The sequence below is a fragment of the Hyposmocoma kahamanoa genome, unplaced genomic scaffold (genome assembly GCF_003589595.1).
Source record: "Hyposmocoma kahamanoa isolate Upper Pololo Valley unplaced genomic scaffold, ASM358959v1 83, whole genome shotgun sequence".
Taxonomy (NCBI): Eukaryota; Metazoa; Arthropoda; class Insecta; order Lepidoptera; family Cosmopterigidae; genus Hyposmocoma; species Hyposmocoma kahamanoa.
The window spans coordinates 945,322-1,017,410 of record NW_020654175.1 but is presented as its reverse complement, the minus strand read 5'-3'; the positions used below and the strand labels follow the sequence as shown (position 1 = coordinate 1,017,410).

General features: G+C 35.4%; 2 protein-coding genes across 3 annotated transcripts in view; both read right to left on the bottom strand.

Annotated features, from left to right (window-relative positions):
- Positions 1-16,282, bottom strand: part of LOC113234320 — a 28,311-nt gene extending 12,029 nt beyond the window's left edge. Inside the window, exons 1-9 of the mRNA XM_026469622.1 lie at positions 16,131-16,282; positions 15,105-15,225; positions 13,300-13,395; positions 11,981-12,115; positions 11,205-11,364; positions 10,087-10,178; positions 6,064-6,172; positions 3,960-4,043; positions 2,056-2,139 (exon numbers count right to left, since the gene is read on the bottom strand). Of these exons, the coding sequence (XP_026325407.1) occupies positions 2,056-2,139; positions 3,960-4,043; positions 6,064-6,172; positions 10,087-10,178; positions 11,205-11,364; positions 11,981-12,115; positions 13,300-13,395; positions 15,105-15,225; positions 16,131-16,236 (987 nt within the window). The 5' untranslated portion in view covers positions 16,237-16,282. The remainder of the gene's footprint in view (positions 1-2,055; positions 2,140-3,959; positions 4,044-6,063; positions 6,173-10,086; positions 10,179-11,204; positions 11,365-11,980; positions 12,116-13,299; positions 13,396-15,104; positions 15,226-16,130) is intronic.
- Positions 16,283-35,728: 19,446 nt separating this feature from the next.
- LOC113234333 (protein quiver) lies at positions 35,729-61,061 on the bottom strand. Of its 2 annotated transcripts, XM_026469634.1 has the most exons (5): positions 60,985-61,061; positions 47,209-47,268; positions 44,007-44,054; positions 37,225-37,371; positions 35,729-36,207 (listed from the first exon to the last, which is right to left on the bottom strand). In XM_026469634.1, exons 1-5 carry the CDS (start codon positions 61,007-61,009, stop codon positions 36,014-36,016), a joined length of 474 nt encoding a protein of 157 aa, XP_026325419.1. In that variant the 5' UTR covers positions 61,010-61,061; the 3' UTR covers positions 35,729-36,013. The 2 variants fall into 2 exon arrangements, with proteins under 2 accessions (XP_026325419.1, XP_026325420.1); XM_026469635.1 differs by lacking the exon at positions 44,007-44,054.
- Positions 61,062-72,089: the final 11,028 nt, after the last annotated feature.

Below are 72,089 nucleotides of genomic sequence, written 5' to 3'. Positions count from 1 at the left end.
AGGTATCTGTACGTATAATATCAACCTACGTGTACGAGTATTCGAAATAGTTGTACCTAAATATAGATTTCTAAACATACCATTGTAACTAAAATTTTTGTTTTGTATAAAAAGGATATTTAGTTAGAATGACAGTCTTAAAATACGAAGGAAAATCAAATAGTACGGGTGGGAAACGGGTGGGAAAGCGTGTGCAGAGGCCGGTAAGCGATTGATTGACTTTGTAGGGCACTCGCTACACGTTCGATTGACGTGGTACCTCGCGCAGAGTATTACAAAATCTTAGAGGCAGTATTTTCCTTAGAGAAGAATATTTAAAAACAAGGTAGTGTTTTGTGTGTGTTTACTTATTCGATATAGGTTACCAGCTACTTCATTGGCCTTTTAAAATATTTATCTCGTTCAACTTGTCACCCTGTATACAACAATTATTGAATAATAACGCACGCTCAGAGCCCCGTACCAGGGAAGCCCTGTATCGCGGGTGCCATGGCTACACAAATAGACAACTACAGATTAGAAGAAGAAGAAAAAGTATGGTAACGCAGTAAATATAAAGTATATTGCCTCAGAGGCAAGTAAATATAAGAAACGTAACCAAAAGTATTAAATTTAGCAAATAACTATAAAAATCTTAAAATTAATCATGCTGCTGATTTGGTGGAGGCTTTTGCCAGAGTTGCCAGATCTTTAGAGGTTACTTTACTTGCATTTTTTGTAACTTACAAGAGTCTATATTACCTCAGCTTGAATTCAAATTGTTCTCATACTAAAAACGGTTCATTTAGCTTAGATCGAGAGGCAAGGCCACTGGCTTTATTTCAGAATCTATTTTTTTATAAACGCAATGTAAGCCATTTCAAAAATGTATATCGTATGGTATACGTGTACTATTTACTTCAGTTGATATAAGAATAATCATTGGTATCATTGACTTACAAATAAATGGACGACGGGTCTAATACAAAAACCACGAAAAAAATGTCCCAAGTCAACCTATTTAAACGTAGTGACACATGTAAAGGAATATGAAAAAGCTAAAACGTTGAATTCAAATTGTAATGTCATCGCAGTACTGTCTAATTTTGCTTGCTTCGCTGTCAGTCGAACAAACGAAGACTAAAGCGTGAATGACGCTCTGTATACGATTTTAAGGCCCTATAAGTTCGGACACTTTTTAGCGCGGACCCGACGTCCATATAATTGTAAGTCAATGACTGGTATGGTCTATCGTGAAAATTTTTACTAATCTTGTTTTCACACCGTATAGTAATCAGTTATATCCTCAATTTTACTATATATTTTTTCAAAGTGAATGACTCAACACTTTCACTGTTGTGCGGAACCAACCGAAGCCATTTGAAGTTGTATAGACTCTTAGTTTGAGAAGGTTTGACGTTTTATTGACCCCGTCCGTAGCAGGCGTTTTGTTATTAAACATTCTATGTCGAATTCGGCTAGAGTATAGCTCACAGGTATAGCTCTTAAGGTATAACGTTCAGCTGATCTGCCACTTGCAAAGTATTTCAATTTCTCAGAGCAATATTGAGATAATTATTAATACAAAGATCGAACAATCAGAAAAAATACTCAGAAAAAATTACTTCGATCCGGTCGGATTCGAACCGACGTCTTCTTGCATATCTTGAATAGCGACATCTCTCGCCAGGACTGGTAGCTGTAAAGGTACTAACTGGGTGATAAATCTGTCAAAGATTTCTCATAGATGGCGCTACGACTAAAAAGTCGTTGAAAGACCAAGTACAAAGACACGACGCAAGCACATAGAAAAATTCGTGAGGTCCGTTGGTTCGTTCCGTGGCTTAGTTGGTATAGCGTCTGGCACGGTATGCAAGAAGACGTCGGTTCGAATCCGACCGGATCGAAGGAATTTTTTCTGAGTGTTTTTTCTGATTGTTCGATCTTTGTATTAATAATTATAACAAACTAGTGGAGTAATATCAATTCAATAAAAATTTAATTAATATTGAGATAGTTTTGGTCGCTTTGTCACGAATCTTAAACATACTGACTTTAATTGGTTTGCAAACTTACGATTTTGGGAGCCGCTTCAACGTCTACGCTGGGCTCGTGTTCGTTCCACTGGTTTTGCGGTATCTCCGTCCACGCCACTTGTGACTGATGGTGTATAAATTGTAATGTTCATAAAAGTTATTGATAATATATAGCAATCGTTTTTTTGGCCACATAAATTTTTATTAAAAATTATACAATGCCAAACAAGACGAGTAGTGTAGTTACGCCATTATGAAGTTTCATACAAACGTAGCAACGCGGTATTTGTGTATTGCACGCCCTCTGCGCGTAGGGACACAGTGTCGAATCAAAAGTATCGATACCTTAAGATATCGGTAGTTTTGTTCCGTAAATTTTACCTACTTAAGGACAGAATAAAACATATTCTTTTTTTAAGTGAAACAAATAATAAAAGACTTGGATTAAATTGATCAATTCAATCAATCGTCGTTAAATTTCCCACTCTGTATAAACACTTAAAACCAAAAATCTATTTGGTAACAGTCTGTTTCTCGTTTTTGATATTCTATTGCCTGCTTTTGAGAACAAACCTTCTGAATATATATTTTTTTTAATTTTGAATATAGCGCAGTACTGTGATGAATACGTTATTTTTTCAAAATATCTTTTGCAATCTGTGGTATAACTAAAATAATAATGTGACAGCCCTACGCTCTGGGCATTTACGCGCCGAACGGGCGGGAGTTGCCCTACTTATCTTATAATACCATGGTCAAACGCTGAAATATTTTTTTTACTATTATGTAAACAAGTGAAGGGACGAACAATTCGTGCGCCTGATGGTAAGAGACACGCCTCTTCATAACAGTTGCAATGCCACTAAGAGCTTTAAAGCTCAAAGATCTGAGGGGCACTGCCACTGCGCCGGTCATCCTGAGACATAAGTCGACAAGTCCCATGTGCCTGTAATTTCACCAGCACCTCTACTCTTCGAAACCGGAACGCAGTAATGTTCACATTACTGCTTGACGGCAGAAATAGGTCGAACCCTTTCACAAGGGGATCTACTACTGGTAGTCGAGGCAAACATTGGAGGTAGGCATTGTAGTGTAGTTGAGTGTGGATAGTGCACTGTGTGTAACGAAATCTTAGAACTAGAATGATAATGTGTAGGAAGTGAAACTATTTTTTGAATGTCAACTGTGACCATGGGACCTGTAAAGGGCCCGAAACGTCGGTTTGTTTGAAAAAACAAATATACGCGATTTAAATCCGGAAAAATAGTTTCATTTCCTATGTGTAACAATTGCGAAAACCTAAGAACTTTTTATGAACATGACAGGCTGTGGCAGAATATCAGCGGCGTTGTCAAACACTCCACCATTTGTTGAGCTACAGATCTTTTTATCTAACACCATTATTGTTACTAAACACTGTAGAGCGTATATTTTTATTTTTACTCATTGACTTACAATTATATGGACGTCGGGTCCGCGCTAAAAAGTGTCCGAACTTATAGGGCGTTAAAATCGTATACAGAGCGTCATTCACGCTTTAGTCTTCGTTTGTTCGACTGACAGCGAAGCAAGCAAAATTAGACAGTACTGCGATGACATTACAATTTTAATTCAACGTTTTAGCTTTTTCATATTCCTTTACATGTCACTACGCTTAAATAGGTTGACTTGGGACATTTTTTTCGTGGTGTTTGTATTAGACCCGTCGTCCATTTATTTGTAAGTCAATGTTTTTACTTATTAATGTGTGAAGATAAACGATTTCATTATTATTATAGATAGTAAGCGGTAGTAGCAAAAGCTCTCGCTCTTTTCTCAAGGCAAACATCGTGATGACACCTGCCCGTCGAAGGGCATCAGTGGGAAAAATGATAGGCTGACAATGAATATGGTCAATTTCATGAAAGACGGGCGCGTTTGATTTATTTGCATCAAATTGCTTACCTTACTAGGTAGTTGAGCCCTCTGTGTCACACTGGCCGCATTGGAGTAGTATTTTTCATCTGATCCCGTCTCCTGGGCTTGCGGCTAACGAAACAACAGAAATTTATCGTCAGTACTCTTTTATTTATTTGTTGAGAATAGAATAGAATACGTTTATTTGCCAGAATGCAGTAAATATACAGATCTTAAATTAATTTAGGTACAATGTAGGGTAAAACCGGAATAGATGCCGCAGTGGGATTGGTGCCTCGTTTTCAAAAAACCTAACTTCCCCAAATCGCAACAAAGATTAATTTGTTTAAATAAGGAGTATAGACACCACTCATCAAAGTTCCTGCAGGACTTCGTGTGGAATGGACGCGTTTGGATTGTCCATGCATTTATCTCAGCGACGAATACGACAAATGGTTCAAATTTTCAGACTCTAGTATTTACTGTCGCATAACTTTGTAAGGTATAATAAATTCCATTTTATTTTTATTGTAACTATACACTGTTCATTAACTGCGGACCTAGGAGTCAATAATCGCTCTTTTGTATATAGCCTAGTTATAGGAAATGAAACTATTTTTCCGGATTTAAATCGCGTATATTTGTTTTTTCAAACAAACCGACGTTTCGGGCCCTTTTCGGGGGCATGGTCACGGTTGACTGAGGTGGTACAGTCTTCAATGGTCACGGTTGACTGAGGTGGTACAGTCTTCAACCAGTTATGTCTAATATTAATGTAAACCACTTTTCACTATAGTTACAATAGTTGTTAATTAAATACCTTATTTTTAATTTTACAAACGAAACATTCCAATTTACGCTACATTAAGTTTTACAAATTATTTTATTGAATGAATTTTTATTAAGTTAATTTATTATTAATAGAAATTAGAATAAACTAAAAAAAAGCATATAAAGCAAGTCCTACATGCGAATAAGTTGAAGATTCCACGACAATGCCGCAGGCCCCGTGTGAAACCACCAACAGTCGAGCGAAGACCAGCCATCTTACCTTACGTGAGAGGTGTTACAGACAAGATCGGAAGAGTCCTCAGGCGTGCATCTATCAAGACCTATTACAAGCCCCTGAGGAAGATTTCTCAGTTCCTGAGACCCGTGAAATGTAACATCCCCTTACAGAATGCAGGAGTTTACAAGCTTGACTGTGAGTGCGGTCTCTCTTATATTGGACAAACAAACGAAGTATTTGTACCCGCGTCAAAGAACATATAGCTGATGTCAAACACCGTCGCGTAATAATTAGATGTCAAAATAATATCGTAACATGAATAACGTCAATGACGTCTAATGTCAATAATTAGACAATGAATTTAGGGATTTATCATTTTAAAATTCAGACACTGTATAGTACATTTTATTAGTAAGTAACTTGTTTAATTGTTTTTTAAATAGCATAAGGTTTTTCTCAGACCTTAGTGCTTCCGGTAAATTGTTGTAAATTTTTGGCGCCATTACAAAAATACTTTTCTGCATGAGGGTAGTTTTACAGGCTTTCAAACGAAGTTGGTCATATCGTCTTGGCTTCAGAGTTTGTGTAAACAAGTGTAAGTGCATTCGGATATACACGGCAGTTTCGTAGATATAAAGTGAAGGAACAGTCAGTAGTCGAAGATCTTTAAAATATGGTTTGCAGCTATTTGTTCTCTTCAAGGCCTTTAAAGTGTTAAAGATGTACATAAAAATTCTCATTTTTCACATAATCTATTTCACCGACTAACTCCGTAAACGCTGTTGGACAACGATATCGTATCCTACTCGGAATCGATAGAACTGTAATGTTCTGAATAGCTAAAAAAAGTGCCCTTCGATATCCAATTGAACGATTCTGTTAAAATATTAAAGAGTTCTGAATCGGAGTCCAAACCCTGTACCCCCGTTCTCCGTCAACATCCGTCCGAAAAAATTATACTGTCAAATAAGTAATAAGACACAATCTTTTGATTTGGTCGAGTATTATACTAATTTGACAGTAATTGTTTCGGATAGAGAACGGGGGGTCACCCCAAGTTCGAGGAACGGATGCGGCCGTAAATCCGTTTTGGTCGAAATTCTCGATACATTCCCGTGCCCAATAGACTTGTCGGGTACTTACTCTGTCCGGAGTAGATTCATCCTGATCTTCAGGCTGAGTAGCAGGATCCATGGCAGCATCCTCTTCAAAGATTCTGCTTCTTGGCGCGTGTTTTTTTCCCCGTTTTTGTCTGTGAAATTAAAAAACAATGTTCTTTAAATAAGTTAAGATCCCAATAACTGTGATGGAATTGTTTTTATCATTCGAGGCATTTTTGGAACTCATTATGCACTAACTTTCTCCGTGATCTACCACCATCCTACGCATAGGTTTAGTTTTCGATTCCTGGGCTCGGGGCATGGAGTATATAACAAGAAATAGATGCGAAATAAGGGCCATCTATCCATTTCTGGCAACGCATTAGACAAATTACCCTTATCTATATATACCTATCACTCTTAAATATCAACTCTCGTTTCCACTGAAATTACAAATTAGAAAGCTGAAATAGTACAGCGCCAACAACTGACCTGTGTGTACGTCTCCGTATATTTAAAAAAAAATCTGTATTAATTGTAATAAAAATAATATCTCTAACAATGGCGTGCTGTTGTTGTGGTGTGGGGGAAAACAGCAAAACATCTAATTACAAAACAAACGGAATAAAATTTCATCGGTAATTAAATATTAAATATGTAATTTTTCAATTTTCGTCCATTATAGCAAAGCTCAAATTCAACTGGTCGATTTGAAGTGAAACAATTGATAACACCCGTCAATTGTTTCGAATTCGGGCTAGCCAATCGGAGCGCAGTTGTCACTGAAATGATTTGGCAGAATAATTTTTTAACATATTAAATGACGTTGCGTCTCTCAACAAACGTCAGTTGTTGGCGCTGTAGATACTATTTCAGCTTTCTAATTAGTGATTTCAGTGCAAACGAAAGTTCATATTTAAAAGTGATATAAGACCTATTTCGGCTTATATACACGGTAAAAACAGATTACTTAGAAAAAGACAAAATTCTTTTTATGAAGACAAATTTATTAAATCCAACAAAACGATTCTCTCCCTATAGACGCTAGAGAATAATTACTTGATAATAGTAAAAAAACGTCTCAAAAGTGTATTTTCGTTACAAGACAGAAATATTTAATCCAAGAGCAAATTAATTTACTTCAAGTCACAAAGCCACTCTAGATTCAACAAAATATTTATTTGTTATTAGAAATGTCCGATTTTGATTTGAAAAAAAAAAGAATGAAAAATTGAGAGGTACTTAATTATTTGACTGAACATTTATGTTTTCTAATATCAAAAAGGATAAATTTACAGGGTTATGGACCCAACAGTGCCAAACCTTAAAGTAGCAGAAATAGGATGGAAATATGGAATCTTCTCAAATACTTGAGGACCATCCAGTGCCGTATAAATGCTACAGCGGCAGAAAGCACTAACAATTCCAAATATATGAGATGACTTTATACTATTGAAGTTAACAAAACGATAGCGCGTTTCAGAGTACATCTAATGCCATCTAGCAGTGGCGTGATGGAACTAATTGCATGTTATGCTTGTTACAAGTGTAGTTTGATTTCATGCTGTAACCAAATTTCTTAAATTATGACTATAAAGAACACCCTAACAAACTAGAGATACTACGTATTGTTTCTTTGGATAAATGACTGTTTATGATTTTTATGATTACAAGCACAAGTAAAAGTAATCGTTACCGCGTGCGCCTTCGGCGACATGTCACGACAAGATTGACTATGAAAACGCAACGAAATGTTGCTTTAAGAATATACTCTAGAATTTAGAATATTAATCTGAATAGAAAACTACTTCTTTTTTTGTTTAAGAATATATTTTCTTAAAATACACCCAAGAAATTTTGAATTCATTTAAGATTATTTAAATTTGATGTAAGAGGTAAAAATTTCTTGATATAAGTAATGTCCAATTAATTGATTAGAAATGAAATAAAATCTTGAAGTGAACGTATTTGTCTCAAAGTTAGAATAAAGTTAAGAGTAAAATTGTATTAGAAAAAGATAAACAGTATTTTTGTAGTGACAATATTTTATTACTTTTAATAAATATTTTTTCAGAATTAACAAATATTTTGAGAAATTGTTCTTTCTTATTAGTAGAAATCCTTTTTTTCTGTGTACTCGATGTTATATCGAAACAACTTAAAAATGTCCAAGGGATCAGGTGGTGGCGAAATTTCAGACTCATGGGCCTGGTCAATCAACTGCTCAATCGTTGCTAATTAAAGCTCTGAGTGGCACTGCACCTGCTACAGATAGGCCTGTCCTGCTGCAAGTACGAAAGCAAAAACAACTCCGGGAGGATTAACCAGAGATCCCAGACCAGAACCAATCTAAAAAGGTTTGTTTGCGGAATTGGTTTTACCGGGATTCCAGAAATTCCTAATCAATAACGCATAGTACTACCTGCTAGCTCATCGGGGTCGTAAAAAGTATCTTGCATCAATTGCGAATTTTTGTAAACTCAAGTTGGAAATAATTATTAATACAAAGATCGAACACAGAAAAAATAGCATCGATCCGGCCAGATTCGACCGACACATCTAGCTAATCGTGTCTGACGCTATGCCAACTAAGCCACGTAAACCTAAGCCAGTATTAATAATTATAACAAACTAGTGGAGTAATTTCACAAAAAACAATTGAATATCCATTCAATACAAATTTAATTACAATTAATAGCGACATCTCTAGCCAGGGCTCGTAGCTGTAAAGTTACCTAACTGGGTGACGAAATACGTTCACAGATTTCTCATCTGAGTGTTCGATCTTCGTATTAATAATTACAACAAACTAGTGATGCAATTTCGTTAAGTAGATAATAGTGTTGCCATATCCCTTGAATTGAAAATTACATTTCGTAACCTGAAAAGTTACATTTTTGCAGCTAAAGTCTCATTTTTGTTTTTATATAAAAAAAATATAATTAAAGAAAGCGTACTCGTAAAATGTAACTTTTGCACACTGTGGTGTATAGATAAAATGTACCAGACAGTAGACAACATAAATGAACTGTGACTCGCCGTTTCCCCCATTACGACACTAGACAGTGGTGTGAGTGATGCGCTATCCCTGTACTATGTAGCGTAGACGTCACACTCACAAAAATGTACCTTTTCAGGTAACGAAAATGTAATTTTCGATTCAAGGGCCTTGGCAATACTGGTGATTACTAAGTTCTGTTTACACGAAGACGTTTAATGGTGAAAAGGTGAGGTGATTTAGCCCACGTGATAATAGCGAATGTTTACACGAAGAAACTTTTTAATATTCTTTAATCGTATCTTTGAGACTAGAAACTCTCCGTGTAAAAGGGCCTTAAGCGTGGTATTTTACTACGAATTCAGTGGCAAAGAAACAGAAGAGAGAGAGAGAGAGAGAGAGAGAGAGAGAGAGTAACAGAAGAGTTCGTTCAAGGAAGTACTGCCGCCACCGTGTCTATTCCTGCCGCCAAGCAGTAAATGTGAACACCACTGGGTTTCGATTTTGAAAGGTATGAAATTACAGGAACATGAGAAATGACAGCCTTAGAATATCGATCATTGGTGCCATCTACTTACTTACTTTGGGATCAGAGCAATGTGATGTCTAATATTTATTTATTGTTATTTATTTACTTCAGTCTGCTCCAGTCCAAAATGCTAAGATGGGCGGGCGGCGTTACAAGACTAAACCACGTCAAAAACATCAACATCAGAGGCAGTTCTATCCCGATCAATCTATCCCGAAAAAGTTAGTGGAGCTCCGTGTGAGAGTTTGTCCCTAGAAGTACTGCCTTACCTATTTCTGCCGCCAAACAGCAATGTGAGCATTACTGTGTTCTGGTTTTGAAGGTTAAGGGTGCTGGTGTCTCAGGGTGACGGGCGCAGTGGCACTGTCCCTCAGATATTTGCGATTTAAAGCTCTGAGTGGCACTGCAACTGCTACGGATAGGCGTGTCGCTTAACACCAGACCCATGACTTGTTTGTTCCGTCACTTGGTGTCATAGAAAAGAAGAATTCCCTAGGAAGTGCTATTGTTAGACAACCTTGCTAATGATATAAAATTACCTTGTATTTGAACTCCCGAAGTTAGAGCCAGTAAAATCGTTTCCGCTTTTCTTGGTGTGGTCTTTGTTCTCGATGCCAGTGGATAACGCTATCTGTGAAGTAATTTTCATCATCACACTCACTGCTGGGTATAGGCCTTCTCTTTTGCACGCCAGCTCAATTGTGTGCGAGTTACATTCACAATCTTCCGGCCACCCTGAAGATATCGTCCGACCACCTCGGTCCATCGGTCGTCGTCCCGCCTAGCAACGCGTCCTGCCCATTTCCATTTTAAGCTCGCGATCCGCATACCGACGTCTACGACTTTTATTCACTGTTATATCTCCACGTTGGGTATACGGTCGACATATTAATTTTACCATAATAACCATTGACTTACAATTATATGGACGTCGGGTCCGCGCTAAAATGTGTCCGAACTTATAGGGCGTTAAAATCGTATACAGAGCGTCATTCACGCTTTAGTCTTCGTTTGTTCGACTGACAGCGAAGCAAGCAAAATTAGACAGAACTGCGATGACATTACAATTTAAATTCAACGTTTTAGCTTTTTCATATTCCTTTACATGTCACTACGTTTAAATAGGTTGACTTGGGACATTTTTTTCGTGGTTTTTGTATTAGACCCGTCGTCCATTTATTTGTAAGTCAATGATAATAACATATTATTTCCTTATTGGTGCAAGCAATAAGTAATTGAGCAGCAGCAGAGATCGCAGTAGAGCTCTTTGTGCAAGGGTTCGTCCAGGGAAGAACTGATATGAGAATTATTCCGTACCGGTTTTTACAGGTGCTGGTGAAAATACCAAGTGACCTGACCTGTCCGATCGAAGTAACGTTTACATTATTGCTTGGCGGAAGAAATAGGTGAGGTTGCAGTACTTCCCTGGACTCTCTCTCACTCCTGAACTCTTTCACAAGGAGCGTTCCTGCTACGAGTACTGTCATAGGATCTTGTTAACTTTATATCTCAGGGTGATGGGGGTACTGGTAGTGCCCCAGGTGGTGGTGGTAACACTGCAACTGTTATAGATAGGCGTGTTGCTACCACCAGGCGCACAACTTGTTAATTCGACTCGGTAACGTAGAGTTTGGAAATAGATCTGCTTAAAACTTACAACTATGTCTGGCGCAGGCACCGATCTAAGTTCGGATCTAGGCTTTACTTCGTTACAGTCCGGGCTTGGTGTGGGTGCGATCTTTGTAGAGCGCAGCACTTTCTCCTTTTCACCTTCTGTATCCGTCTGCAGCTCGTACACTGGACCTTCGTCTGGGATCCTGCAAGTTATAAATTAAAATATGAAAATGTCTCACCTTGGGGGCAACCAACGTTTTTACCGATACCGGGCTGTCACAAAATTATAAACCGACTTCAAAAAAGCTTCTCATTTCGACTGTACATTTTTTTGTATATGTTACGAGATTACCCAGGCATTTGTGAACGGATTTCGATGATTCTTTTCAATTGGAACCGGTTTATTGCATTTCACCCACTTTTCGTTTAACCGATTTCAATAAAACCTTGCAATTATGCATTTGCATGTATGTATTTCTTTCCGAATTCCATTTCGGAATTTCGAAGGCAGGAAAACCATACAAATCACGGACTTATCACACACATACAGTACTATTCAGTTCGATTTTTTGCGATTCGAAATTTCGTATGGTAGGTTATGCATTTGGAATTCCGCACGGATAAGGCCGTTCCGAATGCAAGAATGTACATCCGTAATCTCGAATTGATATTCCGAAACGGAATTCTGACAGAATGTGGCCAGGCTTAGTTCTAGCCCCGATTAAAACTCAAATCTGTAGGTTTTCGTGCTTGGAGAGTAGAGCATAAGTGACGGGACCAGTAGGCTGCCACTAATGAGGATGATATCAACGAACTTACTTGGGCAAAAATGACGTGTCTCCTGGAGGCGGTTTCTTCATTTTGTACATATGACTCCACGGTGCTGCTGGCAGCGTCTCCCACGGCTGGCCCAGCACTCTGGTCCACACTTCTCCTCGCACCACAACCAAGCACCTGTTCAGCATAAGTGACACTGTAATTTGAAACTATCATATCGTCATTCAAAACTCTCTCTTTAGGTATCTTTTTCTTCTATAATATAGAAGAAGTTCTATCTTCATCCTATCGTTATGCGACTCTAGGCCGACCCTCGGCACAACATGTATTTTTCTTCCACCTCATACTCACTCCTTTCTTAACTTATCCATGTCATCTTTCACACAACCCATTCACCTTTTCTTTGGCCTTCCTTTCCCCTTGTATCCCTCCACATTCTCTCTTTATGTATCTACGTAGATCAAATTCTTTTTGGAGATACTGGAACTGACAAAACACTTTGCAGGGAAACGATTCGATGATTGTTTAAAGCTAACAGCACCTCAAGGCGAGCAGAAAAGGGGATTGTGTGAGTGAGCAATTCATCAGTTTCAGGAGTTACTGATGAATGGAATAAATTAAATATTGCAATTAATATAGCGATATCTCTCGTCAGAATCTGGTAGCTGTAAAGGCACCTGACTGAGTGAATAAACTTTCATAAGTGTGTCACAGGTGGCGCAGAAAAACGCCGTTTCAAGCCAAAGCACATCTTTTTCTGCATTGGTTCGCTGCTACGTCTTCAGTATCTTGCTTTTTGGTACGGAGTCTTGGAGCTTGATCTTGGATGATCAAAAGTGGAGTCCTTTGAGATGCGGCTATACAGACGTATTCTTGACATATCGTGGGCACAAAAGTTCACCAATGTGAAGGTTCTTCGTCGAATGGGAAAAAATTTGGAAATACTCAGAACTGTAAAGGAAAGAAAGCTGCAGTATTATGGCCACGTAATTAGAGGCAATAGATACCACATTGTAGGGGAAAATCCAAGGAAATAGTAGTCGTGGCAGAAGGAAAACCTCGTGGTTGAAGAATCTGAGAGATTGGTTTCACCTTAGCACACGTTCTCTCTTTCGTGCGGCTGCTTCAAAAATAAGAATAGTTATGATGGTCGCCAACCTTTGTAGAGAAGCAACACACTAAGAAGAAGAAAGGTCTGCAGCAAGCATGCAAATAAATTTGTAAGATCTACTACTCAGTCAATTGGGAAGAGCTCCGGTCTGGCAACAGCCGTTGGCAGAGTAACGTCAGATCGAAGGAATTTTTTTATCCCTGAAATGTTTTTTTTAGTTACCAAAGAAATCTCAGCGTTTAAAACTCACCTAAGTCTTGTGCAACAATAAGGAAACTGCATGTTGGTATCTTCCACCACTTCTTCGCATTCGATGGCTGACTCCGGGGCTTCAACTCGCTTGCAACTAAAATGTTCAAATCCAGTTTATTCTTTGTATCTATAGTTCAGATACAAAGGTAAGGCGGCTTGCATTAATATTATATAACCTGTTAGATGACTAAAACCATCTCAGTCAGCCGTGAATATGGGACCTGGTAAAGGCCCCGAAACGGTGGTTTGTTCTAATATAGTCTCGTTCTTAATTCTTTATTTAACGCCCTTAATACACAATGTACTATTATAATTGTAATGATAAATTGGTGAAAACACTAAACTGTCGTTGAGGAGGTAACAAATCGAAATATTCTCAATACTATACACTTAGATTTGTTAGTTAGTATATATATATAGCGCATTCGAGGGTATTTCTTGTGGACATCACCATCCCGCATGACGAGGGTCTCGTGAAAGCTGAAACCGAGAAACGCCGGAAGTATCTCGACCTGGCGCATGAGATCACCGACATGTGGGATGTGGCCTCCACTGAAATAATCCTAATTGTTTTGTCCGCAAATGGGTTAATTCCAGTCAGTCTTTCTAACAGCTTGAGGCGGTTGGATGTCTGTGGCGTGTCGATTCCAGCACTAATGCAGAAGGCGGTCCTGCTCGATACGGCACGTATTGTTCGCCGGTTTTTGAAGTTTTGAATTTGTTGTCGAAACTAAGAAAATTAAAAGTACAGACTTTGTTTCTTGATAATGTTATTGTGTAAACAATCAACGCCTGAACAAGAGCAATGTGGTAAAAACCTTGTTAAAAATGTAATAGCTGCCATCTGTTGGCCTTTTCGAATATTATTACAATCGCATCGCAGGTTTGCTTGGTACCATCTATTGGTCAGCGTTAAGGATCCAAATAAGCGTCTGAATAGGCCATTGAGTATATAACCAGAAATAGAGACGAAATGTCATTTAATTTGTTTGAAAACTATTCTACTATATAATTACTGTGACAACTGTACTCCGATTGCCAAGCCCGAGTTCGAAACAATTGACGGGTGTCGTCAATTGTTTCACTTCAAATCGACCAGTTCACTTGAGCTTTGCTATAATGGACGAAAATTGCAAAATTTACATATTTAATTACCAATGAAATTTGATTCCGTTTGTTTTGTAATTAGATGTTTTGCTGTTTTTCCCACACCACCGAATAGAACAGCATTGTTAGAGATATTATCTTTATTACAATAAATACAGAATATTTTTGGAATATACGGAGACATACAGACAGGTCAGTAAAGTTGTTGGCGCTGTCTACATTCAGTGCAAGCGAGAGTTGATATTTATAAGTAATGTATCACTGATAAGTTACCAGGAATGTAAGGCCATTATTTCATCTCTATTTCTGGTATATAACCAGGTATATAACACGATGGAATAAGCGAAGTTACGAGTGCGACATAATCATTGTATGAGATTGAATATCTTATTAGTAAGGAAGAAATATCTCTAATTGATCCTAGATTTGAGATGAAGTAAGTTAGTTAATCTGCTTGAACTAAGTATAAAGATCTTGTATTGCATTTCTCATTACGTCTTCAGAGTTGTCAAAACTGAATGACGTTTTGATAACTCTGAAGCATTTACGCTACGTCGAGATCGTCATTACGTCCTGCTCAATCAAGTGTAGACTTGCGATGCCATCATCCAAAATATCAATGATTACAGTGTATTAACTTGTGATTGATCTTGAGGCCGTGTGACTTAGGTATTATAGCTTAGTTGATCATCTTACCCGACTGTATAAATAGCGAGGTTCCTTCCTCCAGGCTGGCAACGATGTCGTGTACAGGAGTACGCGTCAGCCCATTCTGAATACGCGGCGTGTTTTTTCATAGTCCTCGGGTCCGTGCAGTCTTTGGAACACAAAGATGGAAAAACTTTCAAAGTTTTCTCACAGGTCTGAAAAACCGTTTAACAAAGATCGGCAGCAAGCACAGAGAAATTCGTGAAAGGTCTGCTGGTTCGCTCCGCAAATTAGGTTGTCATGACAAATTAATTAAATTCTGTTAAGTTAAAGAACATCATAACCGAACATAAAACGCAACTATGAATCCATTATTATTAGAATATACAAATAACACATGGTTTCATTGACGTTTATAATAGAAGTAAAGTTTTTAAATTTTTCTCGTATTGGCTCTACCGTTGTATCATTAATAAGATATTGTTAATTCTCACACGCTGTGAAGTTAGCTCAACGGAAAACAGTTTGTGATGGGACACGTGGAAAATCCAAAGTCGAGAAATAATTTAACCTTATTCGTGGGCAGCATTCTATTTACGAAATCAGCTATTTAAGTTGATTTTAACTATAACTATGATACAATTAACACTGATTAAAATATATCGATACATTTTAACATCGATTCTAGATTTGACTGATCGTTTCCCATCACTAACTTTGACATGTGTCATTTTAATTATTTTAAATTTTACGCAATATAGCGCAAGGTTGTGTATGGACTATATTTTTTTTCTTTTCATAATATCAAGAGACGGCAGGAACAAGTCGTTTGCCTGATGATTCATTACACGCCTGTCCATAACAGTTGCAGTGCCACTCAGAGCTTTAAATCGCATAGATCTGAGGAGCACCGACACTGCACCCGTCACCCTGAGACATAAGTTGATAAGTCCCATGTGCCAGTAATTTCTGTAATCTTATTCAATACTTGGATGATATGGATGATTTAGATAAAACGATATCGAAACTTCTGTGAGTTTAAATGGTAAATAAACTTTTTAATAATTAACTTACATTGGTCTCTAAAAGTGCTCTCTGTTACGGCTGCACTCGCAAAAACGTGGCCTAATAACGATGTAAATACAATGAAGAACATGTTTTTGTAATTATTTAGCGTCATAATTATATTAACACCCCGTATACATTACAGTCTTTGCACTTTTGAGGGCGAAACTGAAATGATCGTGTATGTTTCAAAATATACTCACAGACGTGATAATGTTGTACAATTGTGTTGAAAAGTTTTTGTTTTTTGTTTTTCTTTCTTTTTGTTCCAAGGTGGTGTGAAGGTTAGATTATCTTTATTAGTCCATGCTAATAGAAATGGTAGTAAATTAATTTGTTATTCACCAAACCCAGTGAGGGTTAAATCGTGCACAATAGCTGCGCTTGTGTTGATTTTTTTTTCAGCTAATTAAATAATTAGGATTGGTTTTTCTTTGCAATCACAAGCTCTCCCCACAACATGTCAATCCATCTCAGCATCATGTGACGCAAAACAAAAAATATATTACTCCAATAGTTTGTTATAATGTTATTATTGCAAAGATCGAATATTTAGAAAAAAAATGCTTCGATCCGGCCGGATTCGAACCGACCTCTCCTAGCAAACCGTGTCAGACGTTATACCAACTAACGGACCTCACGAATTTTCCCATGTGCTTGTCGGATCTTTGTTCTTGGTTGGTTTTCATGGTAGAGTTCTAGGCCACAGTTAACTGCCTTCGTGGTTGAACGGTTACCATACCGGACTACAACGCAGATGTCCCAGGTTCGATTCCCGGGCCGGGAGAAATATTTGTATGACCTACATTTATATCTCCCGTGAGTTTGGGTGTAATTCGTGGTTGTCTATGTGTGTCCATGGCACCCGCGACACATGGGTTTCCTTAATGCGAGGCTATGTTGAGTGTGTACGTTATTATTATTACAGTAGTCTAGTGCATGCCATCGATATGATAAGAAGATCAATTCGTCGCGCGCTTTCCGTGATATCTCCTGTAGAATACCCTTCAAGACTGCAGTTTGTAAATAAATAAATATTTCCCATAGAATACACTTTTCTTCACAGCAGTCGACGGATTGAATACGGTCGTAAAGAGGGTTGCTTACAAACAAAAGTCTGTATATCCGGGCTTTATGAGGAAAACAAGCAACTTTGAATCTTATCCACCGCGCAATAAAGGAAAAAAGGAAACCCAATGTTTAATCATTGTGCAGAGAAGAATATACCTAGAAACAGTTGTGATTGTTTTATTTTCCACCACACCATCATCATTTATTGATTACAGGTGTACATTCAAGTAACTTAAATTGTGTTAGCAATAGTTTCAACAAACTATTGCTAACACAATTTAAGTTACTTTCTCAACGAGAAAGAGTTCGTTTTGGGAAAATAAAAAAACAATTTCTGCTGCCGAGCAGTAATATGAACATTTCTGCGTTCTGGTTTTGAAGGGTGCTGGTGAAACTAAAGACTTAAAGAGTGAAGAGTGTCGCTTACCACCAGACGCACGACATGCTCGTCTCATCACTTGATTTTTACTAAATCAATCGTTCAGAAAATTAACAGACCTTGTTTATTATGATAGCTAATTTATTTATTATTGCTAATATGTACCATTTGTTCTAAATTGATCTAACATATACTAAATCTATGGATCTAACAATGTTGTTGGTATCACGAATTCCCTGGTAGAATATAAATACTAATACGTGTATAATTTAAGCTTGTATTAATATGAACGCCCCAATTTTTTTTTATATACTACATCTCTTATAATAATAATAATAACGCACACACTCAACATAGCCCCGCATTAAGGAAACCCTGTGTCGCGGGTGCCATGGACACGTACATAGACAACCACAAATTACACCCAAACTCACGAAAGAAATAAATGTAGGCCATACAAATACCTCTCCCAGCCCGGGAATCGAGCCTGGGACCTCTGCGTGGCAGTCCGGCATGGTAACTGCTCGGCCACAGAGGCAGTCAAAAAATTATTGTTAATATCATTGTATCGGGACTGAATGTTTGTGGTAACGGCGTTGTTTCCGATTCGTTTTTGTAATATCAAATGACGGGACGAACAAGTCGTGCGCCTGGTGGTAAGCGACACGCCTGTCCATAACAGTTACAGTGCCACTCAGAGCTTTAAATTGCAAAGATCTGAGGGGCACTGCCACTGCGCCCGTCACCCTGAGACATAAGTTGACAATTTACTGTTACTTCACCTATCTTTCAAATGCGGAAAACAGTAATGTTGACATTACTGATTGGCGGCAGAAATAGGTAAGGCGGCAGTGCTTCCCTGGACGACCTCTTTCACAAGTTAATTAAGTCATTGTGAAGTAGTTTATTTTTTTTTTGATATTGAAATAACTATTGTAAATGATGAATATGTAACAATGTTTATTTAGAAATATCAGTACCTATACTTTCTTTATTCATTCTCATTAAGGCGACTACGGGTGCAGCTCTCTCCCTACGCGGCGAGCTTGTTAGCACGAGCTCGTGGGAAAACGGGCCGTATGAAGACGCCTTTAGGGGAATCTGTAGTGGCGGATTTGCAGTCTTGGCAGCACTAGGCCCCAGGCCATGTAATCAGCACCGGCCGCCCTTTTCTCAGCACTTATCATATACAGGTAGACTATATAATGAATTTACGTCGCAGACTTTTATGTAGGCCTTTTTAGGATCTAAAATTTTCTAGAACATTGATTTGGTATATCTCTGTTAGCCCAGCTGGCATGATTGTTTCCGACATCTTCAACATTTATCGTCATATTTCAGTCAACTTACACAAAACCTAAATAAATTATACACTTAAACCTACCTCATGAATCACTCTGTCTGTATTGGTAAAATCCGTTCAGTAGTTTTTTAATTTATCTCGATCAGACAGACAGATAGTGACAATATGTCACTACATATTATCACTACCGCGTCTATCTGTCTGTCTATATATTACTTTTTATTCTTTCCGCCAGCTCAGCTGCAGAGCCAGCCCTCTTGCTGGTGTGCTTGGAGGTGGGATGGGGCAAGTGTGTCGGCACACGTGGCGTCACACACCAGTGCCCGGTCTATACTCCAAGAGATGAGATTCATTCCGTTCGGGCGTTTGCCATGTGTTCGCGACATGCCCGGTTGACTCGAGTGTAGCGGGCACGTTAACAGTGGCAAAGGCCCATCGGATGATGTCTTTGAGGGCTGCATGCCGGGAGATACAGCCGGCGCTCAGCTGGATGGAAAAAAACCGTTAATTGTTATTATATGCATATGTAAGTGCACAAGTCCGGTCGTGCGTAGAGTACTGCTGTCACCTTTGGGATGGCTCTGCTACGTACCGACTAGCGCTTCTTGCCCGTGGACCGCTTGGCTGGTTCACTGAGTGACGATAAATATTATAATGGCCAGCATCAAAGTATTAATGTTTGAGGTGGACCTCCACCAATATATAAGTTTTGAGTATTTCTATTTTATACGTAAAAGTTGGAAGAAATAATTGCCTGTCTTCCATAAAGGTGAACCAGGCAGGTGGTCCACGGGCAAGAAGCGCAACTGGCCACCTCGGATTCAATTGACCAGCATGCCAAGAGTATAAGCCTCGTGTGACTCGGAATTAGTGGAGGCGAAGCTGCAGAGCCTTGAACACCGCCGTGCTTATCGATATTTTACAGGATATATCACGGAGAGAGTGTGATGGAATTACACGGTTTAATTCCGCCTTCCCCTTTCCATCACCGGGGGCCTACGCGTAGGCTGGGGTTCCACCCCTATGTTGTGGATATTCCAAAGAATCGCACGAAGCGTTACGCTTCCATATTTGTGTGGCTTTTGTGAGCGAAGCTTGTTATTAGTAAATAAGTATTTTTTCTGTATGTTGGTCAATAAACTAAAAATTTTGAAGAAGCCGTGTGGTATCCTAAAGGTTTTGACCTACAGCCTCACAAGCAGAGCATCCGAGTTTAACGGAATTTATGTGCGAAAATTTAAATTGAAATTTGAAGCCTGTACGTTCCGAAGGTTCATAAACCCCGGGAAACTTGTTAAGTCCCCAACCCGCATTGTGCCAGCGTTGCCGACTATGGCCTAAAAAACCCTCGCTTAAGAGGAGACTCGTGTCCAGTAGTAGGATGTATACTTGGATTGATGTTCTCCATACTATTTCACCCCTTTTAAAATTTATTTCCTTCTCCTAGGTTCCATTTATCTATACACCAAAATTCATCAACAATGGTTCAGTGGTTTAGGCTGGAAAACGTAACAGGCATAATTACTCGCATTTATAATATTAGTTTGAATTTATTTGACTTTCAATCAGTTCTACTGGGAATCGAACTCGGAACACAATGCAAACCGTTACATAATAATCTCAATACAGATCTAAAAAACCGACTTCAAAAGTTCGTGGAATGACATCTACATATATAAAATGCGCGAAACCGGATTCACGCCCTAGTTTGCCATCCGTTTAGATGAAATATTTTCTTCAAATTTAAATAGGACGAATATTGCGGTACCCTCTTTACAACAAAAAAAATAATCATCAAAATCGATTCACAATGCTGGAGTTTCTCGTAACCTACATACAAAAAAAATACAGTCATTGAGAATCTCCACCTCTGAATTGTCATTCATATAAGCCATTTATAATAATAAGGCGATTTATAATAAGGTATCAAAAATGAAAAACATGAAATAACAATATTTTCTATATTTATGGCACTTCTTATTAAAAGAAATCTTAAATTTTAAAATTAGCAAAGCCGAAGGTATAAGTTTGAGTAAAAGTAGAAGACAAAGTATTAATAATACTGTAGTTTCTTATTCTTTAGTTTTATGAGAAACAATGATAGTCAATATTATAAATTATAATGAATATAAAAATGAGTACAATTCTGGTGTTCAATGATGATTCTCTGCTTCCTATTTCTAAAACTAATTTTCATGCCAAGTATTTCCGTAGCGTATCACCGAAACGTATTCTAGTTAGCGCGTGTCGCGTTCAAATTGCTGTTACGCGTCGGTGATATTTGTGATCTGTTACGCTAATTTGATACAAATGTGTATTTACGGAGCCACTATCGCAGGTAATGTTAATAACCAATAAAATCAATTAATCAGAAACAAAGAAAATTGTTCGACTTGTTTAATTGGTTGATAAAAAGCCAGAATTAACACTTATCAGAAATAACAATCCTTTTTTTCGTTTGGTAAAAAATTGCATTCATTCTTTTGAAGTGATGATACTTTTTTAAATCTATTAAATTAGTCTTAGAAGTAGGAACAACAAACATCTGTTCAAAAATATCTGCTACGTTATAAACAAACAAAAAAACATTATCAATATCAATGCGGAATAATTCCTCTAAAAATGTGTAGTAAAAATTCAGAAGCTTTTTTATTTATATAAATGTTTGGTCGGTTTCGTTTCTGACTTACTATGTGTAAAATTATTGTATGTACTATCTCGTTCATTAATTAACAACTAAACATTAAAAATTAATGTATTTTCCCATTTGTACTTTGCTTTTTAACATTCTTCTCCTCTTCAAACTTCATTATATATATATATATAGGCTATAAGACGGTTATGTACGTGTCATTATGCATATTACAACTGGAACTATAGACATAGTTTTTGCATTTTTTTCATGTCCTCAACTTCATCCTGAAGAATTCAATCCTCGAAAAAACAACTTGGTGGCCCCGGCATGATTACGGGCTCCGCGTGCGCCTTGCTTTCTGGCATCTACAGAATCTTTTAGAAAGAAGATTCTAGACGTTTCTTTACCAATGGAGTGATGTCCGGCGTGACATGCGGACAGACAGAAACTCATAAAAGTACATCGCAATTTGAATGTAATAAGAGGAGTGATCAATCGAGCTACTAGCGTTTTGAAGAGAATCCTAAATCCAAGCTGGCTTAGTCGTACGATGCATTCACCGACCTCCCCAGCGGGTAGTCAATTTACGTTGCCACAATTAAAAATGGAAGTGAATTTTAGTAACCATAGCAGAATGAACTTTATGTCAATTGTGTAACGTACAACCTAGATCTCTTTCGCTAGTCGTTCCCTCATGTCTGAGGATCGTGGTCGGTTGCGTGTCTACTTCTGAAGCGGGCGATTTGCCTCTATCAGTTTCTATCTAGCATGTCTCTAACGATAGTGCACAATTGGAGGACGACCAGTCTTTCACTTGGTCGATCCATGTAGTTGGTGCACGACCTCGTTCTCGCCTCTCTTCCGTATTTCCAACTACAATCAGTTTCTCCAAATTTTCATCGCCGTACGCATCATGTGGCCGAAATATTAAAGACTACGTTGGTGGCATATGGTGGACAACCGAGTCTTAATTTGAAACAGAGACAGGATTGACGCATCGGTACGTTTAGCGGTCAAAGGTGCTCCCAGGATTCGTTTTCAGCACCACATTTCGAAGAATTGATACAAATTCTTTGTTTTTCCCTGGCCGTGGTCAGAATTGTCAATGCCTCCACTCCATATAGGAAAATAGGAAACACCAAAGCACGTATCGACTAATAGTAAATATCAAGTCAAAAAGCAGGTCATGCGTTTTCCGGAAAATTCTTGCGCAGTTTCAGTGATTCCTGCACCCACCGTACCGTATCTAGTTTGTACGTTACACAATATATATATAATATATCTAAAACAAATACATTAGGTAGGTCCAACTTCGAGAAAGAGGTCAATCGTGGAATCCGACTTGGCCAGCGTTCGGGAAACTACGCCATAGATTCTTGTCTGAAACATCATAGTGTCTCAAGGCAAAAGTCTTTGACCAGTGTGTGTTGCCAGTGATGTCTTACGGCAGGGCACTGAGACGTTCGCTCATTACGGACCTCATAAAAAGGCTCAAGATTACCCAAAGGGCAATGGAAAGGGTTACGCTCGGAGTTTCACCGACACAGTCCAAAGAATTGGAAAACTTAAGCGACAGAGGGCGGAGTACATTGCTCGCAGAACAGACAGCCGATGGGGCCAAAGAGTTTTCGAGTGACAACCGCGTACAAGTGGACTGATGACCTGGTGAAGGTTGCGAGAATCCGCTAGATGCACAAGACCGGTCGTTGTGGCGATCTTTGGGGAAGGCCTAAGTCTATCAGTAGACTGCTTTGGGCCGAAACGATGGTGACGATGAAAATTAACTTTTGTTCAGTTCCACGGCAATGTAAACTGAGCCTAATTGTAAATAATTAGAAATAACAATACACTGTAATACCATAGTATAATAGGTAAGTATGGTAACTGTAAACAAACGTAGCACCGTGGCTTGTATGTTTGCGCGCACACCGTGTATAGGTGCACGCATAATAATGAAAGGCGTGTGAGACGATGCGCGCGACAGCGCCGTTTATTCCACGCGCTTTTCATTATTATGTGAGTTTTTTTATGCTAACAAACACACTAGAGCTTTAAATCACAAAGATCTGAAGGGCACTGCCACTGTGCCATAAGTTGACAAGTGCTATGTGCCTGTAATTTCACTAGCACGCTTAGTTTAAAACTCGGAACGTAGTAAATGCTCACATTACTGTTTGGCTGCAGAAATAGGTAAGGTGGCAGTACTTCCCTGGACGAACTCTTTCACAAGGAGATCTACTGCTACTAAGAATGTGTGCGACTGTATACGACACGCGGCGGTCGTAAATAAATACAAACCGCGCTGCTACGTTTGTGTATATTTGTCTTACTGTGCTATGGTAATACCACCGATGTGATCCAATGATAGGTTTAAACATATCCAGTTTTTAGATCGTCACTTTTGAGGTTTTACTACACAATTTGTTAAGTTACTTATGGCTGCCAAAAGTGTAAAATAGTTTTTTATTGACTAATTTTTAATGAATGTCAATAATATTGAAGTATTTTCGCTTCTTTTTCATTAATCCTAAAGCTTTGTACGAAAGAATGAATTAACTCACAAAATTAATCATAATTATTACGTTCGCCATTTCCCAATACATGATGTTGTGAAATATCTAGTACTAGTTAAATTTAACATTATTTTCACTAGAAATATTATGGCGCCATTTGTAAAAATGTTTGAGGTTATGGGCCTAATTTTTCCGATGTACGAGTTACTAATTTGAATAAAAAATCTAGCTGACTGCATTTTATGTCTACAATACTTATTCAACAATAAAACTTATACGGGACAAAATATTGAATATTCATTAATTCAAATTACATTTTTGTTCTAAGTTAATAGTATTAATTATTAATTAAAAATAATATATATTTTTTACAATTAAAAAATACATAAAAAATATTGACAATCAAAAATGTTGGTTAGAATAATAGTAAAACATTTAAACTAAGTTAAAGTATTGATTAACAACTAAATAAGGTAACTTTGTTGCAGGCCGCGTTTCCACTATACAATAACCTGCTCGTTACTTGAATGCAAGCTACTTTTCAATAAGAAAACTTTTAGCTTGCGTGCAAGTTAATGTTACCATTTACAAGCACTCTGCTTTGGCACAAGGTTGATTTTCCTATAGAAAACTCAAGACTAAAACATAAATTTAAATTGATCCAGAAGCTTTCCCATTACTTTCGTTAAATTGGCCATAAGCCACTAGATCATTAAGTTTCTATGCGGTAATCAATCGCATGCCGATATTGCATACAGATTACTTGCTAACAGTAATATTTCCACTTGTATGCAAGTTTTTGTATAGCAAAACACGCCTATGAGGTAGACCATCGAATATCAATGTGAAAAAGACCGGTCTGGCCACAATAGTTTCAATAAACTTGGAACTAGCGACGAACAATTACGACAACACGATATTTTGGTTTTTGTATATGGAAAACTTATTTACACAATAAAATTAATATATGTCGTATTTTTCACCTGAATTTGTACATTTCTCACTGTGTAAAGACAGAAATATTATAATAAAATACAGTCATTACTTTGTTAAGACACAAAGTGACAGGTAGTTCCGTTGTTGCATTTTTATCATCTCACATTAATTAGGTTTGTGTATGTCACACTAAAAAGTTAATTTAAAGATTAACTTAAAATTTAAAATGAAACTAAAATTAGTTTTGTAAAAGAAATTTGAATTGCTGTCGCTAGTCCGATATCGTAGACAGTCGACTAAAATGAGAGTCAAATTAAAATATAAAACAATTTTCATTTTCAACCGCTTCAGTTGTTCATGCATGCAAGTACTCATTTTCTAAATAAAGTGGCAATTCTGGTGTGTTTACATATTTGTGGACCTAAACTAGATGAACAGGGTTTAAAGTAATTTTGTTACTTTCGAGGCTTAATATTTAACCCTTTCATTAGTTTAAGTTTATGAATATGGAGCAGAATTGGCACCAGTGCTAAATCGAATATGATTTAGAATTAGTCATGCAAAAATACTATCATGTAAACGTGAACAAGTTGATATCGCAATGATCATTGGTCGTATGAACAATTTCGTGAGATTATGAGTATTTTGATGCATGAAAAGCTTCAAGCTGTTGACATTGCAGAAAAAAGTTTTATCTAAATGTATTTTTGACTCTTTCTAACTTAAATTAGGATAAAGTTTAGGGTACTCTCTGGAAGCAGTTAGCTTAGTGGATTAAAATAAAAACAGGTGCAATTAATTTCTTATAAAATAAAGTTATGGATAAAACTTAGAAGAAAATTACCACTTTATAAATCGATGGTGAAGATATTTTTTAATCTCGAAAAAACATTAAATAAGGTAAATTAAGTTTTATCCAATTATTTAACAATTCATGCTCATACCTTCCCGGATCTTTCATCTTATTAAATAATCGGGTTTAGATTGTGAAACTTGCCTGGTGTGTTATACAAAATACATTACTCAACAACAGTTTTTCAAAACTTGTTGATGGTCTAATAAACACAAAATATTTTATTTAAGAATCGACATCATTGACTGCGTTACTTAAAATTTAAAATTAGATTAGAGGTCAGTATAATTAATTTAGGAAGTTTTTTAAATCGCTAAAAAATCAATCAACAAAGGATATTGATTTTTCTAGCGATTTTTTAAAATTTGTAAAGTTATCTGGCGCGTTCAATGATTTTCGACTTAAGCCTAGAAAACAACATATTTCAACATCAGTGTTATAACACACCAAAAAAGTCCAGATATGTTTAAAATTCTAATTGACTATAAATAGGTAAAGTTATTTTTTGAACTTCTAATGCTTTTTTTCTATTCATTTAATGCGTGATATGCTGGTTAAAAAGTGAAGGAAGATTTTTATCATTAAAAAATTCATATTATGTGTTGAAATATTGTTTTTATTAGTTTTCAATGTGTTAGAAGAGCTTTACAGCTGTTGTTTTAGAGCTTGAAATATAAAGGAGGCACAGCGGTTCTCCTGTTTGTCTTTTTTCGTATACTATTAAATGTACCGTTCACTCTATTATGGTACCTTTTTCAGGAACATTTATAATAAAAAATATATTTCAACACTACAATGGATTCTTATAAGTAGGAATAAGTTTAATCCAAGCATAGGTAAGTTTATAATTAAGTCTTAAACAGCGTTATAAGGTCTATAATAATCAAATTTAAGTTAGCTGATATTTGATAAAGTTTTAAAAACTGGAGAGATTGAAAACTTAAATTAAATTGGCAAGTATAGATTAATAGTACAACCGGGCAACAGCATGTTAGACACGCCTATAATGCGGTTCTGTAATTCGTGTTAACTGCATGAAATGTGAGGTTAATAAATAATAATGGTATTTTAAAAAATCACCATGTATTTTCGGTACAGATTTCGTTATGTGGCTAATTCCTGTTCTATCGTGTTAAACCAAAACTCTGCGTCTCAAGTTCCAGAACAATGTTTAATAATTTTTATTTATTACAACAAGAATCTTTTTGCTGTGTAAAGCAAATGTATCTTTGGTATATTTTTATGTATAACCTCAAAAATAATTTTGCAGCTTTTTCTCAAAATGCTGTTTTTGATGTTACAGTGCATTGGTTTGACAGGGTATAATTCTTTTTATATAATATATTGCAATTAAGAAGTGCCTATAAAGAGGACTCCCATTCTATCGTGTCAAACCAAAATATTGCAAGTTCCAATACAGTGTTTTGTATTTTCAAAACAATTAGAATCTTTCGGCCTTTATCAAGGCAAAACAAAATTAGTTCTTCGATTGATATAGCATAATATTGTAAAGTCAATTATAATTGCTAAAATAGCTAGGTAGAATTCTTTAACATCTAATGTACAAAGTAAGTTAAATGTGTATTTCATGTTGTTAATCTGAAAAATTAGAAAAAAAAAACAGAAAAATTCTTTTGCAGTATTTTTCAAATAAACTCTCAAAATGCTGTTTATTGATTTTACAGAGTTTAGGTTTGACACGGTTGGTACACCGTTTTTTCCATACCTTCTAGAAAATCTCTTGAAAGTCTACCAATATTTCGGTTGTAACGAGCACTTCTTTTGGTCAATATATCGATACCAGAAGTATCAATTAATGTAAGGGACATTTTGTCGAAAATGGGTTACAGTTACCGAATCCAATGATATACATTGGATTCGGAAGTTCCTGCTCTATCGATTGGTATTATTAAAATTTAGGAATGCCCAGTGGTTTAAAATATAGCATGTCCCTTACATTAAAACACATTACAAAAATATGCTTAGTTGTGTCTTACGTTACTAATATTTTATGTGTAAACCGTCGAGTGTAGTGTAAGCATGAAGAGAAATATTAGTGACATACGGAACAACTAAACATATTCTTTAATATAAGGGAGATGCTATATTTTAAACCATTGGGCATTCCTAAATCTTTCGTTTATAGCATGAAAGAAGAGGAAATTGTAAGAAACTGTGCTCTAGACACGATCAAAATTGGAGCAGACAGTAAAAAGTTATAGACAGATTAAAAAAAAAATCGTTTTTGGCTCTCCTGAAAAACCGTGGTTTGTCCCTTACATTAATTGACATTTCTGGTGTCTATATATTTTAAGCACGTTTTACAGATGACGTTGCTGTATTAATCTGACGGTTGCCATTTATATCAATTTGTGTTTACATCACTACTGTACAATGGTTGCCAATCGTGCTTTCGTAGTATATCATGGTCCCGTATCAATAAATCCAAGCAGATTTTGATACGCGGCGGTGATACGGAATTGGGCCAGAACTAAACAGCTAACTCAAATGGACATTTTTTGTTAATTCAGCGTTTCGTGAGGCGAGGTGCAAACACTACATTGCCTGTGACATGCCCAAAGTATTGCCATAATACTATATCGGTTTCTTTAATCTAGTTATTTTTAACGTACTGCGTAAGCCAAGAACATTGGGTGTGATTTTGGAGAGCCTAGGAGCTGTCAAATATTGACCGGGAAACATTTTTTTCACTTTATCTTAGCACGTTCAATTGCGTCCTCCTTGGCATTCTCATGTCACGGCTCCATATGAAGTTATAAAGTTTTGTACGTCTGAATATAATATTCTTATTGACTTGCACGTGCGGACTATGCATTAATTAACTTTTGAAAAATGGGACCCTAGCTCAGTTGCGCGTGAGAGGTTACGTAGGAGGAGAGTTACGTCTGTACCAATATTTTGTCAGCAGAATCAACGTGTTATGGTATATTTTTCACAAATAAAACAGGCCAGTTTTGAACTCTTTACTGGTCCTGTATTCACGGCTGACTAGAACACGCATTTGAATTAAATAAATAAATTAAGCTTAATTATTGTAACCTAATTCGTTACCCCTAATTAACGGACAATTTGTATTTTAATAAAATGCTCAGTAAAATCTGATAATCTGGTAATTACTAATCTATTTATGTATTGTAAAAATGGAACAAAAGCTGTTGTTTATGATGTTAGTAATCCTGAGAGGCTGTTAGTAATTTACAAATACCTCTCTAAATTTATGTGACTGAAATTGTCGGCAACCTGTGTTCTTGACTTACCCAACACGCGAAAAATGAAGTTTTCATGCACAGGTTTCAGAGTATAAAGTTTTCTTTATCAAAAGAACAATGATGACAAATTCTTGTATTAAGTTTTGCTAATACGCTTTTAATATAAATGAAACAGTTTACCGTGGAAAGAAAAATGTATTTCTATATTACGTGGTAAGGGATCGTATTAAAAATAGACTTTGTTGCATTTTTAAACTATTTTTTGCATTTGACGGTCCCTTTACGCGACTTGTCATGAAGACTTCAAGCTCAACTTTTTCGTGATCATAATTCTATAAGACGAGTACAGGGATATTCTGAAGGACTTTAAATGTACTGGAATGATAGTGTCGATTCGAGAGTTACTTCGAATTAAATCTGTATATTTTACTTAATATAGGTAAGATTATTACAAGCCTAAGAAGTTTAACTATTAAGTGAAATTATTTTAAGGCACGGCTTTCACAAAATTATGTTAAAATTAGACTTCACTACCTACGCTTGCTTGATAATTTACTATTTTAAATATTTAACCTTCTCGAGGCACCTGTTATGGGGAATAACGATTCTATGGACCGAAGCTTTTCTAGTTTTAAAAGATGTTGAAGCGTTATTACGCCATTTTTTGTGATATACCGTTAGAAGTTAGTATGGCCGGGCGTACGTACCTACGTTCTAAGTCAGGTACACTTAGTATTTTTCAAGGAAATATCTATTGATACCTCTTTAGGTGCTATTATAGTAACGGTAGTTCAATGTGATCTTATGCTAATTTGACATTACTAAAAATATATTGTTATCTATAACACTCTATTTCATTTAACTACTTTTTTAATAATATTAGATTTAGTAATGTCAAATTTAGTTTTATCTACAGAATCGACACTTTTATACCTATTTTAAAGACTTCTTTTTTAATTTAAGCAAATTTCAATACGGCTACTTCGTTAACTATGTTTTCTGTTATTAATATTATCCTTAAATATTTTCACTTAATATATAATTTTCGGCCAAAACATTATTATTTTATTTAGTTTAAGAGGAAGATTGGAAAATCCTAGGCTAAGATTAATATAATGGTACCTATTTATATAACATTTTGTTAAGTTCTTACTTATTTTTTAAATATTTACTTTATATAGTAACTAAGATTTGCACTTGATTTTTTAAAATTTACAAATTTCTTATTCACAAAAAAGCGTTTACCCATTTTGATATATTATTTCGTTATTTTATTATTTTTTTTTTGTAAATAACAGTAAGTAACTATACAAGGAATGAACTATAAAACTTTCGTTGTCTATCTAAAACTTAACCGCTAATTTGAACTAGTTGAGCGGTGCTAATTTTTTTTACGCATATTTCCTAAGAGATTCAGGAAATAGTAATGTGCCAGATAATCTCACCAATTATCTGTTCTCAGAATTCACTCTGGAGCACTACTCACAACACCCAGATTAATACCAATAAAGAAAAATTTGTTTACCACATTGGCCCGATCGGGAATTTAACCGGGATATCCACTTCTAACGTCCATTGTGCTAACCTTAGGCTATAGAAGTAGTTAAACCTATTTACGAGTTACGAGATTTCAAATTTCAATGTATTCGTTCAATAACAAGTTACAACCACAACTGTAAGGGTCACGTTTCATTCCGGCGTATGTTCAATAATAGTTACGCAAAATGATACGCGTTCATGTGATACGCGCATATCATCGACGCGTATCATTGTAGCCATGCAAATGAGTAATGCCTTAATGATACAAAAGTGAATTGGCTAATGCGTGTGGTTAAAAGCAGTTTTTAGTTTTGCTTACCTATTTATTTAAAAAATATGTATTTTGTTTACTCTATTTCCATATTAAAAAGGACGTTCAATAAAGTAGCAACTATCTTTAAGGCTGTAGTAATATCAAAATGGGTAATCATTTTTTTAAGATGATAATTTTAGCGATATAAATATTTATTGCTGCTAAAACTTATGATATTCCCGAGGAACCAATGTCATATTCTCTTTATATATTGATAGATTATATGATTTAGGCGGAAAATTAAAAAAAATATATCATATTACAGGGAGTTATTTAACTGGAACAATACACATGGGGTGGAACAATCGTAGATATACTGTTCAGTTTGTTTCAAGAAATAATTATGTTTATTTCAATATTCGAATTACACAACTCAATATTATTAATATATTGTGGAGGTAGTTCAATGAGTATGTACATCGCAATAGCTAAAGCTTTTTACAAAAGCTAGCTAATAATAAAATGTTATCGTATGAAAAAGCTTAATAGTTCGACCTGCTGCGTCTCAAGCCGAGATCGTGGGTTCGAACCGGGCTCGTACCTCTGAGTTTTCGGTATTTATAAGCGAATCAGAAAAGAAAAACATCATCTGCACCTGCACTACGAAGAAGGTTCAGAAACCTCGGAAAATGTGTCAAAATCCCAACCTGCATTAGTCCAGCATGGCAGGTTATAATTCTAAAACCTTTGGCTGAGAGCAGATTCGTGTCCAGCAGTAGGACATATAAATTGAATGAGGATGACGTATGAAAAAGCTTTTTTTGCTGTCCAGTTTTTTTACAATAATATATAATATATAAACGATTCATATAACAACATTTTAGTCTGTTTTCATGTAGAAAACACCCTTGACAATTTTTACGAGACGTTACCCATTTTTCAAACTATACAGTTGACATTGGAATACTAAATTTAGTGAACGATTAAATTGAGTCGAGAGCTTTTAACAAAGAAAGATATTACAACATTTTTTTTTATATTTTCCGCCTAAAGCTTGTATTGCTTCGTATCACTATTTTGTCACTGTTATGTCTACTCGTCTATAACTTCAATAAAAACAAAACAATAATTTTATACATTAACCTATTTAATATTACTTGGTGTTTTTATGTTTAAAATTAATTTATCACTAGATATTCTTTGTGTCTATAAATGATATACTAACTCGACGACGCGAGAATTAACACGAGGTTCAAATATATAATTAGAGAGCGTAAACAATCGTGTGATTGAAATTTTATTGATAAATTCCAGAACCTGCTGTAAAAGGAAGTTATTAGTTACGTTGGGACATTAAGCTTTGTATACCCACTGGGTTAGGCAACGATAATGTGACTTAACGTCGAGTTGCGGACACTAGCCCGTTACACCAAGTACCAAGTAACGTTATATTAACGCCATGGTCAACGTTTTCCACTTTCCCCATTTCTTTTTATAGACTTAAAATAAATTTAATGGAAATAACAATATTATTCTTATTTCCCCAGTTTGCCTAAACTAAATTGCTGTCTCAATTTTGTACAACAGGAACGTGCGTGTGGAGTAAAGTATATAATTTATATAACACAATATTATGTTTCTAAATGTAATGCTTTCTTCACGCATAGCATGTCTAACTAATTTTTTTTTTTCTCTAAGTCCTAAACTAGTTTTCTCCGAAAGTTATACTTCCCAAAATCCACACTTTCAAATAACCAAATATTTAAAATAACTAATTCAATAATATTGTCAAGTTAATAAAAAAATTAATGTGCGTGTTGCGAAATAACTTCTGTACTACTGTGCGCTATTTCTTTGTTCATTTGAATTAAAAAAAATATGTACACGTAAATATGCATAGAAAATATCGTCTCTCTTTTAAATGTTGTAATTAGCATTAGGCAAATTTTTCAGTCTACTGAATTTTTGGTTGAGCATTTCATATGTTGAGCAATATATAGCTCGTGTCAATTTTGTTCGTAAAAAAAGTACGTACAACGACTAGAGGTGATTGGTCGTTTTTGACAACCAATACTGAATAATGCTGTAATAATATACTCCCGGACACATAATTCGAGTCACCTTGCATTTTCAATAATAAATACCCTTAGCTTAAACAATGCTTGATTGGTTAATTACTATTATGCAACTTTGAAACTGTTATACTGAACGTCATTTCCTTAAAGTCCTTATTGAAAATTTGTATTTAAAAAACCGGAGAAAACTTTGTCTTCGACGATAACTATATTTTTATAATCTTGCCCTTTAAGGATAAAAATGCAAGGTGGCTAGAATTATGTGTCCGGGAGTGTACAATGCTTTAGTTTGTTTTGACCATGATTGTTTTTTTACACAGCAGTCCGTCGAGAGGGTTCTTCCAAAAAATATATACATTGCTGCCTAAACGTTGGCTTCTTGATCGGTATTAACCGACAACATCCATTAAAACTGACACTGCCCCAAGCCTGGTGGCTGCCATTAAGGAAGTAATAATAATAACGACAAAAATATTACATCTGTATGTAATATTTTTGTCGTTATTATTATTACTATTAGTACTGTTACTAGGTGAGAGGTGAATTTATTTGTACACTTTAAAAAATTCAACGAAAAACTGCGTTTAATAAAAAAAATAACTATAATTTTGAAGGAAAATTTTCATTACATTACGGAATATTTGTAAATTATCTTTAACTCCCAAGAAAGAGCGCACAGAGCAAGTCTTTTTTGCGGCACCGTTAGAACCGAATTCTGTTTGTGTTTTAAAAGAAAATATTTTTACAAAAACACCGAAAATTACGAAAGTTAAGAACACCACAAAACACGTAAACATAAACTTATTTATTTTGACGGTGAAATTTTAAAAATTTTATTAAAAACGAAAACCCTATCAGTTATCTCTTGTAGCAATCCACACTCAAATCTTAACTAATTTCTTATTAATCCATCTATGCTATGCGGCAGTTCTTGCTAGTTTACTTTTTATTTAGTATAACATTTTGAATCTTTTGGACTAACACTGTATCGGGATCTCCATTCAGACTGTTCTACAACCCTGTCTAAGAATTCGAAAAATATCTACCACGCCTTGAAAAAAGATAATAAACGTGGCTTCATCAACTGATTTTGGTGTATCATGTACATTCTCAAAATGTTCTACAAAATCAGGTCATACATATATATTTTTTATAATTAAGCTCACGTACAGTCGATGTACTAAAACTTATCATTTATGGCATCTACATTATCATTGACATTTAACGTGTTTGTACGTCATGTCGAGTGACACGCCTGAGCTAAACAGGTGCAATACCGTTCAGAGCTTTAAACCGCAAATATCTGAGGGGCACTGCCACTGCGCCTGTCACCCTGACACATAAGTTGACAAGTCCCAGGTGCCTGTAATTTCAACAGCACCCTCACCCATCAAATTTGGAACGCAGTAAAGCTCGTTACTTCTTGGCGGTAGAAATAAGCAAGGTAATTTCTTTATTATATCTCTGTTGAAGAGGATCAGGCATAGGCCATCGACTGTGAATTTTCAGTGGCTTCAATTTAGACGCAAGCTATTTAATCGTGAGTCAAGTATTACTTATTTGAAATGGTGCATTCCGCATTATAATGTAAATGTTTTTGACTTTATTATTGATTACATATCGCCGCCTTTATACCAAAACGCAGTATTGCAGAATACTACGTTTTTGAACTAAGCATACAGCGACGAGCAAGATTATCGTGAATAAAAAACGTTATTTAAAAAAATTGTCACAAGAATATGGGTGCAATTTATTAATTCCAACTTTTAAATTTAACAACAAGTATTTATATAGTATTTAATAATAGAAATAAGATGTATTATATACATGTCTGGGGTACTGTGTATAAGAGGCGACGTTCCCTTTTGATTAGCTAAGCTTATACCCAAGTATAGAAACGTTCTAAGGTTAACTTCAATGTGTCAGCTTTTTTTTAACTGATAACTTTTAAGCCCTTAATTAGATATCCTTGGCCGTTATGTTAGTCCAAAACACCAAAATCTAATTTTCTTCAATTTCTATCTAAAATGTGCATCACGCCTATAAGTGCTTCTATGAGCAATCGGTCTAACGTATATAATATTGGACCAAGCGTCGAGTCACAGCTTTTGAATGTCAAATGTCAATTTGATGTCATTTTAGTTACGTCTCTTTAAAACTATGAAAGGGTATTTTTGAACCAAAGTTATTGTAGTCTTATAAAACATTAAATGAAACCCCAAAGTCAAATATTTAAGACCAGGCTTTGCTTACATTTATGTTTTATTTAGAATGTTTTTCCCATGTATACCAACTATCTACATACTTTTTATAATCTAGAATTAATTAAAATACCCCATTCACAGTAAAAAAGTAACTAAAATTTTTAAAAAAACTCTACGATCGCATCACTATGTGAGCATTATATACACGCTAGTTAAACATTTTAAGTTAAAGTATTGGAAAACTCATTCGTTTAGTTAAGTACTATGTTAAATTAGTCTACGGTTAGTTTTAGAGCAAAAATATTGCAATCATGAAAAGTTGCTTGAGGAGAAAAAAATTGCGTCTAGTTTTCACAACCATTTTTTTTAAATCTACGGTCTGCGTACTCACTAATATATACGTATTTTAAATATCGTTAATTTATTATTATTAAATGTTCGTAATTTATTATTATTACACACCAGAGACAATAAAAAATAGTAACAAAATGTCTCCCCATTTAAACTGCTCATCTGATTTTGAAATATAAAAAAATATTGTGAAAACTAAACGTTAAGTCTAAGCTACAACACTACTTTGGACGAAGAAATGTCAAATCTCAACTAGGTTGGAGCCGGGGGTGGCTTAGTCGATCGATTTTGGTTTTTCACACGTCACTAAATGTATAATTCGCTCTTCAATTTTGGTTTTGTAAAAAAGTATTTTTAATTTTTATATTAAAGTAAAACTATACCTAATTTATGTCAAAGCCATTAATAATTTGCACTTGTTCACAATCTTTCACCACAAATAAAATCACAATCACCAAAAATATTTCTCTTAAACAACCATCACACCAATTTTTTTTTACAAATTTCATAAATGCAAAATCGATCGACTAAACCCATCACTATTCCTACTTCACCTGCATGCAAGACATGCGAGCGCTAGTGCGAGAATTAGTGTTGGGCCGACTGTCGACGCTGTGTTACACATGTCTTCCTCGCAGAAACACATGTGGCCTGTCCCGGAACTTTCCATCATGCACACGTGGTCTACCATGAAGAGATTTATTTGAAGCTGAGAGGTACACGTTCGACGGACCACTTCGTACGCTGGAAAGAACATAATATCATTAAAATTTACACTACAAGCGTATTATTTTACCTGCAACGTGAATTGAACAATATTTTATGTTTTTTTACTCCGTACTTTAATCTGTCAATTATAAATTCATAAGCCATATCATGAAGGAGCTCTTTTTAGTTCTGAATCAAAATTCTGTTTTTGATACTTTTCATTAAAGTTTTGTACACAGAACTATGTAAATGAGTTTTAAAATAAAACGTATTTTTGTTATTTAAAATACCAATTAGGACGCTACTCAAACGCTATACTGCCTCGTGATTGGTTAAAGTGGCCAGAAAGTCTTGCAACCGGGTCCTAAATGTTTATAAATGTATGCGGTATTTGGCCAGTTCCTAGTTCTATTCTATCTCTTTCTTTGCTTTTTTGTTTTGTAGCGTTTGTTACGCTTTCGTCTATATATATTATTGAAGAGGCTGATTTGTTGTACCAGCCGACGAGCGCGCGGTAACGCAAGTTTGGTGTTTTTTTATTTGTCGAATAGGCAAACAAGACGAATACTTTGTCACACGTGCTTTCTACACATGGTGATTGTTTGCCAAAATATGCCATTATTACATGTATACTGCCATGATCAGTAAAAAAAAAAGGCTTATCTATCACTATTTTTACTTTTTACCAAGTGGTTAAGGTATGAAGTTATCGCAAGAGAAATGTAGACGTTTTTCGTTAATTTCTTTTCATATAATTTTTTCGGTTTTGAGTTTTTGTCATAAACGCCGTTTCAACTGTCGGTGGAAATATGTAAATACATTTTTTTCTGTCAAAATACGTTACGTCATTCGTGTTAACAGCGAGTATAAGATTTAGTCCACTATGCCTATCATTGCAAAGTGCAAGAGCCCGCTTTCCCTACACATGAAACCAGAACACACTAGTGTCCATTTGCAGTCGAAATGGTAATGCGGTAGAATCTAAGCAGGCAGGTTCTCTACCAAAAATTGTACCACCAGAAAGAATAGTAAAGTTTTAAGGCAAACACTTACGACTTTTCGAATACCGGACCATCTTGACGCAGCAGCCATTACAAGTTTGTAATGGCGGCTGGTCTCGTGGTAACGCAGTGTAGTTGAAGGGGTCTTTACACCGCGCGTCGGTCCAGCTGTCGCACTCGTAACAGTATATGGTGCGGGCTGGAATCAGAGAATGGATAGATTTTAGGCGATGTCATTATTAAATGAACATTTTTCCAGTATGAAATGAGCGATGTTTTAGATTATACTTGCTTCTTAACATAAATCTGAATAATTTTTTTAAATTTTCAACACTAATTAATTATCTTAATGTATTTTTTTTAAACCGACAATTTGTGAAGAAAATGTGCTTTTCTTTTTATGTGATTGTTTGCTTTAAAGACCTTATGATATGAAAGAGACACTCGGTTTAACGAAGCTTTTTATTTACATATATATCTTTTTTAAATACGATTGTTTTAGAATAATTCAGAGTTAACTCTAATAAATAATAAAATTAGAAGAAAAGCGTAACATTCATGATAATAAGTTTTATTAAGTCATACGGAATTATAGGTTTAGTGTAAGAAAACAGATGACAATTATTTCTCATCTCTGATTTGACAGATAATTATGATTGGACACTTTTTAATTCATTGTAAATGTACTTTCAAAAGAATGTCGATATGTATGAAACGTAGGTAAACAGTAAAAATAGCATTTAGTAGTACACCGCGGAATAAAACAACGGATACTAATTATTATATAATTTCTATAATTTTCACAACCCGGCAAACGTTGAGTTTACTAAGTTTAATTTCCCATTTCTCGTAAGAAAATAAGACTAAACGAATATTACTTCCCTTATTATTATTCCCTTAAGCTTATTTTGATCTCACCTGGGGTATTGTGTTTCACCGACGTATCATTACCGCGTATCACTTTACAATAACAATCGTGATACGCGTCGAAGGTCTGATACCCGAAAATGATACAGAACCCGGACTAACATAACTAGAATCGACACCCTTCGTGCAAACCGTTTGACCTAGATCTAGTATAGGTTTTTCAATAACCCTACAACTATTTTTGCACCCAACTTTGCTTTTATATTCCAAGGCTAAATTTAGTCACGCTAAGGACACTTCAATGTTGAAATAATTTCCGTACCATTTAAATGCTACTGTTGTTCACGAGTCTCTTCTAAGAAAATTATTTTAGGTAACTTGCCCTCAACGTAATATATTTTCTGATTCATTTGGCTATTTTTCTATTACCACGGAAATCAGAAATATTATAAAACAAAAACATTTTATTAAACATAGAAAGGTGTATGAATTTTAGTTATTCATATTATACATATAAAATTAATAATTGAACATTAAATGCCTATAGCTATCTAGGTCATTCAGTGAAGTACAGGAATTCTCCGATCATGCTAAGCCAATTAGTATTGATTTTCAATGGTAAAGTATGCAAATTATTATTATTTAAATAGAACGTTAATCGTGTATTTTTTAATAATACCCTAATCCGGGTGTAGACCCAGCGAATAATTTACACTGCCATTGAGCTGTAATTTCTTGGTTTTTGTAAATCTCTCCGTTTGTATATTGTGAAATAAATTATTTTGCTATTTTAGCACCTGTACTAGAATAATGGACATATTTAGAGAGACGCTAAAAAGGTGGAACAATGATAACAAGGTTCATATATAAACCACTGGCACAGATTACCTACATGATAGTTATGCCACTGGCTACATGTACCGGTATATGTAATCGAAAAAGAAAAACGATGGTGTTCTTTTTTAATTTTTGTATTTGAATAATTTAAAAAGGCGATTAGAGACATTCTTTCTTTGTGTTACTGGTTCATATGAACATTGTTATGATGGTTCAATCTTATTTTGGCGTTCCTTTAAACATGTACCTACATGAGTATAAATGAAAAAATTAAAACAACTCTAACATTGTTTTATTATGGCGTGGAATGATACAGTGACGAGTATTTAAGGCGATGTAGAAGATACACAGCAAATGCTATAATAGAATTTGCTGCTAATTATGTACTATGTTGAATGATGAAGTTCTTAGGAAAGTCAATGGAAAGTTCGTGAGTGAAAAGGTCAATGAAAAGTCAAAAGCGCCATTAAGCGAAAATGTGTCATATTATATAACATATTATGATTTATTTACTGCATCAATCTGTCTAGGTTTCACAGCGATGTGTACATTTTTTTAGTGCTTGAGTAATATGATAATTCGCCGTTTTGTCGTGGGAAAATTGCCACAATTAGTTGTTATATACACACGTTGCGTCCTACAGAAGACAACGACCTTTCCGCCAAGGAACCCATGTCAAACCACGCGGCCTTTCATCGTCGATTAGGCTCAATCAAATAAAAACAATCTAATAAGTAACACTCGACAATATTAAAATGTCTTGTGATTAGGTCGAGTTATATTTTTTAACCGATTTCAAAAAAGGAGGAGGTTCTCAATTCGACTGTATGCTCTTTTTTTTTGTATGTATGTTACGCGATAACTCCGGTATTTGTGAACCTATTTTCATGATTCTTTTTTTGTTGGAAAGGGGGTACTTTCATAGTGGTCCCGTTTCATTTTGAAGAAAATCATCCACCTCTAAGGGTGGCTGTTCACGCATGAAGATTCATTTTTATAAATAGCGCCTAACTTTAATTTAGGAGCAATTACTTTAATGGTTGATTTTGCTATTTCTCCAATTCAAGGCGTTTTTATCTCAATATACTTTGTGTAGTGTCGTAGTGAGAACCAATTTTTATTATCTCCAGTGTCAAGTCCTGTATAGTGGCGAAAAAGTAGATATTTCAATAAAACTTAGCAAATAGACGTAATACCACGTACTTTTGAGGTCGGTTTTTTTAGTATTCTGTACTGAGATTATTATAATATCAAGTGAGGGGCGAACAAGTCGTGCGCCTGGTGGTAAGCGACACGCATGTCCATAACAGTTGCAGTGGCACTCAGAGCTTTAAATCGCAAAGATCTGAAAGGCACTGCCACTACGCCTGTCACCCTGAGACATAAGTTGACAAGTTACCCTTCAAAAACCGAAACGCAGTAATGTTCCCTGGACGACCTCTTTCACAAGGAGCTCTACTGCTACTAATTTACTTATTTGACAGTACCTAATTGTTTCGGACGCTCGTCGAACGGAGAATGTGAGTAGACCCCATAACCCGGGGGCTCGAGCACGCAAGGGACATTAACCGAAACCATCGCCCATCGCACAATATCGTTTATGACGTGGTGTCTAGGAAAATGACTCGCAAACTCTTGGCAGCATAAACCATGGTGTCTGCCCTCCCTCACCATTGCCCCACACACAGGGCAGTGGTGCGACTCACACAGCTTGCATAGGTGAATGCACTACTGGTGATACAATCGGTGCCCTGATTTCTTTAAACCATTTATTTACCACACACAGTAATGTGAACAGAACATAATAATGCATAACAAAGGCTCGTTTAATCCTTGTGGCTGTGTGCCACGCGGTACTGATTTTTATAATAGCATTGTCGACTTATGTATCCACTATTTATATAGCACTTAGTACAAATAGTGGATACTTAAGTTAGGGCACCGACTGTACATCCCGTATTAACAGTCGCTGTGATACCTAAAATTCGCTCCTATATGGCGTTTCCGAGCAATAACCTTTCCATTTTTTTTCCACAACATGAAATTTTTATTATCGTACGCTGCTTAACCAGGATTGCAGAAATTGTTTCAACTAATTTTAAGGACATGCGTTATGTGAAGCTTTATGAGTCTAACAATACCAGAGGTTATATTGTATATATACATACTTACCTTTCAACAAAAATGTATATTTATTTATTAAAATAATACTTACATTTTTCTGTGTGTTATTATCTTTCTTATACAACTTAACAGTTTGTTACATAAGGATAAATGGTATAGTTGTGTAACTTACTACAAAATCACATGCTTCATTGTTATAGAAAAATAAAATATAAAGCTTAGGATAATTTTAATTTTAAAAGCGGGTGTATTCCTTTTTGTAACACTGTTATGTTATTTAACATTAATACAATAAGCTAGAAGTAAAGATAACGGTAAACATTAACTGGTATCAATAAAATTAAGCCGATGTAACTTAAATGTATACAAGAAAGGTTTTATATTGTTCTGTTTAATAATCTGCACAAAACAATATAAAATTTTCTTAATAATAGTGTATAATTATGTATACAACAAAAAATGAATAACATTTTATAATTTACTACGGACTTTATCAAATGATTTCAGATTGTTGTATTAACAATGTCGTTGTATATATGCATATAACTATATTGATATACTTACCTAAAAAATATAAATAACTATGTAAGCCCAGTCTACGTTATTTTAATAAAATGTTCGTTGATGTACTTGTAAATGTATGTTTTGAAATATAGTGTAAAATAAGAAATATTTATATTCAAATAATAATAAATAGAAAGCAAAATAATTACGTTTTAGCGTGATTTTATACAGAAGCGTCTTCGAATGTAGGTGTTACATAAACCTAGTGGGTCTAGAGTGTTCAATAAAAGACCAACGCTGTGGTGTACAAATGCAGCGGCACAGGTCACACTTGACGTAAAAAAATGCCTGTTAAAAAACTAAAAGCAAAATAACTTTTGTGAATTTTAAACTATTTAAATATTTAGGCGCTGTTGCCTTTGTGAGACAGCTCATGACAGGTTCATAACCATGTACATGGAGTGGATGGACTGATGTGGCCGCAATATCAGACATGGTAGCACTCTTAAGCTCTTAAAAAATGTTCTAATGGATAGAGATTTAGCCTGAAGACGATTTGCGACTCTGTATTCTCAAAGTTTCCTGACCCAATTGATTTACGTATTTGTGTTTTCGCTGACTGTATGATACACATATAATTTAAAATACAGCAGTTGTAATGGCTTCATGGTGCTGTACTGAGAAATTCGAGAACTTGTCTGTTTAGGCGTGGATTCTTTGCTCCTTTACACCATAGCAGGAAGTAAAAATTTAACGAGTTATAATTCATGTGCAATATGTGTATTACATACGTATTCTGTTGCGCCCTCAATTAATTATTATCTTACAGTTTTTCCTGCAACCCGAAGGTTGCATGGTACAATATAATTAACCAGTGAAATAAAGTGTACTGGTATCTTATGTGCTAATTAGTGCTGTGTTTAGTTATTGCCAAGGCGCCACTTGTTAATTTAATGTTTTTTATAATTATTAACACAAAGATCGAACAATAGAATAAATTCCTTCGATCCGGCCGGATTCGACCCGACGTCTAGCAAACAAAGTGTTTTTTCTTTTGCTCCCGCTTTACTAAAGACAATTTTGACGCCTTGCCACTGCATGGACGAGAGCAATCTCTAAGTATAGCAAATACTTATAACAATAAGGCCGATTTTTACCTGTCTTTTTTATTTTTATTTTTCGTATGATTATGTATTTGTCCTAGTGTGCAATAAATATTTGTATTGTTAGTTATAAAAAATGTTTTTTATTAATTAAATTCTTGCACGTGGTGTTCCTTACAGTAATTGACATTTTAAACCATCGATATTATTAAGATTGGTTTATTTATGGGATATAATAAAGGTTCTTGACTGTGTTAAACACAAACGAAATAGTTATTTTTGACACAAGTGCGGAAAGTTAGTCATTATTCACGAGTCTCGAGGCTTCTTGGCCCGAGCCAGAGGCGAGGGTCAAGACGCGAGACAAGTGAAAATGACAAATCCGCACGTGTATCAAACGACGTTTTTTAATACATTTGCGAAAAAACTACATTGAAAGTAAAATAAAACAGTATTTAAAATAAACTCATTTTCTGCTAGTAAATTAAAATAATGAAATACAACCACTGCAACCATTATTTAAAAGTCTATGGAAATCTAGTTCTAACGTGCTGTTTTTGTTTATTTTCTGTAATATCGGTCTGTAACCACTTTTCTTATTATGAAGTCCTGGTACTTTTGTTTAAACTTCTTTAGGAACCCGTGCACGGTAGTGAGATACAATTTATCTGTAATACATAGAACAAATTTATACATAAAAATCTCGCCTGTCACCCATTCAGGGGTAGGCAGAGACTGTGGACCTCCACTCGATACGTTCATTATATAGTATTTGTAAGTAAATATAAGTTTTAAAGACGAATGACTTACGTCACAAAGCACATAAATATTAAATAAATACACAACTTCTTTAGTTCTGTGCTTAAGACTTGTAACAACAGTAAATTTAAAAAAAAATGGAAAAGTTAAAAAGCACTAGTGCGAAAATTCCAACTTTCGGCACGATTTGTAGTACGAAAAATACCACGTTTTGAGCAACTGTATTAAAAAATATATTTTTCAATACCTAACATAAATATTGATTACAAGTAAATTTTGTTATCATTTGTTTGTATCAAAGACGTATTCAAACATGTCAAATGTCAACCTCAAAAGTCGGAAATTTTTCTTTGTTTTTATTAAGTTTTGTCACTGTTTGCTACGTTTAGTCACAAATTAAATAGACAAAGCTATGGATCAGCATTGCTAGATGTAAATCGGATAACTGTTACATAATTAACAAAAAAAAATCTCTATAATTTTGGAAACCTGAGAAAAATTTATATGACCCATACTTCAACGACATTTCTGCAAAAATCATGCCGTACAGTGAAATATAAAGTGATAGAAGGCGTAAACGTTAGAAAGCACGGAAGCATTTTTTGTGATATATAAAAAAGGTTCTTTTTAGAGTACTTACTTTGGCATTCGGCCTGTACAAGTGGGCTGAAGGTTAGAGCCCAAAACGCTGAAAACCCATGCCTCAATTAGTAAGAAGATTAAAAAAACATAAAGAAAAGACAGATTAAAAAAACGTGTCGGAGATGGCAGTACAAAATCTATTCCTGTAAATAACTGAACGTCTAAAACAAAAATACGTAGACTGGGCCTAATTTAAATTCTAGATATCTTGTAAAAAAAATTGAAGTTTTTGGAAAAAAAAATTTTAAACTTTTTCACGGCTACCAACCAATCTACATTTTTATGTATGTGTGCTTTTTGTGTGAGAAAAAAAATCCTATTCTTATATATATAATAATACTCAGTTATTCACAGGGTTCTTATTTGTGTGTGTTTTAGTTGTTTTAGGTAGATGTAGTAAAATAAACGACTTCACAATTTGGCTCTTTTCAATCGAGTGAATTATTGAAATAAATGTCGATTCAGCATTACGTTGTTTGTAAAATCTGGTGAATTATTAAAAATGATTTTGCTCTGGACTAAAAATATTAAAAACAACCATGAAATCGTTTTTTTTTTAACTTGTCCTAAAGTGTTATTTTCTATATTTTTCAACATGCAAAAATTACCCATTCCTTGAAACATGGCAACACACATTCCTGTGGACACTCGAACATTTAAAAAACAAATTGAAAAAAAACGCAAACATATCATCTGCTTTTTGATATTTTTCAAATTTTATAAGTTTCTATTGGATTCAGACAAGAAAAGATCAAGAAAAGTTTTATCTTTTATGGACATTTTTGACTCACCGTGGAATTAGAAGTTCGCCACCGGAATTAGACTAATAAAGTACAGGCTGTTATCCGTAAGTCAGAAACTCCATAATTTAATTGACAGCTACATCTGGCTACATTCTGACGACTACACGAGTAGATTCGAAGTCCGATTTCCGATAGAACCAATTTAAAAAACAAATTGTTTATATTGGTCCTACTTCGGGTGTTCTAAGTTATTACCTGAGCGTGCTGGTTCACGGATAATTCTAGACCAGGCGATTGGTGTAGTTGACTGGTACGTTATTATTTGCACAAATCGAAATAGTACTAGTAGTAAGTACTGTAGATTTACTTAAACTGCAACTAATACACATAGAGTAGTTAATACCTCTTTGTGAAATACCGGAATATTTAAAAAAAATGGAAAAAAAACAAAACCAATTTTACCGTAGTAAAATAATTACTAGCACACCAAAATTAAGAACAAAATACAATAGAATATTACCGGTATTTAACAAAATACAATATAATATTACCGGTATTTCAGAGGAATGCATTGTATGTTTATTACTTGCTGTGAAATTTATGTAAAGATCCTGTGCCCATTCCAATGTTTGATTGGTAATAATATTATGGAATACCATTGATGAACAATGTATTCAAAGTATTCATAATTATAGTGACATTAAATCACAATTAAAAAGGAAGCAATTTATCTTGTTACGTCGCGAATCCAGTGAATAAATCGTGTAAAATAGCACGGAGTTACACTAACAAGTCGTGCACCTGGTGTTAAGCGACACGCCTGTTCATAACAGTTGCAGTGACACTCAGAGCAAAGATCTGAGGTGCACTGCCAAGTGCCATGTGCCTGTAATTTCACCAGCACCCTTACCCTTCAAAGCCGGAACGACGTAATGCTGACATTACTGCTTGGCGGCAGAAATAGGTGAGGTGGCAGTACTTCCCTGGACAAACTTTTTCACAAGGAGCTATACTGCTACTAAATCCATTAACATGTGTACTGCTCTTCTTGTCATAACTAACATATTTGCATTTCGGTAACTTTTCAAATATTGGCAACTAAAGTTGAAAAAGTGACAGTAACACTTAAAAAAATATCCATTCGCTAATTTTGATTCACAATAGAACAGAATCCAGTTCTTAAGTTTTCGCGATTGTTACACATAGGAAATGGCACTATTTTTCCGGATTTAAATCGCGTATATTTTGTTTTTTTACAAACAAACCAACGTTTCGGGCCCTTCACAGGCCACGGTCGCGGTTGAACTCACCTCACCTCAGTGAACCGTGAGACGCGATTAGTGCGATATGCGATTTAAATCCGGAATAATCATTTCATTTCCTAATAAAACTGAAACGAAATACGGTATAAAAAACGATTATATGGGTTTGTAGATCTAGTTTCAGATATGTTAAAAAATCAATTTCGGAAAAAATGTGGATTGCGTTAGTTATGATAAGGAAGATAGAGTATTATTCGAGAAAAAGACTTGAGAAAATTGTGTTATTTTCTTCCAACAACACCTGAGGATGCTTCGTAGAGAGGCAAAGTGGTGTTTGTAACTGCAGTTACTTTAATCTGTAATTATAATTTCATAAACCATGCATAAAGGCGCTCTTTTTAGTTCTGAATCAAAATTCTATTGTCTATCGTACTCGCAACGAGTTTAATGAGTTTCAAAAAAAGAACGTTGTATTTTTGCTAATTAAAAAACGCTATACTGCCTCCTGATTGGTTAAAAGTCTTGCAACCGGACCATAAATCTTTATAAAAAAAATGTTTAAAAATGTATGCACTACTTGTTTCAGTTCTATTTTATCTCTTTGGTTTTTTGTTTGATAGCGTTTGTTTGTCTTTCGCCTAAATATATGAAGAGGCTTTATGGTGGAACCTTTTACTACCCTAGTAAATGGGTTAAAATTTGTTGTTATGGATTGTTAACAAAATATACAGTAAGTATTGGTTCTGTTTCAATATTTTATTTACACGTAGAAAAAGTATTGTGTGCAATCATTACATAATTAGGTCTTAAAATCCGTACCTATTACTTACTAACACATTACTCGACTTTAAGAACGCTTATTATGCAAGGATTGCTTATAATACTATTATTAATTTTTAGTAAAAAAATATTCAACACAAGCGCAGCTATTTTGCACGAATTGGCCTTCACTGGGTTCGAGGAATAGCATGTTAATTTACTTCTACTTGTATAAATAAATTTATTTTTCAAAATACATTACCGTTTTGTTGTTAATTGTTAATTTTTTTTGTAAAAAGGCGTCAGTAACAGTAAAGCGTCACACGTAGATAAGCATCAGATATGTTTGCTTGGAAGTTTTAGAACACGATACACTTCTATACGAACTAAACGACGACACATTGTGAGGGTAGATTAACAAAAATGCAAATATTACCGGTGCGAATACACGAGTTTGCCTTTATTTCCTCTACTCCGAACCAGGACATAAGCAAAACTGGAAAAACACAGAAAATAATATTAGTATGTGGAAGAAAAAGTTTACACAATAATAATAAGCATTTATTTTAGACAAGAACAACAACAATGTATATACATAAATAATTAGCAGACATCGTATTAAAATATTATATTTACCTATACTCCGTCCAACCATTTTATTCAACTTTTGTCAGCTCGAATTATAATCAATTAGTGATGTCCTAATGCGTTTTTTTTATATGAATCGATTTTATTTATGAAGAAGTTTAAATCGTGAATGTGTGGGGGTTCTAAAAAAAGATATTGTCTGATTGGGATCGTGATGTTGCGTTTGACAGTGTACTAAAGAATTAATAATTAATGTTAATGAGGATTCAGTGACGATTCTCGATCATACGGGGAAGAATCATTAGACAGTTTTTTTAGGCACAATTTATTAGACAGGTACCAAAATTTATCAGGTGCAAAAAGTTACATAATCTATTGGCTCGATAAATATCGGAGCTAAAAAGCATGTCGATTCACTAAAATAAAAAATAAAATAGTCCAGGAAGTGTTGCATTTTTTTGTCTACAGTTGTATGTCAATAATTACGGAACTTCGGAGGCATGCATTGTCAAAAATTAAATAAATGGTAGGACGGAGTATAAGTTTCAAGGCATAGCACAATGAATTTTATGTGAATTGTGTAACGTACAAACTAGATACGATATGGTAGCTGCAGGAAATGTATGCCCATGAGCCCCATCAGCTCATCCCGCCCGCTCTCTTTTACAGATGTACGGCGGGACGTCATCCTCACTTGGTTGATATTCCCTTCAGGTGTACTAAGCGTTTTTCGTCATCTTTTATTACGCGGACAGCCCAGAAGTGGAATTCCCATTCTGCGACTGTGTTTCCGAGCATATACAACCCGAGTATCTTTAAAATGCAACTAAATAGGCATCTTATGGGCGGTCGCTGAGTCTATCCTATATTTTAGTAGCAGTAGAGCTCCTCGTGAAAGAGTTTGTCCAGGGAAGTACAACAGGGACTTGTCAAGTTATGTCTCAGGGTGACAGGCAGTGCCCCTCAGATCTTTGCGATTTAAAGCTCTCAGTGGCACTGCAACTGTGTGTAGCTTACCAAATCGCAAATTCTCTGAAGGACGTCCTAAAGATGCGCGGCCTGTTTTTTGGGTCGTATCTAGTTTGCACGTTACACTATTGAAATAAAGTACATTATACTGCCGTTACAATAATTCGCTTACATCCAGTTCAATGTAAATTGAGCTTTCCACATAGCATCGTCTTAGAGTGAATACCTCGTACGTGAGTTCTACATATTTTTCAGGATGAAGATGAAAATGTGCTGTAAAATATAGTAAATACAATGTTTGTAGTTAATGTTTTAATTAGTTAAATTATATCTCTTTCAGATACTAAATTACTTTAAAGTATTTGAGCAAGAAGTTTACTAGTTTTTATTCAACAAAAATCAGTAAAAACGCGTATGCGAGATTTTCACTCTAAGGCGACTATAGAGTGAGTAATGCATATCTCTCAAATACCGGAATTATTGTTTTGTATTTTATTCTATATTTGTAACGGCAATTTGTTCAACGGTATTTAAAAATATAAGTATTTGTAATTGTAATTAAAAACATACTATTTAATTTAAATTTTTTGCTTTTTATTTTTAATCTTTCCGGTATTTTAGAGGGCGGTATTATCTACCCTACGTGTATACCTTCCTTGGAGTTTAAGCAAGTGTACTATATTACGATCTCTGCTAATTAGTAACTTATACACTACGATAATACAGTATATTTTACTTATTTAGCTGCCTAATTGGAGGGCACGCAATGATTTCAAGAAGGAAATTAATCATCAAACCTATTTGTTTGTGACAGAGTTTTATTTGACATTGGAACTGGCTACTTCGTTAATTAAAAACAATAAAATGGCAAGTTTCTTTTTAAACCCTGAAATGGATGATAAAGGTAAAATGCAATGAGGTAATGCTATTTTTAAATAAATATTGTAAGTGATATAAGGTGATCATGGAAAGGAATCTGTCTTATGAACGATTAATTGTTTAATAATTATGACGTAATTGTCATAATTTCAGCTAAAAGACGTCAACTGCTAGACATAAGCCTTCACCAAAAGTGGGGCCATGTGTGTGAGGATCTAATGCTTTTACCCTCTGACATAAAAATGACAAATAATCTTCTATTGAAACGTCAGCTGAAGTCATGGCTAAGAGATAAAAATTTCTATTCAATTAATAATTACTTTACATATAATTCTCAATAAATTTGACCACCTAACTTATTTGATAAGGAATGTATTTATATTTTATGACATCTTCATAACATGGCAACAACTTACTATTATAATATGTTATTTATATTACATGTTAGGGCTTGCTTTAGAAATGCTTAGCTGCCAAAATGTTCACATCCATAAATTCGCATGCCGATAGCGGAAAATATGAGAATTGTTTTATTATGTATACTTGTACCACCTATTATTGTAAACCATATTTAAGCAAATAAATATCATTCATTCATTCAAAGCATCGAGTATATAACCAGAAATAGAGACGAAATAAGGGCCATATATTCCTGGTAACACATTAGCGATATAGCTCTTATAAATATCAACTCTCGTTTGCACTGAAATATAGACAGGCCAACTACTGACCTGTGAGTACGTCTCCGTATATTCCAAAAAATATTCTGTATTTATTGTAATAAAGATAATATCTCTATCAATGCCGTGCTGTTCAATTAGGTGGTGTGGGAAAAACAGCAAAATATCTAATTACAAAACAAACGGAATTACATTTCATCGGTAATTAAATATGTAATTTTGCAATTTTCGTCCATTATATCAAAGCTCAAGTTAACTAGTCGTTTTGAAGTGAAACAGTTGACGACACCCGTCAATTGTTTCGAACTCGGGCTGGCCAATCGGAGCGCAGTTGTCACAGTTGTGGCAGAATAGTTTTCAAACAAATTAAATGACGATTCGTCTCTATTTCTGGTTATATACTCGATGATTCAAAGATTGCCAAAAAGGCGTTTCACCTATAACTTATACACCTATAAATTTGTGCCGTCAATCTACTAACGCCTATGTAAAACCAGTTGCAATGCCACCCAGAACTATTAATCGCAAAGATCTTAGGGACACGGCCATTGTTCCCCGTCAACCTGAGTCACAAGTTGACAAGTACCACCTCACCAACACCCTTACCCTTCTAAGCCGGAACGCAGTTATGCTCATGTTACTGTTTGGCGGTAGAAATAGGTAAGGTGGCATTACTTCACTGGACGATCTCTTTTACAAGGTGCTCGACTGCCACTATCATTCATTCAAAATTAGACTTAACGATGCATGGTATGAAACACCGCCATGGATAATATACATGTGCGACTATAATTTTTGCATTCCAAAGTAGCAAAATGCTGACACACGTGCCACGTCCACTAAGCACTACTGCTATATTTATTGTTCCGTGATAACACTATACGTATAACGGTAGAATCTAAGCCTGATTTCGGTGGTAAAATTACGTCGGGTTAGATGCCACGGAAGGCTAAACAAAGAAGGCCCTATTAATAAACTTCGTTCAACAAAGTTTCCAATTAAAAACTCAGTGATACTTGGTTACACGTTGGCATCAATTTTTGATCGACTTCAAAAAAGAGAAAGTGTTCAATTCAATAATTTTTTTTTTTGGTGTGCATGTGCAATAATCGCATTTACTTCTAACTGCCTCCGTGGCCGAACGGTTACCATGCCGGACTGCCACGCAGAGGTCCCAGGTTCGATTCCCGGGCCGGGAGAAATATTTGTATGACCTACATTTATTTCTCTCGTGAGTTTGGGTGTAATTTGTGGTTGTCTATGCGTGTGTCCATGGCAGCCGCGACACAGGGTTTCCCTAGTGCGGGGCTATGTTGAGTGTGTGCGTTATTATTATTATTACTTCAATACTTGTGGAACGATTTAGATGATTATTTTTTTGTTGGGAAGGGTACTTCAGTTATCATCGTCTTATTTAAGAGGCAGACTGTAGTCGGAGTAGCCTCCTCCACATTTTCTTCTGTAGGCCCATTACAATTTGAAGAAATTATTCTTCTACTGTTAATGGTAGCACTCACTCTCAACTGCCTCCGTGGCTGAACGGTTACCATGATGGACTGGGTTCGATTCCCGGGCCGGGAGAAATATTTGTATGGCCTACATTAATTTCTCTTGTGAGTTTGGTTGTAATTTGTGGTCTATGTATGTGTCCGTGGAACCCGCGATACAGGGTTCTCTATTGCGGGGCTTAGAATGTGCTGTTTAATTTCACCCACTTTCTGGAGTTTAGCAGTCCTCGGAGTTATTAAAATCTTTTATGAATACCAGCCAAAGACACTAGTTACATTCAGAACGATGGTAGCATGTGTTTTCTCATTCGCGCATATCATCCTTAAACATGTGCGAAAGAGAAAACGTGAAGCGTATCAGCTCTGATAACGATAGATCTCTTCAAAAAGGAAGAATTGTCACGCCAACCCATCGAGTATATAACCAGAAGTAGAGATCAAATAAGGGCCATCAATCGCTGGCTATTTATCAGGCAAATGGGCCTTGTATCACTTTTAAATATCAACTCTCGTTAGCGCTGAAATCACAAATTAGAAAGCTGAAATAGTACAGCGCCAACAACTGACCTGTGTGTACGTCTCCATATATTCCAAAAATATTCTGTATTTATTGTAATAAAGATAATATCTCTAACAATGGGGGGCTGTTTTTCCGTTGGTGTGGGAAAAACAGCAAAACGTCTAATCACAAAACAAACTGCACCACATTTCATCGGTAATTAAATATTAATCGTGTAATTTTGCAATTTTCAATTGTTTCGAATTCGGGATGGCCACCCGGAGCGCAGTTGTCACCGTAATGATATGGCAGAATAGTTTTCAAACAAATTAAATGACATTTCGTCTCTCATTTCTGGTTATATACTCGATGCGCCAACCGATCTGGTTGGCAATTACAAGCTGCATTCTAACACACAGGCACTATCTAAGACTCTTCCTTCGCAGAGGAACCAAATGGCAAAGCCAATCATTAAAAAAACATTAAACGTCTGTATGTCTGGCATGAATATGAACTACTTGTCTTTCGGGACAAAGTCGGGTTAATCGGTTCTATTTTTACTGATCACTATAAATATGTGTTCAAAGATTATGTAAATAAAATAGAGATGTGTCTGATCGCTAAATTCTAGTGTCAAGACACCGTATTCAATATTTCCCAGATTACACTCAACTCGCGAAGAGATTCCTCTGACTGGACGACGCCGTATCAACGAGACACTTGCAAAATATATGTAGTATGCAGTTCCAATGACATTTTGCTCAACAATGGTCTTTGAAGCAAGGGAATTCATAGTCTGTATTCATAACCATGAGCCCCACTCCTCTAAAGATAGCCTATGATAATTTTAAAGTCTATTTCCGTACATTCTCCGGCTTATAGCGTCTGTGATATTATATATTAACAGCGGCCTAAGTGGGCCGCCGTGACATCGCGTGAAAACATAAGTTATTTACATTTCATATGATGACGCTATGCTGTTCAATATGTTGTAGTATGTTCGGCTTAGGGGACTACAATGAGAGAATTTAAGTGTTTATGCAAAATAAAACGTTGTAATCTATCACAAAGTCGAAAATTTTTTTGTCCGAAAAAACGTTTGTTCGAGGGGGCCTACCATAACCTTTCCAAAAACAAACTTATTTCAATGTAAGCTTAAAGTAAGCTTATTATAATATTACTTATATTCGTACCATGACATACTTGTCTACCAAGAAATGTATTATTGCTAATATGACTGAAAGAACGAATGATTTTCCAATATTGCCTATTCCTTACTAAAAATAGGAAAGAAATAACGCTATATGAACTGTATGATGCCATCTCTTTCTTTTTTGGTGTTCCGAATCGTGTTATCGTAGTATAATGTTAAAGTACTTAATGTTATTTACATTCAGAGAATTTTGTCAGTTAAAAAGGAAAGTATGTAATACTAAAATCTATTAAAATTACGTTGTTTTCAATAATTATTGCGCATTTTCATGAAGAATAATGAATAAAACAAGCCGAGTCTTGATAGTCACGTTGTGAATTCGAAACAATAGTCTAGTGTCAACTGTTAGTTTCGCCAAGGAGCATATAGATGGCGCTGTCATAATTTTACGAAATAAACATCGCGTATTTTTATTTAACGTGAAATTATTTTCCATGTGCTATTAAATAAAAAATAAACAAAATATTGAAGAGATATATGTAAATAAATAAGTTCAACTTAACTTTTAATCATTACAAATCAATATTGAGACAATAAAACTGAAAATAATACTGTTTCCATTGCATCTAATTTGACATAAGAGCAATATTACTTTACTGTCAAAGTCGCGTCATAGCACGAACTGAGTGAATGAATAACCACAAAGCTGCCAATAAAACATCATAGTTTTAACATTACAGTAAGTCTACTTTAAGCGCGTTGTGGTACGAAAAGTCAATGTAAGGTTAAAGTAATATTGTTTTAAGAGGTTGTGGTAGGCCCTCACTTGTTCTTTCATGATATGTTGAATGTTTATCGTAAAGACATGATTAGGTTCGGATAGGTTAGGTTAAGTTAGGTTTAAAGGAAAATCCATTTTCTCTCACAATTACTTTCGAGGTTATGAAATTTCGACCAAACGTTATATATTTAGACGATTCTTTTTTTTATTGGAAAGGGGATACCTCAGTAGTGGTCCCATTTAAATTTGAAGAAAATATTCCACATCTAAAGGTCGTATTCCAGAACTCTACTCAATGCTCAAGTCAGGATTTGAGCAGACTTGAGTATGATTTGAAGCACTGGAAACATGACCCTAATGGCAAGGACTTGAGTATGATTTTCAGTGCTCACTGCAATACTCAAGTCCTGACTTGAGTATTGAGTAGAGTTCTGGAATACGACCCTAAGGGTCATATTCCAGAACTATACTCATTGCTCAAGTCAGGATTTGAGTATGATTCAAAGCACTGAAAATCATACTCAAGTCCTTGCCACTAGGGTCGTATTTCCAGTGCTTGACATCATACTCAAGTGTGCTCAAATCCTGACTTGAGCATTGAGTAGAGTTCTGGAATACGACCCTAAGAGTGGCAAATTAGGGGATGAATCCGGTTTATTGAACTTCACCCACTTTCAACAACTTGGCACATGTAATTGAAGTGCAAATAAAAGACGAAGGTGGCAGACAGATAAGAGCACCTCTTCGACAGTGTTACTTGCAACTACAGTGCAACTGCTACTAAAGCAGTTACAGTGCCACTCGGAGCTTTAAATCGCAAACATCTGAAGGGCACTGCCGCTGCACCCGTCACTCTTACTCATAACTTGACATGTCCCATTTACTTGAAACTTTGACAGCACCTTACTCTTAGAGGATGGCAAAAAATAAGGGAAAGGAGCTGCCCTATCTACGGAATAAACGCACCCACCTAAACCAAAAATGTTCACCACAAAGGCGGATTTAGTGCTGTACCATAATCATAGATAAGTCAATATCGACATGCAAATGTATGGCTTGAATGTTGAAACTGTTTTTTATGTTTGCAAATTTTTATACTTAGTTTACTATAATCAAAGTATGATTAATACTAGGCTATTATTACTAGGCTAGTAATGAGCCAGTTTAATCAAAATTATATATAAAGTTATTTACCAATAAATGTAACGATGGAATTGCATTATCATGTAGGTAATCTAGTTACATTTAAAGTTCTATTAAAATTTCACTATTCAAAATGGAGCGAACAAACGAAGATGGTATTTGATCCAATTCGGTTTTGCAATTCAATTCTGTTCAGCAGTCCTATAATTTCCAACCATTCTTTCTTTCTTTTTCATTTGTAGGTAAACTTTAAAAATAATAATAATGAAATAATAAAAACCTCGTAGTGAATTGTTTTAATAACAGAATATCGATAATATGTCTGCTTTCTAGAACAACACTATCTCAAAATAATCGTTAACAACAATCATCAAAAAATACTAACAAACAGGCAATCTAAAGTAACCAAAGCAAATTCGGCAAGACTGATGAATAAACTACTTAGATTAGTCTAATTACATGAGATATTTGGGCCATTTGATATGATTTATATGCAGAAAAATAACACATGCCGGTGGAATGTAACATTCGGTTGATTTCCGCTTTTTCTACTGCCGTGACCCTTAATGCTGCAGCGACGCATTTTAATCAATACTTAATTGTGCTCACTGTCATTTTTTTTGTCCATTTCATTACAATTCATGCGAATAACATTTGGCCAAACATTGGTTTTGACATTTAATGTACCTACTTCAATTGACAACCGGAAACGGTTATCAAAGGGTACTACAAAAATGGCAAAATGAGAACAGTTGGCAGCTGGCATCTAAGATGATGTTACGTATTTTCGATTCCCATGTTTGGCATAAATCAATGTAGTGCTATCTCTTTTGGCTTACGACGGCACGCAGTAGTTAAACAAAGACAATAAAATGTTTATGTTTTCAACGTCTAAATGCATCATATACATATAACGTCTGATTTATATATGTCAATATAACATGTCCTTTGGTTTCCATAGTCTAAGTCAAAACTGGAACGCAGTAATGCTCACGTTACTGCTTGGCGGCAGAAATAGGCAAGGTGGTACTTCTTTGGATGGACTCTTTCACAAGGAGCTCTACTGTTACTATATAATATATGTATAGTAGCTACCTTGTGTTTGGGCCACGGAAGAGAAAAACAAACAATGGAAGTGCCGCCATGATTACTATCAGGACAGCGGTCGCCGCAACGCTCAAAAACAAATGATAAACACTATGAAATCTCGATAGTGATTGATCGTAGTTTCTTATTTAAAAAGATTTAACAAATTCTGGACTGTTAATATAATTAAAACTTTACCCAGTATTGAAATTTTGAATCTATGTGCTGCCATCTAGCGATCAATAGCTGAACGATGACGACATCGAGATGTCAAGATGTTCTAACTTACGATAACAGGTATTGATGGCACTGAACTGCGACTTTAAGATTTTACAATGTTTGAAATTATGAATGCGTGAGTTTTGGCGACTGCGGTTCTGATGGTAATCGAAGTTTAAGAGTTGATACTACCTCAGCACGAATTCAAATTTTAACCCGCACTAATACGGTTCATTTTGCTTGGATCGAGCGGCTGGAGCACTGGCGTTTATTTGTTTTTACAAACGAAATTAAAACAATTTGAAAAACGTATATCGTATGATATACGTGTTCTATTTAGTTGATATAAAAAAAAATATTGCAAGATGTAAAGTACCTATTGAATACGGCGGTTTTCTTATAAATTTCGAGGTAAGTTTGTGATTTTCTTCTGTCGTGTAAATTTCCAGGAATCGTGCTTTTACACCATTGACTTACAATTATATGGACGCCGGGTCCGCGCTAAAAAGTGTTCGAACTTATAGGGCGTTAAAATCGTATACAGAGCGTCATTCACGCTTTAGTCTTCGTTTGTTCGACTGACAGCGAAGCAAGCAAAATTAGACAGTACTGCGATGACATTACAATTTTAATTCAACGTTTTAGCTTTTTCATATTCCTTTACATGTCACTACGTTTAAAGAGGTTGACTTGGGACATTTTTTTCGTGGTTTTTGTATTAGACCCGTCGTCCATTTATTTGTAAGTCAATATTTTACACCGTACAGTAATCAGTGCATATCTTCAATTTTACCATGATTTTACCTTATATTCATTTAAAGCGATTTATGCAATACATTCACTGTTAGGTGTGTGTAACTTGAGGCACTTCCATTTTTTTCGTCTTCAGTAGTTGACTCACGTGTCACGCAAAGTAAAAACTTCTACTGTATTTATTGTTCTGTGATCTTCGCCAGTCATTTACAAACACATCTAGGTCATCTCGCCACATCCACCACGAATTGAACTAATATAAAAATAAAATTGTTTTTGTCACAATTTTAAATTCCGTCTTACGTGTATTACGAGAGCGGCGATGTAAAAACAACAAAATGATAATAAAATCGCGACATAAAATTTGTTATTATGATAGAACAATATCAAAACCAGTGGTGTTTGTAAATTATTGATGTGGCGATTGAAGAAAATTTATTGCAGACGGCATTACGTGTCGGTTCTTTTGTGAAATATGTAAATGTTTATGTAAAAAAAGACTTGAATTACTAAGGGCGCGTTACCATTATGTCGTGACGACAGATAGTCGTACAGTTGAAAGTGTCGTGGCTTGTATATTAATTATATAAATAAACACTTCACTTCACACTTCTTCATATTGTATATTGAAATTAGAGAAAATTTTGCATTATCTTCAAATCTGAATCTGTTATTTTTCGCATCCCCCACAAACTACCCAATATCTCACAGAAAAGTGATTTCGACTTCAATTATCCGCCATTTTTAATATGAACCACCTTACAGGTTAAAAAAACCATTTTCAATGTTATTAGAAATCGGACTTAATGTGAACTTCTATACGTGCGTAAGTAGGTACTGAAAATCTTTTTTTGACGGTTAGATGTCGAAACTAAAAAAGTGACAGTTGTAGATTTTAGAGAGAGAGTTTCTTATAAATATGATTTTATTTCCAGACACAGACAGGCCTTTAGTATAACTTGAAAAATTAAATGAATTTATTTTATTCAACGTAAATGACATTTGAAGTCGCTAAAACATAGTTCTTTGATTGATCGGTCGAAATAGTTATGGGTGAGTCACAAAAAGACACTGTGACTATTCGAAAGATTAAAGAAAAGAGAGGCAGAAGGCCGAGACAAAGTTATACTTTTTTAAATCCTTTAAGTTCAGATCCGATAAGGGAAAAGTTAATCATGTCGTATCAGGAACTCAAAATTAGGGCACTGAGCTGACCTAGTTGGTGATTATTTAAGTTAAGTTGGTGAAGGCTCTTAAATAAGAAGAAAAGCAAGGAAAGACAGAAAAGGACGATGGCCGCTGTCATAAGGTGGCATGCCCTAACCTTAAACTGGCGAGTCCGTAAGCTATATATGGCTCATTTTAAAGCACATAAGACCGCGATTTTGAATATACTTCTCAATTTTTAAAGCAGCGGATTTTTATGAATTTAATAATAAAAATACTAAATTTTTCTTTAACAATAGTTATATTGCAACTCACACATCTAGAAACACTGTAATCTGTCACCTTTCGTCGCCATGGAACAGGAAATGCAAGAGAATTACACATTTTTTTTTCATTTAAAATAAACTCCTCCTTTTATGGGTTCAGAACTATCATCAAAAGTGTAGTTTTAATTGATGTAGGATAATTACAAATCGCAGTTATATTGGGAAAAACAATTATTTCACATAATATCGAATTTGAAATAAATGCAATTGAATTTTTAACGACGAATATTTCTCATGCATTACGTGGTCATCCCACGTTAATTTGTAACAGGCGATTTCAAATTTTATGTTTTACCGAAATTTGAAAATGTTTGCATTTTACGTAAACAATTTTGTCGCGTTAAGTCATTTTCTGTGAAAATTTCAGATAATTGGTTTTCGCAGTATAACGACAAAATATGAATTTGCTGGAGATGCTAAGTAAGATGAGGGCGTAATGGTCATCATCTTTTCAATTTTTAAAATATTTAATTATCCATTTATTTGTACATATTTGTTATTATGATAATTTCTTTTTTAATAGTTTTTTATTCTCCTAAAATCTACTTCCAATGGAGTTAAGTCTTAATGGAGTGTTAATTTATTCAATCACGAATGAGCAGTTATCGGAATAGGCAATTTACTTACCTAAAATATAACTGATTATTATTTTATCATTAAACAACAAGCGAAAATTTACGTTTGAGATTTCGACATCTAAAACTATTATCTTGTTCACTCATTACATCACTAATGTTAAATGTAGGTACCTACCTACTTACCGATAACATATTGTTTATGATGTATAAACTAAGGAAACCTGTCATTAGCTTTTCTCTTAGCATCGGATATGTAACCAGAAATAGAGACGAAATGTGTAGGTTGTTTGAAAACTATTCTACCAAATCATTACGATGATAATTGCGCTCCGATTGGATAGACAGAATTCGAAACAATTGACGGGTGTCGTCAATTGTTTCACTTTAAATCGACCAATTTAACTTGAGCTTTGCTATAATGGACGAAAATTGCAAAATTACATATTTAATTACCGATGAAACGTGATTCCGTTTTGTAATTAAATGATTTGCTGTTTTTTCCACACCACTGAATGGAACAGCCCCCTATAGTTAGAGATATTATCTTTATTACAATAAATACAGAATATTTTTGGAATATCCGGAGACTTATATACAGGTCAGTTGTTGGCGCTGTATTATTCCAGCTTTCTAATTTGTGATTTCAGCGCAAACGAGAGTTGACATTTAAAAGTGCCAGGGATCTGGTTATATACTCGATAGCCAAACTTCACGCTAAAATACGTTATATTGTTACACTTGGGGCCCTGTTTTTAACTACTACGATAACCTCATGGCATAAATACTCGTTATCGATGCACTAATAATCCAGTTATATCGCTGACATGAGACATGTTTATAGCTTTTCAGTGACCACATTTACGTTGAATAAAAAATCTAATGGTCTCCGCATTACATAATTTTTAATTTGTAGCTCAACTGTTTTCTTACAAAAGATAAACAAATTACACTCCAAGTCGTTATCTTTTAGAATTGCTCCATCGGAACGCAGTTAGTTAAGAGACCCAAAGGTTGGCAGCCAACTAGCCCAACTTAGGAAGCTCTGCACCCAAGCTAGCGGAGGGTTTCAAAAGCCACCAGATTAAAAAGTACCAGGACATCAGTTCTAATTGTTTATGTAGTCTCTTTGGCGTTAAAACCTTTAGGATCTGTAATGTACCAGTATCATATTTTTTTATAGCCCTGTATCGCGGGTGCCATGGACACACACATAGACAACCACAAATTACACCCAAACTCACGAGAGAAATAAATGTAGGCCATACAAACATTCTCCATCTCTCTTCGGCATCTTGATAACCGTGCCTTTCTTTCTATGCATTGATATCAAAAGAGATGGTTTGACTGGAAGACCAATAACATACCATCGTTGGTTTCATCATAGCTTAACATCGGATGAGAACAAGCAAACCATGCACTAAAATCTATTTTTCATTAAAAAGAAACCATAGGAATGGCTCCAGCTTCTTGGGCACCTTGCCGCGGGCACCCAACTTTTAAGTTAGTAGCCCTTAGATGAGTTTTTTTTAGACGGGCACGAACAAGTCGTGTGCCAGTCTCCAGTGCCACTCAAAACTTTAAGTCAGAGATCTGAGAGGCGCTACCATAGCGCCTATCACCCTAAGACATACAGTGGAGAAGCCCCTTGTGACTGCAGTCTCATCAGCACCCTTGCCCTTCAAAACCGAAACGCAGTAATGCTCAGATTACGGCAGAAATGGGTATGAGAGTACTTCCCTGGAAGAACTACTTCACAAGGAGCACAATCTGTGTTGATGCTACGTCTTGTAGTTTATAAGACTTATGCTGGTAAAGATGACTCGAGTATCGTGGTACCTTTCGCCGTCGGGTGACACATTTTTATAGCTTTTATGTGGAAGTACCTGGCACGGGGAATATCCAGCGCATTTTTCGTCTCTTTCCCTCGCCGGCTGTCGAAACTTCAGCTCCTCGCTGCCCTCCACTCTGAAACGACGATACAATTTATCGATACATTTTAAATGTCCAATACAAATGACAGCGCAATCTGTACTAATTTTATTCGATGGTTGTGTGGTATGTATGTCTTAAATGTGGTGGTTTTCAGACAACCGTGACCATGGGACCTGTAAAGGGCCCGAAACGTTGATTTGTTTGAAAAAAAAAAAACTTATACGCGATTTAAATCCGGAAAAATAGTTTTATTTCCTAGAAAAAAACAACCTTGCCTTTGTCTGGTACTCGATGTCTGGTTAACTGCTATTACATACTTTTCGCTTTCGCGCCATTTTCTAAATTTAATGTAAAGTGTGTTCTGATTTATGAAAGCGGGACACTTTTAAGTATTTTGGGGACAGCGGGACTGTCACATTACACATAGATGTAATTCCAAAGAAAGTAAAATATTAACGTGATGATGGAAATGACAGACAGATAAGAGGAAGTCCTCGACCCTCACGGATGGCGACACCATGTAAACCGGTGTGCAAGGCACTCGACCACGGAGGCCATCAGAAATTAGGGGCCTACGATGGAAAGACCTCGCCCAGAAGATGCCTATACCAATATATTCGGGTTGTATGTGCTCGGAAACAGATGGAATTCCATTTCTGGGCTATACTCATTGTAAAGGGTGACTGTGGACCACTATAATAATGATAGTTTTTCGACTTGTCAAGCTTATGTAAACTTCGTTACGTAAAGCATGTTTTTCTTTAATTTTACATATCAAATAAATTATAAATTAATGATCAAAACCGAAAAATAAATTTAAAAAAGTCCATGAAAATCACCCCATTTGGTATTTACAGTTTTTTTTGGGGCAATGGTGCAGGCACTGGCAGCCTATTCTTGTGTTGTTATTAAATTCCGCTTATTCGCTTGTTCTTCTTCTCATGAAGGTACAAAATAATAGTCATATCTTGATAATTTTTATATAATACTGTAGCATATACCTAACACCTAACCCGTTTCAGACAATGTCAGTTTGCAACTTAATGCTTACGTAAACATATGTTACATAAAGCATTTTTTATAATTTTAACTTTTAACAAACTAATTAACTATGTATTAATATATACAAAAAATTTAAATTTTATTTAATCTAAATTAGAAATAAATATAAATTCCGCCATTTAACTTATAAATTTATAATTTTGGGACAATGGTTAACACAGACAGCCTGTTCTTGTGTTATATGGAAATTCTCCTTTTTTTAACAAGGTCGGATAGAATAAAGGCCAAATCTTGATAAATTCTTGCAAAGTTACGTTCAAAAACGGCGAAATTAGGAACTATTTGACGTTTATCTTGTAAATCAAGCGCCCCGTACCCCGTTACCTCACCCCTCGTCTACAAACGCCCCATGTTTTGCGTGAAATCGAAAGTTGTTCCCCGACGCACCACATTTATTGATTTTACACTAAAACCACATTGTCGCGTGTTTTAGCGTATTTTGACCTTAAAACCTTTTATTTGACGCTTATTTTTTATCGCTTGTTAATTTAGTCTTAATGTTTTAGTAGATATTTTCGTCATACAATAGAAAATAATTAAGTATTTTTACTGGCATATACATCGCGCGCTTTCTTTCAAAAATGGAATTTGGGTATTTTTTATGTGAGATAATTACAAAAAGCTTTTTGTAATGCACTGTGTAGTGTAAAAATTTAATAAAAAATAAAAAAATACTTACCGGCGATCTTCATCGCAAAATTCATAAAAAATTTAATAAAATAAATACACCAAACAGCTTTTGTCCGTACACAACTACTGTTATAAATAAGAATAGAACATAATTTGTGTTTTCAGTCGTTTTTTTCTTAAATATTCACGATTTATGGTCGATTCCCATGTTTCTGCAGGGACAGCAAAGTGAGCCACCGCGCTCTCAAATTTATACTAACAGGGTTGCCAGGAGTTCCGACTAAAATACCGTAAAAATTACCCAAATTCAAAATGTTATAGTTTTTTGCACTAAATGTAAGTTTTTATGATTTCTTCAGTAGGTCTTGCTTTTGGCTTTGTTTTTGATCCAAAGTATTATGCAAATTTATTTAATTAAGTTAGCTCCTTTGTTAGTTCCCCAACAAAATAATCGTTTGTTAATGTTCTATATCAATACATTAAAGTTATTTAGATATTACGTACAATATTTTTTGTTCTTGTGTCATGAATAAAAGACTGATAGGACAATCGTCCCTTCCCTCTTTTTATACGTGAAAGATTTCAATCGACTCCACCTGATGTTAAATGGCAAGTGGAATGAATCCAAGTGTGAAAGAACCTAATACAAGTTTGGTATAATCACCGTCCTTGTCAAACTCCACCATGCACATCTACAAGGTGCTTCTTCACGCCTTGTTTAAGGGACCCCCATATCATAACCGTTCACGCGATGCGCTCCTCCTACCGCAAAATGGCGGCTATTTGGTTTAGCATTTTAGAAAAACATTCAGTTTAAATACAAGTTTTTATAAATAAAAATTATTATTCTGCTTTGCTAAATAAATACCCTCCGTACTACCAACAAAAACATCTCAAAGAAAATGCAGTAATACACCGCAAATCCTGCACTTTAAAAGCACTAATGAAATTTTTGGTGTACTTGGATAAATATGATAATATTCCGTTTGAGTGGTTCTAACGTTTACCATGAAATTACTCCTTAAAGTATAGTTTATAAACATTTATATTCAGGGTAAACTTAAAAAACGCTACTTACGGTATGTTTTCAATAAATAAACACCGAAATCACCAGCCAAAACAATAACACACACGGTTGTCCTGACGTATTTTTGAAGTTGTTTATTTTTTTTAAATGACAGACCCAGGTATTAAAAACTGTATGGTTTGCTAGAGTAGTTACCGAAATAGCAATTAATATTAGTTCTCTTACCTGTTATAACTTCGATATCCGATAAATCGGTATAAAATCATCATCGGCACCTCTAGGTGTGTTATGCGTCTACGGCTGCATGTATCGCGTGAGCGGATAAGAGGGAGGAAATACGTGTGCTCGAAGAGACTTCCAGTTGCCGACTATGTGATAAAGAAAGGTGCCATCACACTTTTTAGTTCGAATTGTAAAACGATGACTACGGAGGCCAGCTCGCGAGCTTCTATGGAGGAAAAGGGAAAGTGAGATAAAATGTGACTGGCTGTAGTAACCAGCCAATCTTTCAGAGTGACGGCGTATTTTCGGTTCAGCACTTCACAGATGTTGCTGTAGCTCGTGTCAAAATCCATGGGCAATACATTCATATTACATAATAATCTCAGTACAGAGTACTAGAAAAACCGACCTCAAAAGTACGTGGCATTTCGTCTATTTGCTAAGTTTTATTGAAATATCCTTAAATTCGCCACTATACAGGACTTGACCCTGGAGATAATAAAAAAATCAGTTCTCACTACTCAAAGAATATTGAGAGAAAAACGCTTTGAATTGGAGAAATAGCAAAATAACCATTAAAATAATTGCTCCTTAAGAAAATGTAGGCGCTATTTATAAAAATGAACCTTCATGCGTGAACAGCCACCCTTAGAGGTAGATGATTTCCTTCAAAATGAAATGGGACCACTATGGAAGTACCCCCTTTCCAACAAAAAAAGAATCATGAAAATCGGTGCACAAATACCGGAGTACATACATACAAAAAAAAACAAAAAAACATACAGTCGAATTGAGAACCTCCTCCTTTTTTGAAGGCGGTTAAAAATGGTAGACACATAATGGTTAGTGCTTTTTAAAGCAGAGTTACGACAAAAATGCCAGATATGAGCGTTAGTGATAAGAGGGTCGCTATTTCTTTAGAGACAACTTTAGAGAGCTCCCTCTCGTATCATTGTTACTTTATAACAATAATGACGCCACCCTTTCTGAGTAAAATTGTTATCGTCTGTCTTCAACAAATATTTCTTTTATTCCACTCTATATTTACAAAATAAAATATACAATCAAACAGGTCATTTGATTAAAAAATCCCAATTACTGTATTTGACATTCAATAGAATGTGTGTTTACTTGCCAAACCAAGCTAATCAAATACGTTGTTTTTATAATTTTCTCATAATACATACATGTTATGTTAATATTTATAACTTCAGTAGTTAAAATTTTTATGGTCAAGTGTCATTAATAGTATTTGTTGCAAGTAAAAAAACATGTTCCAAAAAAATAACGTACACTGGCATTTTGTTTTTATATGCCATCACTCCTGTTCCCACGGGACAGAGAACGTAGGTATTCATCTGCTACGATCCTGGTATATCTCATTAGCTTCTTCCTCTCGAATTTTTTAATATACATGTCCGATGTTCGATTATTCTTGTCACTTTCGATTAAGTTTTTGTCGTGCTCCCGAAATATCGGGAGATTTAAACCGGTAATACAGCTACACTGAAAACCGAACTGCGCAAAGCGCTATGCAGTAGCATCAAAGGTTACGGTGCGGGAAATTGTCATTTCCTTTTTTAATTAATTTTTATTTTGTAGATCTCGATTATACTCTGACGACACTACTGGTGAATGGTGAATACTAGACGATGTTTTGCGGAATAAGTAGTGCGTGTTTTCCGTTAGGTAATGCCCTTTTTCTGTCAGTTCCAGAGTAGTATTGGGTAATTGTCCGATTTTTTTAAATGATGGAAATTTTAAAAATATTTTTGCCACCAATAATTTAGTATTTTTTGTAATATTGGAAAAAATATAATATATACATTTTCAGATAAATAATGTTCTTTTGAAAAATAATTTTCTTAACGTAACCTAGATTTATTTCTATGATAAATACGTTTTTTTTAATTCACGTATTTAAACTTTGTGTAAAATTTTTACATTTCTATACAAGCTATTTCAAAAGCTTGCACTATAAAAAACTTAAAAAGCAGAGATTAAAAGAAACAGAATATCGCGTATTTGTAAAGCGTCTCACTAACCAAAAACACCATATAAATTTCAAATTGCCGGTTTTAATTTTGAACGTTGTTCTAGTTAAAATAAGTTATGGATATCTATAAAAATAATATACCAACACACATGTTAAATTATTTGTTATAGAGAGCACGTATTACTACCAACCGCATAAGAGTTCATGTATACAATAATATTATAATTTATAATATACATAAAAAAAATACCGAATGGAACCTAATAATTTATATTAAAACAAATAAGTACATAAATAACGCACAAACTCATAGTCCCGCACTAGGGAAACCCTGTATCGCGGGTGACACACATAGACAACCACAATTTACCGTACAAATATTTCTCCCGGCCACGACTATAAGGTCGGCCACATACAGCCGGAATTCCCTTTCGGAGTATCGATTCGAGATTCCGTATGACGTCACACGCATAAGTATATTTATTTCCGTTCGGAATAACAAGACTTAGCTGAGAGGCACAAGACATTGAGTCCAGCTTGATTTTGATTGCCTCTCCCGATCGGAAACTACGTCTTTTCCGAGTCGAGGCGCATTCATAGATAAGTGTGTATATACTGGGGCGCATTCACAACTGACCGGAAACTTTTGACATTTCTAATCGGAACAATATTTGATTTAACTCACAAATTAGAAAGATATAGTAGGAATCAGGTTCATCTTCTCGCTCGGAAACCCATCTGATTTCGAGACTACCCGGTCGGATCAATTCAGATTTGAATCAAAATCAGAGGGTATCATATAATCAAATAAGTAATATTCGACAAAATTAAAAGACAAGTATCCAGTATGAAGCTTCATTCGCATCACGCGTCTTTTCATTTTCACGCGTCTTTTCATTTGGTCAAGTATTGCTTATTTGGCAGTAATTGTTTCGGACGGATGTCGGACGGAAATCGAGAGTAGACCCCCAGGACGCTGACGTTCTCGCAGCGAAATTTGTACGGAATTTACGACTATGTGTTGCGGCCCTGCAAAATCTATGGAAGACTAGCATTCGGAACGGCTTTTTCTGTACGGAACTCCAAATGCACAAGCCACCATACAGAATTTTAAATCGGAAAAAATTTGGAACGGTAGTACTGTATGTGTGTGATAAGTTCGTGATTTGTATGGTTTTGTCACATGAGTAAAGGTTGTGCTGTTTTCGGAATTCCGAAACGGAATACGAAACGGGATTCCGACTTCCTGTGCCCGGCCTAAGACTCATTCAGTTTTTTCGTCGTTATTTTCAAGCTCATGTAACTACACGTAACTCTGAAAAGGGTAAAAGTCCGTTGATCAAAGCTGGAAACTTCGATCTTGGAAGTAGTTTATATTAAGTCAGTGGCTGTGTATATCAATTGAGCAATTATGAAATATAAGTACCCGTACTCTAGCCAAATTCGAAGTAGAATGTTTAGTAACATAACGTTGCTAGGCAACCAATGATGGCATAGGAAAAAACATTTTTTTCAATGCTCATTATTAAGGCTTGCTCTGCCCACGGCCTGCTCCCTTAATTGGAATTTAAATAGGTAGGTAGGTAATTGGGTTATGTAGAAGTAATACTTACCTAACCAATTGTTATAAAGTTTACAAAATACCTATTGATATAATCATACGATTTAGGAATAAAAATAAGTTTTTGCACCCTATTAATATTTACTGCTATATGGTAGGTAATAGTAGATGAATAGAAACAAAATTGTAAGATTTTATTTGATATTAATTTACTACATATTATATCTTCCAGCATCTATTTCCGATTCTGAACTTGATTTACCACCAGAACTCGAATGTTTGCAATCTCTCCCTTCAAATCAAAAAGTTACTAGGGATGACAAAGTTTTACAAATAATTAATTACTGGTCATTTTTTATATCATTTTTAGGTGATTTCGAACTTCTGTTGAATAATATTCATTATAAACATGTCTTCAAGATTTAGTATTATCCATAATCTAGTCGGGTTTTTAGGAAAATTTGAAATTGTGGTAACTGTGAAAAAGTGTGAAATGAAAATCCTAAAAGTAAAAGAATAGGTGGTAGTATCGGTAAAGATCAGTGCAATAAGCGCCATCTAGTTGATTTGTTTGTTATCACTAGAGTAGCTTTGGTAAATTGCAGCTCGTCAATGTAAAACAAATTATCGTCGCGACATCTGGTGTACTAATAGCGTAAGAAACTAAAAAAAATTCAAAAATGATTATTTTTAAATTTATTTATAGTACATTATCGAGACGATGTTTTATTTTTGTTTCAAATTTCAATACCTCCAATCATCCTGCAATGAACACTTCTTCTTAGTCGTTATCTTCATTGCTGAAGGTCGTGTCCCCGAACGGTTTTCGAGACTTTATGGACGATTTTTTCCATCTGGTTCCGTTTGCTGCCTGAACTAATTTCCGCGGTTCACCACTTAAACCTGCTCTTTACCTTAACGTTCTACCTATCTGGACTGGGCCCTTCGCCCTGCGAGGGTGGAGCGCCTAACTACAAGCTCCACCTCGCCCCAGGAGCAACTGAAGCCAGTGCAGCATAACCGCCGCTGTTTCTACGTTTTCTCTCCACTCTCCGCCTCTACGCTAAACCCGCTGCTCTGAAGTCAGTGCACCATAACGGCCGCTGTTTCTATGAGAACCTCTCCACGTCCACGCTGACCCCGCTGCTCTCCGGCTCTACACCTCTGCCCTCGGTATCCAACCTTGGAGGGCAGAGGCCCGGAACTCCGTATATCCAACTTCTATCTACTTCATTTACACACCTCACCAATCTACTCTCCTACATATCACTCGCAGGTTCTTTTTTATGTAAACTTATTGCTATACTTTATCATTTTCCATTCATTGATTCCATACCCTCCTACTTCGCCCTAGCTTTCCACCCCGACCTTCTAGCTCTTTTACCGCGACAACCGATTAGGTGATCGACCACGGAGTCTCTTTCCCTCCACCTTACCCACCACAACCAGTTTGTCAAGGTTGTCTGGTTGTCGGCGAGCAATATGACCAATAAACACTGCGCTATCTTAATTTTTTTTGTGTGTTACACGATAATTCCGATTTGTGACCCATTTTCATGTTTTTTTTTGTCGGAAAGAAGTTACCTCGGTAGAGGTCCTATTTAAATTTGAAGAAAATATTCCATCCCCTAAAACCGATCCCCTGGGGGATCCGTTTTATTTTTAAATATTTTCTATTACCATCGGATCCCCAATGCAGTGGATCAAGAATAAATATTAATACTTTATTCCCATCTGATACCCTCGTACTTCCAAGTTTATTTTTGGTAGGTACTGTGGCACAGTCAACAAGAAAATGTATATCATTACTCAAGGTTGATTTATGTTACTTGTGATTTGCAATATGCCAATATTAATGACCTGTCACAAAAAAAAATATTGTCCGATAATTGAAACATTTGATTATAATTCCTGAATAAATGAATATTTGATTTCAAAACTTCTTTTTCTCTTGACTGTACATATCTTACAAATACAATGAATCCGTTGGGAGTTGCAATATATAAAGGGGATCAGTTGAATTTTAATTGGCGGCGGATCAGTTTTGGGGGTCAGATGGGAATAAATCTAAATTAAGGTTGTTTAAATTGAAAACAGAAAATGACCAAAAAATTTAGTTGGCGTAGTTTACATTGGAGGTATCGATTTGTTATATAGACTTACACTGAGGACACCTTCAAATGAGACGCTTGTACGTAGAACGCTTATATGCCGCCACTGGTGTGCTTCTATAAGTATACTTAGTAGCATATCGACTGTGAAGTGGCAATCGGTACTATCAGGTACTATCTCAATTTTGACAACTATAAAGTTGTCAAAATATAGTTTTTAAATATTTTTATTACACATGTATTTTTATTTAATAAACCAGATGCTATATAAATGACGCAAACAATTCTTTTCTTCACATGTAAAGTTATCAAAATTGAGATAGTACCGGTTGCCAGTTCACAGTCGATATTGCTACCTTGATGGCGCTGTCTGGGGCCACGTTGAGATCTTTCCTCGGCACTTGACGCACACCTGAATTGCTGCTGCCTTTATAATAATAAATATCATATACGTTGTTATATCAAATAGTAGCAGTAGAGCTCCTCGTGACAGAGTTTGTCCAGGGAAGTACTGCCAACTTAAATAAAATAAAAAAAATACAAATATAACATTACTTACCACCAGGCGCACAACGTATTTGTCTCGTCACATGATATCATAAACAAATCAAAGAAAGAAAGTAGGGAGGTTCAAACAAAAAACAAAGTCAATATTTTTCCTTTTTTTTATTAGAAAAAAAAAGCTATTTTTATTACACTACATCACAGTATAATAGAAAGAACGTTAAATGAATCGATTAACTTTACAAAAGTTACATTTTGGTTTATTTTAGATATACTAAAATAATTGTTAAATTGTTTTAACCATTACGTGAACTGATAGCGCAATTACACCAGGTCGTTTGCCGCTTTCGCTTAAAAGCCAAAAGCACCACGTCCATATAAATACACGGAATTAGACCTGCCGTGCTCCCGACCCGACACGCGCCCTATCCGGTGGGGCGTGGCCGCGGACACGTTGAAACCTGTTTATTTATTTACAACGGTCGCCTTGCGACCTGGTGTAGATGCAACATAGACGCCGATTCACTAGAGTATAAAGGTTTAGGTAATTAATTGTCTACAGTAAACAAACTTCAGTGACCGTAGCATGGCAGTATACGTGTGATAAACCTGACCGTGACAAGTTTTATTTCAGTTGATGAAGCTAAGTTTGCTTATTTAATAATGAACTATTGTTATACATGTTGACGAACAAGGACAACGATATGAATCTTTGTCTTCATTTATCGCCGCGAAAACAATATTTTTATTATTTCTTTTCATCCCTTTCGTCGCGCTCAATCTTTACGTTGATAAAATTACTGGGCAGAACTGTCAAAATGTTTCAAAATCAGCTGTGACCTTGTAGCCACGTTTTGCATTGTGTTAATATTTTGCAGTCATTGGTCGCGATTCTCGCGATGACACAAAAATGACGCCACGGTGCTCGCCATGTTGGCTATTGTGATAAAACTATAAAATCATTTATAAAATCGTTTATCACTCGAATTTGAGAGCAAAGTGTGGATATAATAGCTTTATCGAGGCGGCGTCCTACGGGGGCTGTCACTTGGTTAACCGGTCAAGTACAATATTTACTAGTGAGTTTCATACGTCGTATTACTGCTGTACCCTTTAATTTGGTCGCATGTTATTAGCTATCATCTTTTTAAAGGCTGGATTTTAGGTTGTTTATCGTAGGAAAGTTGTGATACACGTTATTGAATTTAGTTAAATATTATATTAATATAATATAAAATGTTGTCTATTACTTGAAAAGATTATCATATATTTAGAACCGTTTCCAAAAAGTTTATTACAATTTTACAATAAGTGATCAGGTAATACCTTATAAAATACTTCATTATGATTTGTTTACATTTAGTTAACTACCTAAACCATTGTAGTTTAGATATTTTGCTAAAACCAAACCTAAATTCTTTGGGGTCAATTCGGATTTAAATCCTTGGGGGATAAGTCAATGGTTTTTTTTTTAAATTTAAAAACTAAGTGCGCATTTGACTTCCATTTCACCTGATGACGATGAGGTCCACTTAAATAATGCCAATTCACTCTCGCCTTAAAAAGGCCCAAGTTACACCATTCAGGTAACATGTCTGCAGGCAGAGATTCCACACCATAGCCCTTCGCCATATAAATGTGGCAGCGAAACGTTTCGTGCGAACCCTTGGAATATCAACAACATAAGAGTGGAACCCCGGTCTGGTCCTATGAATGGAAAGGCGAAGGCGAAATCGTACAATTCAGTATTTTTATTGTACGAATAGTAAATGTAATAATAATTAGCAAATTAATAGACTAGAATTAAGAAATATTCCAATTCGTATTATTATTGACACAAAGATTAAACAAACACAAGAACACTTTCGATCAACCTGAACTCGAACCAGCCCCCTAAACGTGGCTATCGCTCAGCCGACTGACAAATTCACGGATTTATATAC

Bases quoted from the DNA above. Each gene is read 5' to 3' on its own strand.
- LOC113234333 (XM_026469634.1), bottom strand. From the start codon at position 61,009: ATGCGCTGGATATTCCCCGTGCCAG. The intron at 47,269-60,984 runs GTACTTCCACAT...GTGTTTTTCCAG, and splicing joins CTGGATATTCCCCGTGCCAG to TTTTGCTTATGTCCTGGTTC. The intron at 37,372-44,006 runs GTAAGTACTCTA...CTCTGATTCCAG, and splicing joins TGTACAGGCCGAATGCCAAA to CCCGCACCATATACTGTTAC.